This window comes from Anomaloglossus baeobatrachus (genome assembly GCF_048569485.1).
Source record: "Anomaloglossus baeobatrachus isolate aAnoBae1 chromosome 7 unlocalized genomic scaffold, aAnoBae1.hap1 SUPER_7_unloc_1, whole genome shotgun sequence".
Taxonomy (NCBI): domain Eukaryota; kingdom Metazoa; phylum Chordata; class Amphibia; order Anura; family Aromobatidae; genus Anomaloglossus; species Anomaloglossus baeobatrachus.
Genome location: NW_027441815.1, coordinates 212,188 through 284,276, shown reverse-complemented (window position 1 = coordinate 284,276; position 72,089 = coordinate 212,188). Strand labels below are relative to the sequence as shown.

General features: G+C 46.9%; 3 pseudogenes; 1 reads left to right on the top strand and 2 right to left on the bottom strand.

Annotated features, from left to right (window-relative positions):
- Nucleotides 1–18,024: 18,024 nt before the first annotated feature.
- LOC142259385 (U2 spliceosomal RNA) lies at nt 18,025–18,231 on the bottom strand (annotated as a pseudogene).
- A 13,400-nt stretch (nt 18,232–31,631) lies between these two features.
- Nucleotides 31,632–31,838, top strand: LOC142259379 (U2 spliceosomal RNA; annotated as a pseudogene).
- A 26,866-nt stretch (nt 31,839–58,704) lies between these two features.
- On the bottom strand, nt 58,705–58,910 carry LOC142259377 (U2 spliceosomal RNA; annotated as a pseudogene).
- Nucleotides 58,911–72,089: the final 13,179 nt, after the last annotated feature.

Genomic DNA, 72,089 nt, shown 5'->3' with positions numbered 1-72,089 from the left:
TAGCCACGTATAGGATGCCACTAGGTACACTGAGTGTTTGCTAGTATAATGGCTTACTTATAATTAGTTGGAGTGTGCAACGCAGGCAGATGCGCTCTGAAAATGTCTTGGCACTAGTGGGACTATAGCAAAGTCCAATAGCCACGTATAGGATGCCATTAGGTACACTGAGTGTTTGCTAGTATAATGGCTAAGTTAAAATTAGTTGGAGTGTGCAACGCAGGCAGATGCGCTCTGCAAATGTCTTGGCACTAGTGGGACTATAGCAAAGTCCAATAGCCACGTATAGGATGCCACTAGGTACACTGAGTGTTTGCTAGTATAATGGCTTACTTATAATTAGTTGGAGTGTGCAACGCAGGCAGATGCGCTCTGCAAATGTCTTGGCACTAGTGGGACTATAGCAAAGTCCAATAGCCACGTATAGGATGCCACTAGGTACACTGAGTGTTTGCTAGTATAATGGCTTACTTATAATTAGTTGGAGTGTGCAACGCAGGCAGATGCGCTCTGCAAATGTCTTGGCACTAGTGGGACTATAGCAAAGTCCAATAGCCACAGATAGGATGCCACTAGGTACACTGAGTGTTTGCTAGTATAATGGCTTACTTATAATTAGTTGGAGTGTGCAACGCAGGCAGATGCGCTCTGCAAATGTCTTGGCACTAGTGGGACTATAGCAAGGTCCAATAGCCACGTATAGGATGCCACTAGGTACACTGAGTGTTTGCTAGTATAATGGCTTACTTATAATTAGTTGGAGTGTGCAACGCAGGCAGATGCGCTCTGCAAATGTCTTGGCACTAGTGGGACTATAGCAAAGTCCAATAGCCACGTATAGGATGCCACTAGGTACACTGAGTGTTTGCTAGTATAATGGCTTACTTATAATTAGTTGGAGTGTGCAACGCAGGCAGATGCGCTCTGCAAATGTCTTGGCACTAGTGGGACTATAGCAAGGTCCAATAGCCACGTATAGGATGCCACTAGGTACACTGAGTGTTTGCTAGTATAATGGCTTACTTATAATTAGTTGGAGTGTGCAACGCAGGCAGATGCGCTCTGCAAATGTCTTGGCACTAGTGGGACTATAGCAAAGTCCAATAGCCACGTATAGGATGCCACTAGGTACACTGAGTGTTTGCTAGTATAATGGCTAAGTTAAAATTAGTTGGAGTGTGCAACGCAGGCAGATGCGCTCTGCAAATGTCTTGGCACTAGTGGGACTATAGCAAAGTCCAATAGCCACGTATAGGATGCCACTAGGTACACTGAGTGTTTGCTAGTAAAATTGCTTAGTTTAAAAAAGTTGGAGTGTGCAATGCAGGCAGACGTGCTCTGCAAATGTCTTTGCACTAGTGGGACTATAGCAAAGTCCAATAGCCACAGATAGGATGCCACTAGGTACACTGAGTTTTTGCTAGTATAATGGCTTACTTATAATTAGTTGGAGTGTGCAACGCAGGCAGATGCGCTCTGCAAATGTCTTGGCACTAGTGGGACTATAGCAAGGTCCAATAGCCACGTATAGGATGCCACTAGGTACACTGAGTGTTTGCTAGTATAATGGCTTACTTATAATTAGTTGGAGTGTGCAACGCAGGCAGATGCGCTCTGCAAATGTCTTGGCACTAGTGGGACTATAGCAAGGTCCAATAGCCACGTATAGGATGCCACTAGGTACACTGAGTGTTTGCTAGTATAATGGCTTACTTATAATTAGTTGGAGTGTGCAACGCAGGCAGATGCGCTCTGCAAATGTCTTGGCACTAGTGGGACTATAGCAAAGTCCAATAGCCACAGATAGGATGCCACTAGGTACACTGAGTGTTTGCTAGTATAATGGCTTACTTATAATTAGTTGGAGTGTGCAACGCAGGCAGATGCGCTCTGCAAATGTCTTGGCACTAGTGGGACTATAGCAAGGTCCAATAGCCACGTATAGGATGCCACTAGGTACACTGAGTGTTTGCTAGTATAATGGCTTACTTATAATTAGTTGGAGTGTGCAACGCAGGCAGATGCGCTCTGCAAATGTCTTGGCACTAGTGGGACTATAGCAAGGTCCAATAGCCACGTATAGGATGCCACTAGGTACACTGAGTGTTTGCTAGTATAATGGCTTACTTATAATTAGTTGGAGTGTGCAACGCAGGCAGATGCGCTCTGCAAATGTCTTGGCACTAGTGGGACTATAGCAAAGTCCAATAGCCACAGATAGGATGCCACTAGGTACACTGAGTGTTTGCTAGTATAATGGCTTACTTATAATTAGTTGGAGTGTGCAACGCAGGCAGATGCGCTCTGCAAATGTCTTGGCACTAGTGGGACTATAGCAAAGTCCAATAGCCACGTATAGGATGCCACTAGGTACACTGAGTGTTTGCTAGTAAAATTGCTTAGTTTAAAAAAGTTGGAGTGTGCAATGCAGGCAGACGTGCTCTGCAAATGTCTTTGCACTAGTGGGACTATAGCAAAGTCCAATAGCCACAGATAGGATGCCACTAGGTACACTGAGTGTTTGCTAGTATAATGGCTTACTTATAATTAGTTGGAGTGTGCAACGCAGGCAGATGCGCTCTGCAAATGTCTTGGCACTAGTGGGACTATAGCAAAGTCCAATAGCCACGTATAGGTTGCCACTAGGTACACTGAGTGTTTGCTAGTAAAATTGCTTAGTTTAAAAAAGTTGGAGTGTGCAATGCAGGCAGACGTGCTCTGCAAATGTCTTTGCACTAGTGGGACTATAGCAAAGTCCAATAGCCACAGATAGGATGCCACTAGGTACACTGAGTGTTTGCTAGTATAATGGCTTACTTATAATTAGTTGGAGTGTGCAACGCAGGCAGATGCGCTCTGCAAATGTCTTGGCACTAGTGGGACTATAGCAAAGTCCAATAGCCACGTATAGGATGCCACTAGGTACACTGAGTGTTTGCTAGTAAAATTGCTTAGTTTAAAAAAGTTGGAGTGTGCAATGCAGGCAGACGTGCTCTGCAAATGTCTTTGCACTAGTGGGACTATAGCAAAGTCCAATAGCCACAGATAGGATGCCACTAGGTACACTGAGTGTTTGCTAGTATAATGGCTTAGTTATAATGAGTTGGAGTGTGCAGAGGACAGGAGGGTACAGTGGCAGGATTGTGGTGCTCTGGGTAGAGGAATGGAAGCCTGCCTTTCTATTCCCTCCTAATGGTGAAATGCAGGGAGGAAATCCCTGACCTTGGCTACACAGATGCTGTTGCTGTTTGCAGGACCTGTCACCTATGGCTCTCTGACCCTGCCGGTTTGAGCCCTTAAAAGGACTGCTATAAAGTGCTCTCCCTATGCTGTCTAACGCTGTGTATGCAGCGCATACAGCTGTATCGGCTATAGGACTCAGGAGGACGGAGCTGCGACAGTGATGTCTGACACCAAAGACGCAGAAGGCAGATAATGGCGTCCGTGAAGAAAATGTCCGGTTTTATAATGCAGGAACATGTGACATGCAGATCCTATCACACATGCCGTTGCTTCTCTGGCTCAAAGTCAACTTAGCTGTGTGTGTGTCTGTGATTGGCTGACATGCTGGCCCGCCCCACAAGACGCGCGCACTTAGGGAAGGAAGACAAGAAAAAAAAAAAAAATGGCGATCGCCATTATAGAAACAGCAGTGATCTGAAGGCGCTGTTCACGCACACTATACACTGAAATGTGATAATAGTTTGATTCACAGAGTGACTTACACTATTACAGCAGAAACCAAGCTATGATTTAGCTGTTTTTTGGCTGCTAGAACCGTTCTCGAACGTTTCTAGAACTATCGAGCTATTGCAAAAAGCTCGAGTTCTAGTTCGATCTAGAACATGCCCCAAAATCACTCGAGCCTAGAACTGGAGAACCACGAACCACGAACCGCACTCAACTCTATCCAGGAGCTTTGGTTCCCTGAGTTTCCAATAGCAAATGTCTAGAAAAAACTCTGTCCATTGGCACAACTCAGCAAGAAAACGAGAAGACCGAGAAGATATATTTCATTTATCTTAATGCCACCTTATTAACAGCACTAAACCCTTCTATTATGTCCCTTAGCCTTTTGAGCTTATCCTCTGGTAAGCGGAAGACCATGCCTCTGGTATCGATCTCAGTGCCTAAAAACTGTATTATAGTAGCCAATCAGAATACAAAAGGATGCATAGGAAGCGTGACTTTATTTCAATATTTTAAAACAATCCAATAAAATGAAGAAAAGTCACTCATACAAGATCCACAGAAGTTGTATAATACATACATAAATCAAAACACTATAAGGCCTGTTTCACACGTCAGTGATTCTGGTACGTTTGTGCTTTTTTTTAAACATAACAGAATCACTGAGATACGCAGATCCATTATAATGAATGGGTCTGCTCACACATCAGTGATTTTTCACTGCACGTGTCTCCGTGCGGCGTACCCGCGTGTCCGTGATTGCTGCACGGAGACATGTCCATTTTTTTCTGGCATCACTGATAGGATGTCCATAAGGTGGCAGCAGAGCATAACAGAAAAAGGTGCCTATTGTGCACTGAAAAGACCCAATGTGATGCACCAGACATATAGAGCCCTAATGGATTCACAAATATAAGATATATCATGAATGACTACTGCATAATGAACGCTAGCATGAAAAAAGAAAGGAATCCATAAAAATAAATAATAAATGGTGCACATATGTTAGAGCCCCACCGAAGGACAAAAAAAGTCTGATGGAAATAGAGAGCATATAGGAACAATAAGAATGTGCAACAGAGAGGAAGGTGAGAATGCAGGATCAATCACTGCCTGTCAGATATTAATAATCAGGGAAATAACTCTGGAGCAGACGCACAAATTAGGGTCTTACCTGGTAAGGTAACAAATAATTAATAGTAGTTGCACTCACCTATTAAGGTTGTGCCAGTCACAACCCCTAAATGCACGTTACAAATGGCGACAGCCGCAGCCCCTAGTAGAAGAGCAATAACGTATAGGAGGAAAATCGGGTGCGTGCCGCGCTGTCACCAAAGGAAACTGATGTTAATTATTTCATCTCTTTATTCTTTTTTCCGGTCAATGTGTTTCAGAGATCACTGTCTCCTTCATCAGGGCAAAAAAAGAACAGTATGCAATCAAAGGAGGAAGAACCTCTATATATACACATATGGAGCTACGTCAGAGGACTGACTGCTGTATTTCAAATACTGCCGGGATGGTCAACTGTTACAATACCGGCCATAAAAGTTCTCAAGTGATATATTGAGAAACATTTATAAAATCACTGGGGTATAGTGTTTCAAATTTCATCAGCTTTTTGAGACAAAAATCAGAAAAAGAAGAAGAAGAAGGACAAAATGAAAAAAAGAAAAAAAAGAAGAAAAAAAAACCAAAAAGGGAGCATTGAGCTCCAGACCCTGTATTGAGTCTTAGAAGTGTAGTGACAAGTGCATCTGTCCACAACCCTGTAAGGGTGAACGGGATGACGGACAAGAAAAATTATGTTCGTGGCAAAAAATGGTGGTGTTGCTATATAAAATTGCATTAAGAATAAAGAAAGGAAAAATTTCTTTATAAAAGTAGTGAAGAAAAAAGTGGAAAAAAGGGGAGTGTAAGCCATTTTACTAATAAATAGTGATGAGCGAGCATGCTTGTTACTACTCGGTACTCGCATGAGTATCACTGTACTCGGTCTACTCGACGGGGACCGAGTAATCTCGCGATACTCGTGCTGTACTCGTGGTCTTCATCCCTGCATGTTGGCGCTCTTTTGAGAGCCAGCCCTCATGCAGGGATTGGCTGGCAGACCACTGCAATGCCACAGCCCTGTTAGTTGTGGAATTGCAGTGATTGGCCGGCCTGCACAGCGTGACCGAGCCTTTATACCGGCGGGCGCGCTGTGCTCTGCTCACAGCTATCCAGACAGTCAGTGCAGGGAGAGGGTCGCTGCTTCAGGGAAAGGTTTGCGGCCCTTTATAGCTATTTCCGTAGCAGGGCTGCAAACAGTGTGACCAAAAGTCCTTCTCAGGACTATTCTAGTTGTATACAGGCAGGCAGGGTATAGCCAGGTCGGAGTACAGTAGCAGAGTCCTTCTCAGGACTATTGTTGCTGTATACAGGCAGGGTATAGCCAGGTTGGAATACAGGCTAGTGACCAAAAGAGTCCTTGTCAGGACTATTGTAGCAGTATACAGGCAGGCAGGCAGGCAGGCAGGCAGGGTATATAGCCATTCCTAGTGGTGACCGTATACCAGCCTTCATCATATCTGGGGCTGGTGTACACAGTCTAAAACAGTCCTGATAGTGTCAGACTTCTCAGCAATTGTCGCTCCTAAAACCTGTTAGGTTCTTAGTGCGTCCGTGCTTGCATTTAAAAACCGCACGTGTGTGCCTGTCAGTGGCAGCGTACAGGTGCACAATTTGCACAAACTTTGATATAACGCCCAAGTCTAGTGAATACACGTCAGCACAGCATTGCAAAATGCGCAAGGGCGTTGGCAAGGAACAAGGAAGTGGACGTGATGGTGGTGCAGGCAGAGGCCGAGGTCGTGGGCAAGCTCTAATTTTGCCACAACAAAGGGCCACATCTAGTCGCTCGCACGTCCTGTCCCAAATTCTTGGGGACCGCAGCAGTACACCGCTCTTGAACCAAGACCAGTGTCAACAGGTTGTTAGTTGGATAGCGGATAATGCTTCCAGTCAGATTGGCACCACCACAAACACTCTGTCTTCCACACGGTCAAGTGTCAGTAGCCGTGATACTGCACCGCACATTTCAGAACCTGATCCTCCTTCCTACCACAAGGCTGAGTACACGTCCTCGGACATTAATGATCCCACACTTGGACACTCGGAAGAGCTGTTCACGTTTCCATTCGCACATTCTGGCCTCTCGCCAGCTCATGTTGAAGTGGGTCATGAGGAGATCGTATGTACAGATGGCCAAATATTTGAGCAGCCACGTTCTCACGAAGTTGGCAACGTGTCTCAACAAGGGGTGGACGATGATGAGACACAATTGTCAGGAAGTCAGGAGGAGGAGCAGGGTGCGGAAGAGGAAGACGACGTGGTGGATGATCCAGTAACTGACCCAACCTGGCAGGAGGATATGCAGAGCGAGGACAGCAGTGCACAGGGGGAGGGAGGCGTAGCATCCCAACAGGCAGTAAGAAGCAGGGTGGTGGCTCCAGGCAGAAGTCAGGCAACCGTTCCCCGGAACAACAACACGACACAAGGTGCCTGTACAAATGTTAGGTCTTCCCGAGTCTGGCAGTTTTTTAAGTTGGATCCAGATGATTCTAAAAAGGCCATTTGCAACACCTGCCGTGCCAGCATCAGCAGGGGTACCAAAACTAGCAGCCTGACCACCACCAGCATGATCAGGCACATGTCAGCCAAGCACCCGACTTTGTGGGAAGTACAACAGAGTCGAGGAGCAGTGCTTGCTAATGTCACTGCTACGTCTTCGCTGGTTGTGCATGCGAGCCAATCCCCTGTCCATGCTGCCTGCGAACAAGCCTCCTCCGGTCCTGCACCTGCAGTTGCCTACTCAGAAATAACACCATCATCAAGCACGTCCTTGTCCCAGCGCAGCGTTCAGTTATCCATTCAGCAAACCTTTGAACGCAGGCGCAAATACACTGCCAACACCCCACATGCCACAGTTCTAAATGCTAACATTTCGCGACTGCTTGCGCTGGAAATGTTGCCTTTTAGGCTGGTGGAGACAGAAGCATTCCGCGACCTGATGGCGGCAGCTGTCCCACGTTACTCGGTCCCCAGCCGCCACTATTTCTCCCGGTGTGCCGTCCCCGCGTTGCATAACCACGTGTCACAAAACATCACACGTGCCCTGAACAACGCTGTTTCACCCAAAGTCCACCTAACCACAGACACGTGGACAAGTGCTTGTGGGCAAGGCCGCTACATCTCGTTGACGGCACACTGGGTTAATATTGTGGAAGCTGGGACCCAGTCTGAGCGAGGGACGGAACACGTCCTTCCCACACCAAGGTTTGCAGGCCCTACCTCAGTCAGTGTTTCACCCACACTCTACAGCTCCGGAATGTCATGCTCTTCAGCCTCCTCCTCCTCCTGCGCATCCTCATCCACTGTACCCTCCACACCAGTCCCAAGCTGGAAGCACTGCAGCACTGCCTCGGCGAAGCGGCAACAGGCTGTGCTGAAGCTAATCTGCATAGGTGACAAACCCCACAATGCAGAAGAGCTGTGGACAGCTCTGAAACAGCAGGCAGATCACTGGCTCACACCTCTGAACCTAAAGCCAGGAAAGGTCGTGTGTGACAATGGCCGGAACCTGGTGGCGGCTTTGAGGCGAGGCCAGCTGACACATGTTCCATGCGTGGCCCATGTGCTCAACCTCGTGGTTCAGCGGTTTCTAAAGTCATACCCAGAGCTGTCTGATCTGCTGGTAAAAGTTCGCCGCCTGTCTGCACATTTTCGAAAGTCACCTACTGCTTCAGCCGGCCTTGCCGGCTTTCAGCGCAGTTTGCATCTTCCGGCTCACAGACTGGTGTGTGATGTCCCCACGCGTTGGAATTCAACTCTGCACATGTTGGTCAGGATATGTGAGCAGAAGAGGGCAGTTGTTGAGTACCAGCATCACCTAAGCCGTCGGGAAATGGGTCAAACTCCACACATAACACCTGAGGAGTGGAGATGGATGTCCGACCTATGTACCATCCTCCAAAACTTTGAGGACTCCACCAAGATGGTGAGTGGTGATGACGCCATTATTAGTGTCACCATACCGCTACTCTGCCTTCTAAAACGGTCTCTGCTCAAAACCAAACATGATGCATTGCAGGCGGAGCGCGATGAGTTGCAGCAAGAAACAGTAGTGGGTGTGGGTGATAACACACAGCCCAGCCTCGTCTCATCACAACGTGCAGTGGAGGACTATGACGAGGAGGAGGATGAAGACATGGAGCAAATCTCCGGCCAAATTGAGGATATGACATGCACACCAGTCATATCCTCGGTTCAGCGTGGCTGGCCAGAGGACAGGGTAGATGAGGAGGAGGAGGAGGAGGAGGAGGACAGCATGTTCAGTCAACGTGTTGGTCAGGCTACTGAAGTCCTGGCTGTTAAGAGTCTGGCGCACATGGCTGACTTTATGGTAAGCTGCCTGTCTCGTGACCCTCGCGTTAAGAACATCTTGGCCGACAATCATTACTGGTTGGTAACACTGTTAGACCCACGCTACAAGGAGAACTTTATGTCTCTTATTCCCGAGGCGGAGAGGTCAACCAAAATGCAGCAGTTCCGGAAGGCCATAGTCACGGAAGTAGGCAAAGCATTCCCCTCACAAAACGCTAGCGGCATAGGTCAGGAATCAGTGGACAACCAAGGCGTACAGCCGAGAGAGGCACAAGTCCAATCCGCCAGAGGTAGGGGAACAGTCTTTAAGATGTGGGACAGTTTTCTCAGCCCCTCACGTACCACAGCCCCTGAGGTGCGGGGTAGTGCCACAAGAAATCCTAAGTTTGCCCAGATGCTCAAGGAGTACCTTGCAGATCGAACAACTGTACTCCGACATTCCTCTGTGCCTTACAATTATTGGGTATCCAAGGTGGACACGTGGCATGAATTGGCTCTCTACGCCTTGGAAGTCCTGGCCTGCCCTGCCGCTAGCGTTTTGTCAGAGCGTGTTTTTAGTGCCGCAGGTGGAATCATTACAGATAAACGCACCCGCCTGTCAACTGAAAATGCTGACAGGCTGACTCTGATCAAGATGAACAAGGGTTGGATTGGGCCAGACTTCACCACACCACCAGCAAATGAGAGCGGAATTTAAAGTTTGTAACGGGAATTTGCCATGTACCTCCAGTCACCCATGGGTACACACTTCTGGACTTTGGATAATCGCTGGACTGCTCCTCCTTCTCCTCATGCGCCACCATGATGACCGTTACAAGAGTTAGGCCTTTGTTTCAGGTATACCCCCAGTGGTAAATTTTTTCGCCCATTCTTTGCAGAATGGACATTACAACGACAGGAGACCCGCTCCTTTGCAATGGGAACAATGTTTTGAGGCCCTCATGCACGTCTCTATGCAGGGACAACGTGGAGCCTCCCAATTTTTGGCTGCCCTGCCAAAGGGCTATACTGTAATACACCCACTTCCTGACAATGGACACTTAATGTTTTGAGGCCCTCATGCACGTCTCTATCCAGGGACAACGTGGAGCCTCCCAATTTTTGGCTGCCCTGCCAAAGGGCTATACTATAATACACCCACTTCCTGACAATGGACACTTAATGTTTTGAGGCCCTCATGCACGTCTCTATCCAGGGACAACGTGGAGCCTCCCAATTTTTGGCTGCCCTGCCAAAGGGCTATACTACAAAAGACCCACTTCCTGACAATGGACACTTAATGTTTTGAGGCCCTCATGCACGTCTCTATCCAGGGACAACGTGGAGCCTCCCAATTTTTGGCTGCCCTGCCTAAGGGCTATACTATAATACACCCACTTCCTGACAATGGACACTTAATGTTTTGAGGCCCTCATGCACGTCTCTATCCAGGGACAACGTGGAGCCTCCCAATTTTTGGCTGCCCTGCCAAAGGGCTATACTATAATACACCCACTTCCTGACAATGGACACTTAATGTTTTGAGGCCCTCATGCACGTCTCTATCCAGGGACAACGTGGAGCCTCCCAATTTTTGGCTGCCCTGCCAAAGGGCTATACTACAAAAGACCCACTTCCTTCCAATGGGCACTTCAGGTTTACAGGCCCTCATGCACGTCTCTATCCAGGGACAACGTGGAGCCTCCCAATTTTTGGCTGCCCTGCCTAAGGGCTATACTATAATACACCCACTTCCTGACAATGGACACTTAATGTTTTGAGGCCCTCATGCATGTCTCTATCCAGGGACAACGTGGAGCCTCCCAATTTTTGGCTGCCCTGCCAAAGGGCTATACTACAAAAGACCCACTTCCTTCCAATGGGCACTTCAGGTTTACAGGCCCTCATGCACGTCTCTATCCAGGGACAACGTGGAGCCTCCCAATTTTTGGCTGCCCTGCCAAAGGGCTATACTACAAAAGACCCACTTCCTTCCAATGGGCACTTCAGGTTTACAGGCCCTCATGCACGTCTCTATCCAGGGACAACGTGGAGCCTCCCAATTTTTGGCTGCCCTGCCTAAGGGCTATACTATAATACACCCACTTCCTGACACTGGACACTTAATGTTTTGAGGCCCTCATGCACGTCTCTATCCAGGGACAACGTGGAGCCTCCCAATTTTTGGCTGCCCTGCCTAAGGGCTATACTACAATAGACCCACTTCCTTATAATGGGCACTTCAGGTTTACAGGCCATCATGCACGTCTGTATGCAGGGGCATTGGTGAACCTCACAATTTTGGACTGCCCTGGCAAAGGAAAATACTACAAAGACTCAGTTCCTCAAAATGGGCACATTAGACTCAGAGGCCTTTATGTACGTCTCTTCTCAGGGACATCGGAGTGCCACACAATGTTTTACGTAAAATCTTTCATGTATTGATCTCAAAAAGTAACATACATTAGCTCTATCTCACTATTGGGTATGTGCCCTTAACATTTCCGCTATGAAAAATCATTTTGGTGTCATTTTGGAAGGTTTTCTGGTGAGTCCGTAAAAATGGCGTAAAACGCGGACAAAATTATTCACAGCTGTGACTTTTGAGTGATAAATGCTTCAAGGGGTCTTCCCCATGCTGTTGCCATGTCATTTGAGCACTCTTCGGAGACTTTTGTGCCATTTTTAGGGTTTCTACATGCTGCCGGTGGTCATTTCACAAAAATACTCGGGTCTCCCATAGGATAACATTGGGCTCGGTGCTCGGGCCGAGTACACGAGTATCTTGGGAGGCTCGGCCCGAGCTTCGAGCACCCGAGCTTTTTAGTACTCGCTCATCACTACTAATAAACCTAAAAAATAAAAATAAATTGAATAAAAATCATGAATGTTGTGTTATAACAGGAAATTCGGTGTAAGAATGAATATCCGGGATGAGAGTTCAGCGAATGAGTTATAGAAATTGTTACAAAAAGGAGTGTGTACGGTTTATGCGTAAATTTTCAGAATGCGTACATGAAAATTATATGTATGTGAGAATGTCCCCCATGCTTTGTAAAAAGTTATTTATGAAAATGTAAATAAAATATATAAAAATGCCTAATTATTTATAATTTATGAGAAAGATATATATGTATGGAAGAATGTTATAAGGTGTCCAAGAACCATAAAGAAAAAGGGTGCATATATAATGTTAGAGGTCTAGAGTTCCACCAGGCTATATCACCCCTAAAGAAATAGAAAGAAGACCTTACTACCTGTGTACCCCAAAAAAAGCTATATTTCGTAGCCAGGATTATGGTGGAGATATGCACAAATGAAATAAGAATATAAAGTAATACAATAAGATTATAAAACCAATATGTGTGCATTCATGCACCACCCGGTACGCTACCCTTGCCAAATTGCTCACTCTAGATCCCCACACGATCCATGAAGCCGTTCCCCCGGTCACACCGCCTGCTGCCGGTTCCCACTCATCCCTGGGGGAGTTAGGCGAGTGGTATCGAGAGCTACATGTCGGCACTGATGATACCCCCATACACCACAAGGAAGGGGTATACCAGGTGGTACAGGAGTATGAGCGGGTTTTTAGCAAGCACCCTCTAGATTTTGGGCAGATTAAAGGGGTTCAACACCACATCCCTACCGGTACACACTCCCCTATTAAAGAGAGATACAGGCCTATTCCCCCTGCGCACTACCAATGCGCCAAAGACATGTTGAGGAACATGAAGGAGGCAGGGGTTATTAGGGACAGCTGTAGTCCCTGGGCCGCTCCGTTGGTGCTGGTTAAGAAGAAGGATGGCACCATGCGGATGTGTGTGGATTACCGGAAGATTAACCAGATAACGCATAAGGATGCTTACCCTCTGCCCCGCATCAAAGAGTCCCTGGCCTCGCTGAGAACCGCTAACTACTTCTCCACCCTTGACCTCACCAGCGGGTACTGGCAGGTGGCCGTGGCACCGGAAGACCGAGAGAAGACTGCCTATGGGACCGTTTTGCTGTACTTGGATGATGTGATTGTGTACTCACAGACGTATGAAGCCCACCTGGAGCACCTAGCCGAGGTGTTCGCGTCCCTTGCCAAGTATGGGATGAAGCTGAAGCCCTCAAAGTGTCATCTGCTGAAACCCAGAGTGCAGTACCTAGGACATGTGGTTGGTGCGGAAGGTGTCGCCCCCAACCCCGAGAAGATCACCGCCATCCAAGACTGGCCGAGACCGACCACAGTGAGGGAAGTGAGGCAGTTTCTGGGCCTGGTGGGATATTACCGTCGCTTCATTAAGGGGTACACAAAGATGGCTGCCCCCATGCAAGACCTCCTCGTAGGACAGACCAAGGGTGGTAGATCCCTAGTAGCCCCATTGGTGTGGGAAGAAAAGCATGAGGAATCCTTCCGCCAGCTGAGAACAGCCCTGACCGGAGAGGAAATCCTAGCGTACCCTGACTACAGCCGCCCATTCATCCTCTACACCGACGCCAGCAATGTGGGCTTGGGGGCTGTTCTATCCCAGGTCCAAGACAGAAGGGAAAAGGTAATAGCTTATGCTAGCCGAAAACTCCGACCGACTGAGAGGAACCCTGAGAACTACATCTCCTTCAAGCTTGAGCTCTTGGCACTGGTGTGGGCTATCACCGAGCGGTTCCGCCATTACCTGGCAGCAGCCAAGTTCACCGCGTACACAGACAATAACCTGCTGACCCATCTAGATACGGCCAAGCTGGGCGCGTTGGAGCAGCGGTGGGTGACCAGGTTAGCCAACTACGATTTCACCATCAAGTACCGGGCCGGCCGTACCAACGTCAATGCCAATGCACTCTCCCGAATGCCCCACCTGTCGGAAGAGGGTCCAGAGGATGATGACCTCGAAGAGATCGAGTTGCCTGCATTTCACCGGCCATTCACTGAGAAGGTGCACGTCTACCAACAACGGGTGAACCTGGATCCGCTGCCCCGACAGGACTGGCAGGAAGCTCAGGACCAGGCACCTGCTGTCCGCCTGGTCAAGACTCTAGTGGAACAGGGTTCTGCTGGGATAGACCCTGCTGCCCCTGCCGAAGCCCAATGTCTGTGGCAAGAATGGACCCGGCTATACCTACACCAGGGGAAGTTGTATCGCGAGCTGATTAATCCAAAGACTCACGAGAAGATCCGCCAGCTGGTGATTCCCCAGGCTAACGTGCCCACCGTCCTGCAAGCATACCATGATGGTGCAGTGCACTTCGGGTGGAAGAAGCTAGAGATGTTGTTAAGAGAGCGGTTCTATTGGAGTGGAATGCGGGAATCTGTGGAGGCCTGGTGCCGAGAATGTGGCCCTTGCGCATTGAGAAGGAAGGACGAGGCCAGCCAGAAGGCACCCCTACACCCGATCATTACACACCAACCGCTGGAGCTGGTTGCCCTTGACCATGTAAAGCTCACCCCCAGCCGAAGTGGGTACACCTACGCTCTGACCATCGTAGACCACTACTCGAGGTTCCTGGTGGTTGTCCCAGTTAAGGACTTAACTGGCCGCACCGCTGCTAAGGCTTTCCAGGCTTATTTCTGTTGACCGCATTGGTACCCGGAGAGGGTGCTTACCGACCAGGGTCCGGCCTTTGAAGCAGAGGTATTCCAGGAATTCTGCCAGTTGTACGGCTGCAAGAAAATCCGGACCACGCCTTACCACGCCCAAACCAATGGCATTTGTGAAAAGATGAACCACTTGGTCCTGGGCCTCCTCAAGACGTTACCACTGGAAGAGCGGAACCTGTGGCTGGAGAAGCTACCTGACCTGGTCGATATGTACAACAACATCCCTTCCAGCTCTACGAAATGCACTCCAGCATACCTGATGAGAGCTCGTCCCGGCCGGCTACCAGTGGATCTGGAAATGGGCTTGGAAGCTTCAGAAGCACTCCTGTCGACAGCTGAATGGGACACTCGGCGGAGGACACAGTACCGACAGGTCCAGGAGTATGTTGAAAAGAACTTGTGCCGGAGTCGGGGACAACAGGAGCAGTGCTTCAACAAGAAGGCGCCTGCCGGTTCCTTCCAACCTGGGGATGTAGTGCTGAAGCGGAAAAGAAGGGCCCACAAGCTGGATGATCAATGGGAAAAAACCCCGTATGTAGTCCAGCCCACAGGATGGGAGAATGAGAAGGCCTACCAGATCAGCCGTGACCAGGGGGGGACTTTGGCCACGGTTTCCCGAGACCACCTGAAGAAGTGCCCACCAGCATTGAGAGTAGCGGATGAGGCTCCAGTTCCCAGTCCAGTGGAGAAGGAAAAAGAGGTAATCCACACCATGATGGGTGATTTTCCAGCAGACTCGCCTACACAGAACGGTGCGGTGATCCTTCCAGTGATACTGTTCCCACAACCCGTGGATGAAGAAATGATGGAAACGGTTAACCGCAAGCCAGTGCCCAGGGATGTACCTGTACCCAGCTCCCCTACGCCTCCGCCTGCCCCACATGATAGCAGGGAGGAGGAACTGACTGTTCCCTCTGCCCCACTGCCTGTCACCACTGACACCGGACCCCGAAGGTCCACTCGCCCCAACCTAGGTAGACCCCCACTTAGGTACAGGGAAACTACTCTTTAAAAGGGGGGGGGCTTTATGTGTTGAGTGTACCAGTTTGAAAGTTTTAAATGATAAGTAAAGATGATCAACCAAAGAAGTTTACCTGATTGAACCGTGATTAAACCGGCCGTTGCCGGCAACTGTTGTCCCCGTAGGGACTGTGCAACCATTGCGTAAGGAACTGCTTACGGACAAGCCCGAGAACTTGCAGGGCAACCACAAACTTAGTGCAATGTAAATAAAAATGTTTGTTGGCTTGACACCGTTACCGCCTCCGGAGAGGCTGATTTGGGAGGATGGGCCTGGAGGAAAGGGATGGCCTAGGCCCGCCACTACCGTAACCGGTGGCGATCCTCCGGGGGTTCAGGGGTCCCCTTGGACGTGGGCCCCCTGAAAGAGACAGAACCCGCTCGGGCAACTTGGTGCTGGACTGGGGTCAAGGGGTGCTGCCCGCTTCTTAGGGGCAGCATCAGGGCCAGGTTGTTTGGGTGGGAGAAGAGCGGAAGCTGTACCGTTGTAAAATGTTTATGATGCTTTTACATGTTTTACCGTTTTATTCTTTTTCAGTTGTGAAAATAAAACCGGTGATGGACGGGCAGCCCGCGGACGGTCTGCATTTGACTATAGGGGAATGTGGCGCCCTGGACAAGCCAGGTCGTCACAGGTACTACACCAACACACTCTACACTCCGGCTAGGCACACCGAAGCTAAACACAAATCCTAGTTGCCTTCCTCCAGGGGCTGATGTCCACACCAGGGGGTGGGCCAGGCGGTTGATCCCACCCACCGAGGAGTTCACAGTCCTGGAGGCGGGAAAAGGAGTCAGATTAGAGATCAGTTTTGGAGTTAGAGAAGTGAAGAGGAGAGGAGACTGACCGTGTCCGGGTGTGTGGCCCGGGCACTCAGCAAGGTTGGCAGACGGTGGTGACCTTCTGCAGGAGAGGCTGATTGGAGTGAACCGTACGGACCGGGGATGGGCGGTGGCCCGCCGGTACCAGATCGGGGAGTGAAGAGAAGCCAGCACCATCCGGCAGGGCCTACGGACCCCGACCAGGCTAGGAGTCGCCGTAAAACCGGTCAAATCCGTTAGCGACAGGAACCTCCAGGGTTTCCCAGCAGTCAAGACCCGATTGAAGGCAACAGCTCACACCGTAGAGGGAAGCACAGTCACCGCCAAGGCTACAGTTCCCAGGGCCAGAGCCTGCGGGCAAAAGGGGCTCCCTCAGCATCCATCCAAGCTGGGGAGCGGGTTACCGGTGGGAAGCCCGCTAGATTTTGGGGGAATAAAAGGGGTCCACCACCACATCCCCACAGGTGCACACCCACCCATCAAAGAGAGCTATAAGCCAATACCACCTTCACATTGCCAGTGTACCAAGGACATGTTGAGCAACATGAAGGCGGCTGGGGTTATCCGTGACAGTTGTAGCCTTTGGGCAGCTCTGTTGATCCTGTTAAAAAAGAAGGACGGCACCACTCCCCGTATTGAGGAATCGCTAGCTGCATTGAGAACTGCAAATTATTTTTCTACCCTTGATCTCACTAGTCACTATTGGCAAGTGTCCGTTGCTGAGGCAGACCGGGAGAAGACCGCCTTCGCCACCCCTATGGGTCTCTGCGAGTTCAAAAGCATGCCCTTCGAGCTGTGCAATGCGCCAGGAACCTTCCAGAGGCTGATGGAATGCTGCTTGGGACAAGATTTTAGGGTGTATAAAAAGGGAGATTAGATCCCGTGATCCCAACGTATTGTTACACCTCTATAAATCACTTGTAAGGCTACATCTGGAATATGGGAACCAGTTTTGGGCTCCACATTTTAAAAAGGACATTCAGAAGTTAGAGTCAGTTCAAAGGTGGGCAACTAGACTACTACAAGGAATGGAAGGCCTCCCATATGATGACAAGTTGAAAAAGTTATTAAGTGATTATTGGCTGCAATGGGGCTTTCTGGCTGGTGCCAGCCTCTCTTCTTAGCACACAGGAACCACAATCCCTACACCATGCTTCAATGGATTCTCTCATCCCAGCCCAGTAAAACTACATATTTTACACAGTCATAAGCAGCCAAAAGGGATCTATTCTATTCAATTGCAAATGATCTAGATAAGACTGAGAATAAGATACTGCACGGGACATAGCAGAGTTGGTCAAGTTGAGTGGAGATGAGTTTGCTATTTGGCACAGCTTTTTGCATCAATAAAGCAAGTAAAAGGTGTGAAAGATAAAAAAAAGGGTGAAAGTGTGAAAAGTGAATTGGCCAAATTGAGGTGCATATAAAGTTTTTGCTTTCTTTCAATTCACTAATGGGGCTCATTTGAATCAGGTGAATTGAGTTCTGCTTTTGGAAACTGGGTTAAGAAGGGGTGCACCGGTCCTGGAGGTACTGCAATACCAGGTCAATGCGTGGAGTGGACAGAGCAAGATTTTTTCCATCTCCTTGTTCTAAAAATCCATTTAATATATGGTCCCCAGAGAGGGGACGTATCAGATATTAAACTGATAAGAACAGATTTAATTTTTTTTTTTTTCTGTTTATCAGTAGGACTTCAAAATAACAAAGGTGATCGCCTCCCGTTGCCTGGGAACCGTCCAGGCACAAGAGGGCTATGTGTCACCAGAAGGCGCACACACTTCCTCAAGGCCGGCAGACGTGCAATCCCAGGCACCTTCCAGTACCGACCAAGGTAGCGTCCTCCGAAACTACACTTGATCTTAGCCAAAAGGCCGAGAAGCTATAACCCGAATTGGTTACGGCCTTGAGTGGCACCCTGGCCTATACCGGACACATCTTAGGGAGAGGGAGACAAACCCACGCCTACAGAAGACATTTTGTCACCCAAGCCAACCCTTGAAAAGGCTGTTTTGCAGAGCAAAAACAAGAAGAATGGTGCTTTTTGCAGCCGCCGCCCACTGCAATGAATCTGAATAACTCCTCCTTTTGGACACAAGCACCTCCCCTCCCCCTTGCAGTCTTTCCAATTCATGATACAAAAAGACGGACGGACAGGACAGGACAGGACAGGCTGCCTGACTTTCCGTCACTGCCACCCTTTGCCATCCTTGCCCGTAGAAAGCCCTTTCATCATCCCCAAACCCTAATCTTTTCCCTTCCCTTCCCAGATGCGTCTCACTCCCTTTCATTAGGAAGTGAGCGCAGCCTTTTCTCCGTTCTGCACATGCGCGACGTTAAACACAAATGCGCAGGCGTGCGTTCCATTACCCTCACTGCATTCCACTCCCATACAGGAAGTGGGCGCAGCTATTACTACGGTCGCACATAAAAGAACCCACGGCCACCACTGCACATAGCTGACTCCACCACAGGACACCCACTTCTACACCAACGCAGGTAAGACAGGATCGGCACCTCTATGCTCCCGTTACAATCAGGCTCAGTCACCATGTGATAACGCTCTCAACTCTTTAGTTGCAGGCTCCCCTTGCTTCACCTCCACTGGCTGTGCTGCCATTTCCTCTCCCACCTGGAAGGTATACTTTATTCCACTATTTTCCTGTTTCTCTCTTCCCCCTTTTCCCATAACCTACTTTTATCTGCATTTGTGGGGTATCTATATGCTATTTACATCATAGTTTTATTCATTAATATGGAAGGGAAGAGTGCCCATGAGAGTGTTGAACTGCGGAGAGCAAGAGATTAAGCTGCTCCGATTTGCCACCATTGATAAGCTGTTCTCAGTAGATACACATGCTATCCAAACAGCAGCATCCACCATTGCTTCAGCCCACCCATTCAGTGACAGCTCACCAAGTCAGCCAGAGGAGTGGTGTAAGGAATTACACGTAGGCACTGACTCCACACCTTCACATCACAAGAAGGGGGTCTACAGGCTAGTGCAAGAATACGAGCAAGTCTTCAGCAAACATCCGCTAGACTTTTGAAGAATAAAAGGGGTCAAACACTACATCCCCACAAGTGCACACCCACCCATCAAAGAGAGATATAAGCCAAAACTACCTGCACATTACCAGTGTACCAAGGACATGTTGAGCAACATGAAGGAGGCTGGGGTTATCCGTGACAGTTGTAGCCTCTGGGCAGCTCCGTTGGTCCTGTTAAAGAAGAAGGACAGCACCACTCCCCTGTATTGAGGAATAGCTAGCTGCATTGACAACTGCAAATTATTTTTCTACCCTTGATCTCACTAGTCGCTATTGGCAAGTGTCCGTTGCTGAGGCAGACCGGGAGAAGACCGCCTTTGCCACCCCGATGGGTCTCTGCGAGTTCAAAAGCATGCCCTTCGAGCTGTGCAATTTGCCAGGAACCTTCCAGAGGCTGATGGAATGCTGCTTGGGACACCGAAACTTTGAAACGGTACTGCTATACCTTTATGATGTTATTGTTTATTCTAAAGCAAACAAGATTTTAGGGTGTATAAAAAGGGAGATTAGATCCGGTGATCCCAACGTATTGTTACCCCTCTATAAATGACTTGTAAGGCCACATCTGGAATATGGGGTAAAGTCCTGAGCAGGTTGATAACCATTGGTTTGAGCATGGTAGGGTGTAGTGCGCATCTTCCTGCATCGGTAAAAGCTGCAGAAGTCCTTGAAGATTTCCGCTTCAAAGGCTGTGCCTTGATCTGTGAGGACTCTCTCTGAGTAGCCATGAGGTCTGCATAAGTGTGCTTGGAAGACCTTCGCTGCAGTATGGGCCATTAGATCTTTGACTTGTACCACAACCATAAATCTCGAGTAGTTGTCTACCATCGTAAGTGCATACGTGAGCTCGCCTCGATATTCTGCAACAAAACTCCCTTTTTCGATTTCAGTTTCAGCAAACACTCCTCTTCCTGTAGAAAATATTTATCATTACCTAAGACAGTCATTCTAATGCATGACAATATTAAGGCAATTTAGTTAAAACTTGTTTTAACTCACCTTTAAGGGGATTGATGTATTTCATGGTCAATCCAGGTTTGTCAGTGATGGCACTGACATAATGTATGGCGTCTTTTTCGGGCGTTATCCTTTGCCTTTTCATTGTGAAAATCCAGTTGCCTATATCAAAGCAAATTCTACTACTTGTAAAGTATGCAGAAAATGAAATGTAGAACATATAACATCAACTGCTTAGGAACGCATCATAGGTTAGTACTTAAAAGGATATTGTCATGTTCTAGTCATAATGCAAGCTGGACATTTTTCATGTTACCCTGTAATCGCCGGCCTGTTCTAATGCTCACAAGCCAAGATATAGGCTCAGCTGCTAAGGCTTCCCTCTGCCTTCTGAATGAAACTTGAATATGTCTGGGTCACTGTGTATATAGCAGGTGCTCAGAAAAAATAAGAGTCAATTCAATAGAAATAGCTCTGGCACACTATAGTGATCAATAACGTAAGAAAAGAACTCTTGGAATGCTGAAAATTCTTTATTTGTGCAAAAGGATAATTCATCCAACGTTTCGACCTTGTTTTTAGGTCTTTATCAAGGATAAAGTTATCTAAGATCATAAAGGGTTACAAAACCATATAAACACGTAATTAGTACATAGTACAACATAACAGTACAATATATTGCTACTTGAGAGTACAATGGGTCAAATGACCATGATGCACATACAAAAAATTTTTCCAAAGCCATAGTGAAAACATTTGTACTGAGGAAAGAAAATTTCCACATGACCTATCTGGAGAAACATTCTGGATCAAACAACCAAAAATAGTCAAGCAGGTAAATACACACCTATATGGATAACAGGATGATATGTGTTCAATTGTATAGCGTCATTGCCATTAAGGTACAAATGGAAAACTTGCAATCCTATATAGTGAAGGAAATGAACACATATCATATCAAAGAACACAGGAACATGGGTGTGAGAAAAACCTCAATGTTTATACTTTGTTCTTTATAATGGTGTGAACATGTATATGTCTCAGTACCTTATGCACTTGAGAATTCTAGTGAGTAGATCATGAAAGCCTATTTCAGAACTGGAATCGGTAAATAATTGTAGGTGGAATCTAAATGAAAAGATGGTACAAGTGTTATCATGACACGTGGGCTATAACACAATGGACCGTGTGACAAAGAAGAAAGGAGAGAAAGAAGAGGAAGAAAATGCAACTACCTGTAACATTACGTGATAGTCACTGGTAAGTATCACTTGACAATTCAAGTGAAAAAGGATTCCTTTATTAAAGGGTTCTCAGTCGCCTCAGGATCATGAAATACTAGGGTAAATGATATGAGAATGGGTAAGAAGCACCACTAAAGGAAATATGAGATGCAGGACATATATCTATAAACCCCTGAACTACATGATAGAAATAAAAAGAAGAAAAAAGAAAAAAAAGAAGAAAGAAGAAGAACACATAGAATGCGGAAAGAGAATGGGTACAACTACCTGAGTTACTGCAGGGAGGCCCCTGGTTGGTATTGTGAGGGTTAGTGGAATTCCTTCACTGAAGGGTTCTCAGTTGCCTCAGGTTCGTGAAAAATGCTATAGACAAATAATGCCCGGAGAAAAGGGGTTCATATACAGCGAATAATAGTAATACAAGGTACATGTGTCACATGTAATAGTATATATATATATATTGTACTAAGCTCTACACCAGAAATAGAAAGTAGTCCCTCTGCCTTCTGTCTAGGTGCCCTGAGTTATGTCCTGTAAACTGTCACAGGGACCCAGACACACATGTGTAGTAGGGGAATATCCCTGCTGAGATGCCAGTGCTAGAGCACTCGTTTGCTGTGGAGTTGAACGCTATGTGAGCAGTTCTTACCTTCAATGAGCAGAAGTCTCTTTTTTCAGATTTCAATATCTCTGTGGGTATCTGGCAGAAATATGGAATACTCTTTACTGCTAAGACCCTGTACACCACTCCCACTAAAGGGGGCTTTACACGCTGCAACATCGCTAATGCGGAGTCGTTGGGGTCACGGAATTTGTGACGCACATCCGGCCGCATTAGCGATGTTGCTGCGTGTGACACCGATGAGCGATTTTGCATCGCTGCAAAAACGTGCAAAATCGCTCATCGGTGACATGGGTCTCCATTCTCGATTATCGTTACTGCAGCAGTAACGATGTAGTTCGTCGCTCCTGCGGCAGCACACATCGCTCCGTGTGACACCGCAGAAACGAGGAACCTCTCCTTACCTGCCTCCCAGCCGCTATGAGGAAGGAAGGAGGTGGGCGGGATGTTCCGGCCACTCATCTCCGCCCCTCCGCTGCTATTGGGCGGTTGCTCAGTGACGTCGCTGTGACGCCGCACGGACCGCCCCCTTAGAAAGGAGGCGGTTCGCCGGTCACAGCGACGTCGCCGGGCAGGTAAGTATGTGTGACGGGTCTGGTCGGTGTTGTGCAGCATGGGCAGCTATTTGCCCGTGTCGCGCAACAGATGGGGGCGGGTATCCACACTAGCGATATCGGGACCGATATCGCAGTGTGTAAAGTAGCCTTTAATAAACTGTGTAAAGGATTTTAAGTAAAAATCCACAAAAAACCAGCGCTAGATGGGTTTTTATAATTTTATTAATAGACCACAAATAAAAAATTTTTTGCTATCCTTGTTTCAAGACAGAGTATTTGATAATATACAATACACTGATTATTACTAAAACCAAGGACCACATAAAACAAGGACCACATAAAATAAAAAATGAAAGTAATGAGAATAAAATTCTTTTGTATAACCAATTAACTTCGAGGTGATACAATATTCACATTGATTTAGTTTTACCAGTCTAATGTAATGCCCCGGCCGGTGGCATATATTTTGTTTGGTTAATAATTTAGACTTATACAATGAAAGATGTACTATACCACCCCTGGCTAACTTACAAGTTTTAAGTTGTACAATATAAGTTTGCGACGTTATATTCATATATAGGAAGGCAAACAATATTGGCAATTTAGTGGCACCCACCATACGTAATCTTACAGCACCTAATAAGGGAGGATTATTTGGCCTGAAAGGTTTTTTTCCATGCAAAAGCTGTATAGTATGTAAGAATACAAAAAATATTTCACGGAAATCCTTCTTACAGGGGCAGTCAGAAGTCATGATTAGAGAATTTATTACATGTCAATCAAAGGGAGTAGTATATTGCATTCAATGTCCCTGTCAGAAAAAATACATTGGGAGAACTATTAGACCCCTACGGAAAAGGGTGGGTGAGCACATTAGAAGTGTTAAAAATAAATGTACTAAGCACCCCCTATCCAGACATTATGTGTTAAAACATGGAGGGTCCTTTAAAGGATCCCAAGTATGGGGCGTACAAAAAATAACTAAGGATTGGAGAGGTGGCGATTTCATTAAAAAAATGTCACGAGCAGAAAGCCAATGGATTTTTGAATTGAACACCTTGAAACCATATGGACTCAATAATGATATAGAACTGTTTGCTTTTAATTAATTTATATTTTTATAGGTAGAGGAGTAATAGGTACTGATAATAATACGGAGAGAAGGAAAAAAAAAAAAAAAAAAAAAAAGCGATTGTCATGGAGATATATGTGTATATATGCATAATATATATTAAAATTGGTATCATATCATAGTATCATAGTATCATAGTTTTTAAGGTTGAAGGGAGACTCTAAGTCCATCTAGTTCAACCCGTAGCCTAACATGTTGATCCAGAGGAAGGCAAAAAAAACCCAATGTGGCAAACAAGTTCCAATGGGGAAAAATTTCCTTCCTGACTCCACATCCGGCAATCAGACTAGTTCCCTGGATCAATACCCTGTCATAAAATCTAATATACATAACTGGTAATATTAAATTTTTCAAGAAAGGCGTCCAGGCTCTGCTTAAATGTTAGTAGTGAATCACTCATTACAACATCATGCGGCAGAGAGTTCCATAGTCTCACTGCTCGTACAGTAAAGAATCCTCGTCTGTGATTATGATTAAACCTTCTTTCCTCAAGACGTAGCGGATGCCCCCGTGTTCCAGTCGCAGGCCTAGGTGTAAAAAGATCTTTGGAAAGGTCTCTGTATTGTCCCCTCATATATTTATACATTGTGATTAGATCCCCCCTAAGCCTTCGTTTTTCCAAACTAAATAACCCCAAGTTTAATAACCTGTCTTGGTATTGCAGCCCACCCATTCCTCTAATAATCTTGGTCGCTCTTCTCTGCACCCTCTCCAGTTCAGCTATATCCTTCTTATATATCGGTGACCAGAATTGTACACAGTATTCTAAGTGCGGTCGCACTAGTGACTTGTACAGAGGTAGAACTATATTTTTTTCATGAACACTTATACCTCTTTTAATACATCCCATTATTTTATTAGCCCTGGCAGCAGCTGCCTGACACTGTCCACTAAAGTGAAGTTTACCATCCACCCATACACCCAAGTCTTTTTCTGTGTCTGTTTTACCCAGTGCTCTACAATTAAGTACATAATTATAAATTTTATTTCCTCTACCCAAGTGCATGACCTTACATTTATCTACATTAAACTTCAATTGCCACTTCTCAGCCCAATCCTCCAATTTACATAAATCTCCCTGTAATATAAAATTATCCTCCTCTGTATTGATTACCCTGCAGAGTTTAGTATCATCTGCAAATATTGAAATTCTACTCCGCATGCCCCCAACAAGGTCATTTATAAATATGTTGAAAAGAAGCGGGCCCAATACTGGTGCTTCACTTGCCCAAGGTTGATGTAGATATAAGGGGCTTTTCATATTATAGCAAATTTATATTACACCTTTATGATGTCCTTTTGTTAAATTTATTGTTGAAAAAAAGCATATGCATATATACACATTGTCTTCCCAGTATATGATGATACAAGCAAGGCTATATATAGGTCTTTTTAGAAAAACCTTTAGAAAAACCTTTGCACATAATTATATTATATGGCTATTATGAACGGTCTTTCACAAATTGATATATGTAGTGGTCATTGAATGTTGGTTGAATTTAAACATTGTTTAATTTTATGCAAATTATAACCAATTAAATATATGCATAAATAGTGCTCTAGGCAACAGCTGAGTTATCCTTGAGGAAGGGGGCCGTTACACGCCCCCGAAACGCGTGTCGGATCAGGACTCTGTTTTTGCCTACCTCACCTGTGCGGTGATAACCTGCCAAGTAATCTCTCCCTCGTGTGGAATCAACCGGCTTCCACTGGACACGGTACGGATTGCCTGCTGGAGAGGTTGAGAGGTTACCGCTGACATTTCCTTTGTCTGCAACCAGGATACATTGGTACCTCCAGCGGTTCTACATTGCTCGTTTGGAAGCAGATCGGAGCCTTGTGTGGTGCTAACCTGCCAAGCAACTTCCTCCTGTGTGGAATCAGTCAGCTGACACTGGATACGGTCTGGACTGCCCGCTGGAGAGGCTGAGTAGTTACCGCTGATCTTATTGTTGTCCGCAGCCAACATCTTGGTGCTTTCAGTGGCTTCGTACTGCTTGATTTCGAAAGTACATTTGGGAGAATACGGGACCGGCTGGTTTGTGGCCTTGTGAAGTGTTATAAAGGCTCTGTAAAGAGGGATGTCGGTAACCATACATCTCCCCCAGAGCCAGCACTAGTCGCGGCCACTGGCCTCAAAACGTCCGCTCTGGAAGTCTAACAGGTCAATCCTGTACATAGCGGTTCCAGCCTAATCAACGGAGAAATCCGGGGTGTTTTTTGCGGTCAAGTTGTTGTGAGGTTTATTCCCCCAGGCCCTGGGGGCGAATATAACGTCGCAAACTTATATTGTACAACTTAAAACTTGTAAGTTAGCCAGGGGTGGTATAGTACATCTTTCATTGTATAAGTCTAAATTATTAACCAAACAAAATATATGCCACCGGCCGGGGCATTACATTAGACTGGTAAAACTAAATCAATGTGAATATTGTATCACCTCGAAGTTAATTGGTTATACAAAAGAATTTTATTCTCATTACTTTCATTTTTTATTTTATGTGGTCCTTGTTTTATGTGGTCCTTGGTTTTAGTAATAATCAGTGTATTGTATATTATCAAATACTCTGTCTTGAAACAAGGATAGCAAAAAATTTTTTATTTGTGGTCTATTAATAAAATTATAAAAACCCATCTAGCGCTGGTTTATTGTGGATTTTTACTTAAAATCCTTTACACAGTTTATTAAAGGCTACTTTACACACTGCGATATCGGTCCCGATATCGCTAGTGTGGATACCCGCCCCCATCTGTTGCGCGACACGGGCAAATCGCTGCCCATGCTGCACAACACCGACCAGACCCGTCACACATACTTACCTGCCCGGCGACGTCGCTGTGACCGGCGAACCGCCTCCTTTCTAAGGGGGCGGTCCGTGCGGCGTCACAGCGACGTCACTGAGCGACCGCCCAATAGCAGCGGAGGGGCGGAGATGAGTGGCCGGAACATCCCGCCCACCTCCTTCCTTCCTCATAGCGGCTGGGAGGCAGGTAAGGAGAGGTTCCTCGTTTCTGCGGTGTCACACGGAGCGATGTGTGCTGCCGCAGGAGCGACGAACTACATCATTACTGCTGCAGTAACGATAATCGAGAATGGAGACCCATGTCACCGATGAGCGATTTTGCACGTTTTTGCAGCGATGCAAAATCGCTCATCGGTGTCACACGCAGCAACATCGCTAATGCGGCCGGATGTGCGTCACAAATTCCGTGACCCCAACGACTCCGCATTAGCGATGTCGCAGCGTGTAAAGCCCCCTTTAGTGGGAGTGGTGTACAGGGTCCTAGCAGTAAAGAGTATTCCATATTTCTGCCAGATACCCACAGAGATATTGAAATCTGAAAAAAGAGACTTCTGCTCATTGAAGGTAAGAACTGCTCACATAGCGTTCAACTCCACAGCAAACGAGTGCTCTAGCACTGGCATCTCAGCAGGGATATTCCCCTACTACACATGTGTGTCTGGGTCCCTGTGACAGTTTACAGGACATAACTCAGGGCACCTAGACAGAAGGCAGAGGGACTACTTTCTATTTCTGGTGTAGAGCTTAGTACAATATATATATATATACTATTACATGTGACACATGTACCTTGTATTACCATTATTCGCTGTATATGAACCCCTTTTCTCCGGGCATTATTTGTCTATAGCATTTTTCACGAACCTGAGGCAACTGAGAACCCTTCAGTGAAGGAATTCCACTAACCCTCACAATACCAACCAGGGGCCTCCCTGCAGTAACTCAGGTAGTTGTACCCATTCTCTTTCCGCATTCTATGTGTTCTTCTTCTTTCTTCTTTTTTTTCTTTTTTCTTCTTTTTATTTCTATCATGTAGTTCAGGGGTTTATAGATATATGTCCTGCATCTCATATTTCCTTTAGTGGTGCTTCTTACCCATTCTCATATCATTTACCCTAGTATTTCATGATCCTGAGGCGACTGAGAACCCTTTAATAAAGGAATCCTTTTTCACTTGAATTGTCAAGTGATACTTACCAGTGACTATCACGTAATGTTACAGGTAGTTGCATTTTCTTCCTCTTCTTTCTCTCCTTTCTTCTTTGTCACACGGTCCATTGTGTTATAGCCCACGTGTCATGATAACACTTGTACCATCTTTTCATTTAGATTCCACCTACAATTATTTACCGATTCCAGTTCTGAAATAGGCTTTCATGATCTACTCACTAGAATTCTCAAGTGCATAAGGTACTGAGACATATACATGTTCACACCATTATAAAGAACAAAGTATAAACATTGAGGTTTTTCTCACACCCATGTTCCTGTGTTCTTTGATATGATATGTGTTCATTTCCTTCACTATATAGGATTGCAAGTTTTCCATTTGTACCTTAATGGCAATGACGCTATACAATTGAACACATATCATCCTGTTATCCATATAGGTGTGTATTTACCTGCTTGACTATTTTTGGTTGTTTGATCCAGAATGTTTCTCCAGATAGGTCATGTGGAAATTTTCTTTCCTCAGTACAAATGTTTTCACTATGGCTTTGGAAAAATTTTTTGTATGTGCATCATGGTCATTTGACCCATTGTACTCTCAAGTAGCAATATATTGTACTGTTATGTTGTACTATGTACTAATTACGTGTTTATATGGTTTTGTAACCCTTTATGATCTTAGATAACTTTATCCTTGATAAAGACCTAAAAACAAGGTCGAAACGTTGGATGAATTATCCTTTTGCACAAATAAAGAATTTTCAGCATTCCAAGAGTTCTTTTCTTACGTTATTGATCACTATAGTGTGCCAGAGCTATTTCTATTGAATTGACTTCTATTTTTTCTGAGCACCTGCTATATACACAGTGACCCAGACATATTCAAGTTTCATTCAGAAGGCAGAGGGAAGCCTTAGCAGCTGAGCCTATATCTTGGCTTGTGAGCATTAGAACAGGCCGGCGATTACAGGGTAACATGAAAAATGTCCAGCTTGCATTATGACTAGAACATGACAATATCCTTTTAAGTACTAACCTATGATGCGTTCCTAAGCAGTTGATGTTATATGTTCTACATTTCATTTTCTGCATACTTTACAAGTAGTAGAATTTGCTTTGATATAGGCAACTGGATTTTCACAATGAAAAGGCAAAGGATAACGCCCGAAAAAGACGCCATACATTATGTCAGTGCCATCACTGACAAACCTGGATTGACCATGAAATACATCAATCCCCTTAAAGGTGAGTTAAAACAAGTTTTAACTAAATTGCCTTAATATTGTCATGCATTAGAATGACTGTCTTAGGTAATGATAAATATTTTCTACAGGAAGAGGAGTGTTTGCTGAAACTGAAATCGAAAAAGGGAGTTTTGTTGCAGAATATCGAGGCGAGCTCACGTATGCACTTACGATGGTAGACAACTACTCGAGATTTATGGTTGTGGTACAAGTCAAAGATCTAATGGCCCATACTGCAGCGAAGGTCTTCCAAGCACACTTATGCAGACCTCATGGCTACTCAGAGAGAGTCCTCACAGATCAAGGCACAGCCTTTGAAGCGGAAATCTTCAAGGACTTCTGCAGCTTTTACCGATGCAGGAAGATGCGCACTACACCCTACCATGCTCAAACCAATGGTTATCAACCTGCTCAGGACTTTACCCCATATTCCAGATGTGGCCTTACAAGTGATTTATAGAGGGGTAACAATACGTTGGGATCACCGGATCTAATCTCCCTTTTTATACACCCTAAAATCTTGTTTGCTTTAGAATAAACAATAACATCATAAAGGTATAGCAGTACCGTTTCAAAGTTTCGGTGTCCCAAGCAGCATTCCATCAGCCTCTGGAAGGTTCCTGGCAAATTGCACAGCTCGAAGGGCATGCTTTTGAACTCGCAGAGACCCATCGGGGTGGCAAAGGCGGTCTTCTCCCGGTCTGCCTCAGCAACGGACACTTGCCAATAGCGACTAGTGAGATCAAGGGTAGAAAAATAATTTGCAGTTCTCAATGCAGCTAGCTATTCCTCAATACAGGGGAGTGGTGCTGTCCTTCTTCTTTAACAGGACCAACGGAGCTGCCCAGAGGCTACAACTGTCACGGATAACCCCAGCCTCCTTCATGTTGCTCAACATGTCCTTGGTACATTGGTAATGTGCAGGTAGTTTTGGCTTATATCTCTCTTTGATGGGTGGGTGTGCACTTGTGGGGATGTAGTGTTTGACCCCTTTTATTCTTCAAAAGTCTAGCGGATGTTTGCTGAAGACTTGCTCGTATTCTTGCACTAGCCTGTAGACCCCCTTCTTGTGATGTGAAGGTGTGGAGTCAGTGCCTACGTGTAATTCCTTACACCACTCCTCTGGCTGACTTGGTGAGCTGTCACTGAATGGGTGGGCTGAAGCAATGGTGGATGCTGCTGTTTGGATAGCATGTGTATCTACTGAGAACAGCTTATCAATGGTGGCAAATCGGAGCAGCTTAATCTCTTGCTCTCCGCAGTTCAACACTCTCATGGGCACTCTTCCCTTCCTTATTAATGAATAAAACTATGATGTAAATAGCATATAGATACCCCACAAATGCAGATAAAAGTAGGTTATGGGAAAAGGGGGAAGAGAGAAACAGGAAAATAGTGGAATAAAGTATACCTTCCAGGTGGGAGAGGAAATGGCAGCACAGCCAGTGGAGGTGATGCAAGGGGAGCCTGCAACTAAAGAGTTGAGAGCGTTATCACATGGTGACTGAGCCTGATTGTAACGGGAGCATAGAGGTGCCGATCCTGTCTTACCTGCGTTGGTGTAGAAGTGGGTGTCCTGTGGTGGAGTCAGCTATGTGCAGTGGTGGCCGTGGGTTCTTTTATGTGCGACCGTAGTAATAGCTGCGCCCACTTCCTGTATGGGAGTGGAATGCAGTGAGGGTAATGGAACGCACGCCTGCGCATTTGTGTTTAACGTCGCGCATGTGCAGAACGGAGAAAAGGCTGCGCTCACTTCCTAATGAAAGGGAGTGAGACGCATCTGGGAAGGGAAGGGAAAAGATTAGGGTTTGGGGATGATGAAAGGGCTTTCTACGGGCAAGGATGGCAAAGGGTGGCAGTGACGGAAAGTCAGGCAGCCTGTCCTGTCCTGTCCTGTCCGTCCGTCTTTTTGTATCATGAATTGGAAAGACTGCAAGGGGGAGGGGAGGTGCTTGTGTCCAAAAGGAGGAGTTATTCAGATTCATTGCAGTGGGCGGCGGCTGCAAAAAGCACCATTCTTCTTGTTTTTGCTCTGCAAAACAGCCTTTTCAAGGGTTGGCTTGGGTGACAAAATGTCTTCTGTAGGCGTGGGTTTGTCTCCCTCTCCCTAAGATGTGTCCGGTATAGGCCAGGGTGCCACTCAAGGCCGTAACCAATTCGGGTTATAGCTTCTCGGCCTTTTGGCTAAGATCAAGTGTAGTTTCGGAGGACGCTACCTTGGTCGGTACTGGAAGGTGCCTGGGATTGCACGTCTGCCGGCCTTGAGGAAGTGTGTGCGCCTTCTGGTGACACATAGCCCTCTTGTGCCTGGACGGTTCCCAGGCAACGGGAGGCGATCACCTTTGTTATTTTGAAGTCCTACTGATAAACAGAAAAAAAAAAAAATTAAATCTGTTCTTATCAGTTTAATATCTGATACGTCCCCTCTCTGGGGACCATATATTAAATGGATTTTTAGAACAAGGAGATGGAAAAAATCTTGCTCTGTCCACTGCACGCATTGACCTGGTATTGCAGTACCTCCAGGACCGGTGCACCCCTTCTTAACCCAGTTTCCAAAAGCAGAACTCAATTCACCTGATTCAAATGAGCCCCATTAGTGAATTGAAAGAAAGCAAAAACTTTATATGCACCTCAATTTGGCCAATTCACTTTTCACACTTTCACCCTTTTTTTTATCTTTCACACCTTTTACTTGCTTTATTGATGCAAAAAGCTGTGCCAAATAGCAAACTCATCTCCACTCAACTTGACCAACTCTGCTATGTCCCGTGCAGTATCTTATTCTCAGTCTTATCTAGATCATTTGCAATTGAATAGAATAGATCCCTTTTAACTGCTTATGACTGTGTAAAATATGTAGTTTTACTGGGCTGGGATGAGAGAATCCATTGAAGCATGCTGTAGGGATTGTGGTTCCTGTGTGCTAAGAAGAGAGGCTGGCACCAGCCAGAAAGCCCCATTGCAGCCAATAATCACTTAATAACTTTTTCAACTTGTCATCATATGGGAGGCCTTCCATTCCTTGTAGTAGTCTAGTTGCCCACCTTTTAACTGACTCTAACTTCTGAATGTCCTTATTAAAATGTGGAGCCCAAAACTGGTTCCCATATTCCAGATGTAGCCTTACAAGTGATTTATAGAGGTGTAACAATACGTTGGGATCACGGGATCTAATCTCCCTTTTTATACACCCTAAAATCTTGTCCCAAGCAGCATTCCATCAGCCTCTGGAAGGTTCCTGGCGCATTGCACAGCTCGAAGGGCATGCTTTTGAACTCGCAGAGACCCATAGGGGTGGCGAAGGCGGTCTTCTCCCGGTCTGCCTCAGCAACGGACACTTGCCAATAGTGACTAGTGAGATCAAGGGTAGAAAAATAATTTGCAGTTCTCAATGCAGCTAGCGATTCCTCTATACGGGGAGTGGTGCCGTCCTTCTTTTTTAACAGGATCAACAGAGCTGCCCAAAGGCTACAACTGTCACGGATAACCCCAGCCGCCTTCATGTTGCTCAACATGTCCTTGGTACACTGGCAATGTGAAGGTGGTATTGGCTTATAGCTCTCTTTGATGGGTGGGTGTGCACCTGTGGGGATGTGGTGTTGGACCCCTTTTATTCCCCCAAAATCTAGCGGGCTTCCCACCGGTAACCCGCTCCCCAGCTTGGATGGATGCTGAGGGAGCCCCTTTTGCCCGCAGGCTCTGGCCCTGGGAACTGTAGCCTTGGCGGTGACTGTGCTTCCCTCTACGGTGTGAGCTGTTGCCTTCAATCGGGTCTTGACTGCTGGGAAACCCTGGAGGTTCCTGTCGCTAACGGATTTGACCGGTTTTACGGCGACTCCTAGCCTGGTCGGGGTCCGTAGGCCCTGCCGGATGGTGCTGGCTTCTCTTCACTCCCCGATCTGGTACCGGCGGGCCACCGCCCATCCCCGGTCCGTACGGTTCACTCCAATCAGCCTCTCCTGCAGAAGGTCACCACCATCTGCCAACCTTGCTGAGTGCCCGGGCCACACACCCGGACACGGTCAGTCTCCTTTCCTCTTCACTTCTCTAACTCCAAAACTGATCTCTAATCTGACTCCTTTTCCCGCCTCCAGGACTGTGAACTCCTCGGTGGGTGGGATCAACCGCCTGGCCCACCCCCTGGTGTGGACATCAGCCCCTGGAGGAAGGCAACTAGGATTTGTGTTTAGCTTCGGTGTGCCTAGCCGGAGTGTAGAGTGTGTTGGTGTAGTACCTGTGACGACCTGGCTTGTCCAGGGCGCCACATTCCCCTATAGTAAAATGCAGACCGTCCGCGGGCTGCCCGTCCATCAGCGGTTTTATTTTCACAACTGAAAAAGAATAAAACGGTAAAACATGTAAAAGCATCATAAACATTTTACAACGGTACAGCTTCCGCTCTTCTCCCACCCAAACAACCTGGCCCTGATGCTGCCCCTAAGAAGCGGGCAGCACCCCTTGACCACAGTCCAGCACCAAGTTGCCCGAGCGGGTTCTGTCTCTTTCAGGGGGCCCACGTCCAAGGGGACCCCTGAACCCCCGGAGGATCGCCACCGGTTACGGTAGTGGCGGGCCTAGGCCATCCCTTTCCTCCAGGCCCATCCTCCCAAATCAGCCTCTCCGGAGGCGGTAACGGTGTCAAGCCAACAAACATTTTTATTTACATTGCACTAAGTTTGTGGTTGCCCTGCAAGTTCTCGGGCTTGTCCGTAAGCAGTTCCTTACGCAATGGTTGCACAGTCCCTACGGGGACAACAGTTGCCGGCAACGGCCGGTTTAATCACGGTTCAATCAGGTAAACTTCTTTGGTTGATCATCTTTACTTATCATTTAAAACTTTCAAACTGGTACACTCAACACATAAAGCCCCCCCTTTTAAAGAGTAGTTTCCCTGTACCTAAGTGGGGGTCTACCTAGGTTGGGGCGAGTGGACCTTCGGGGTCCGGTGTCAGTGGTGACAGGCAGTGGGGCAGAGGGAACAGTCAGTTCCTCCTCCCTGCTATCATGTGGGGCAGGCGGAGGCGTAGGGGAGCTGGGTACAGGTACATCCCTGGGCACTGGCTCGCGGTTAACCGTTTCCATCATTTCTTCATCCACGGGTTGTGGGAACAGTATCACTGGAAGGATCACCGCACCGTTCTGTGTAGGCCAGTCTGCTGGAAAATCACCCATCATGGTGTGGATTACCTCTTTTTCCTTCTCCACTGGACTGGGAACTGGAGCCTCATCCGCTACTCTCAATGCTGGTGGGCACTTCTTCAGGTGGTCTCGGGAAACCGTGGCCAAAGTCCCCCCCTGGTCACGGCTGATCTGGTAGGCCTTCCCATTCTCCCATCCTGTGGGCTGGACTACATACGGGGTTTTTTCCCATTGATCATCCAGCTTGTGGGCCCTTCTTTTCCGCTTCAGCACTACATCCCCAGGTTGGAAGGAACCGGCAGGCGCCTTCTTGTTGAAGCACTGCTCCTGTTGTCCCCGACTCTGGCACAAGTTCTTTTCAACATACTCCTGGACCTGTCGGTACTGTGTCCTCCGCCGAGTGTCCCATTCAGCTGTCGACAGGAGTGCTTCTGAAGCTTCCAAGCCCATTTCCAGATCCACTGGTAGCCGGCCGGGACGAGCTCTCATCAGGTATGCTGGAGTGAATTTCGTAGAGCTGGAAGGGATGTTGTTGTACATATCGACCAGGTCAGGTAGCTTCTCCAGCCACAGGTTCCGCTCTTCCAGTGGTAACGTCTTGAGGAGGCCCAGGACCAAGTGGTTCATCTTTTCACAAATGCCATTGGTTTGGGCGTGGTAAGGCGTGGTCCGGATTTTCTTGCAGCCGTACAACTGGCAGAATTCCTGGAATACCTCTGCTTCAAAGGCCGGACCCTGGTCGGTAAGCACCCTCTCCGGGTACCAATGCGGTCAACAGAAATAAGCCTGGAAAGCCTTAGCAGCGGTGCGGCCGGTTAAGTCCTTAACTGGGACAACCACCAGGAACCTCGAGTAGTGGTCTACGATGGTCAGAGCGTAGGTGTACCCACTTCGGCTGGGGGTGAGCTTTACATGGTCAAGGGCAACCAGCTCCAGCGGTTGGTGTGTAATGATCGGGTGTAGGGGTGCCTTCTGGCTGGCCTCGTCCTTCCTTCTCAATGCGCAAGGGCCACATTCTCGGCACCAGGCCTCCACAGATTCCCGCATTCCACTCCAATAGAACCGCTCTCTTAACAACATCTCTAGCTTCTTCCACCCGAAGTGCACTGCACCATCATGGTATGCTTGCAGGACGGTGGGCACGTTAGCCTGGGGAATCACCAGCTGGCGGATCTTCTCGTGAGTCTTTGGATTAATCAGCTCGCGATACAACTTCCCCTGGTGTAGGTATAGCCGGGTCCGTTCTTGCCACAGACGTTGGGCTTCGGCAGGGGCAGCAGGGTCTATCCCAGCAGAACCCTGTTCCACTAGAGTCTTGACCAGGCGGACAGCAGGTGCCTGGTCCTGAGCTTCCTGCCAGTCCTGTCGGGGCAGCGGATCCAGGTTCACCCGTTGTTGGTAGACGTGCACCTTCTCAGTGAATGGCCGGTGAAATGCAGGCAACTCGATCTCTTCGAGGTCATCATCCTCTGGCCCCTCTTCCGACAGGTGGGGCATCCGGGAGAGTGCATTGGCATTGACGTTGGTACGGCCGGCCCGGTACTTGATGGTGAAATCGTAGTTGGCTAACCTGGTCACCCATCGCTGCTCCAACGCGCCCAGCTTGGCCGTATCTAGATGGGTCAGCAGGTTATTGTCTGTGTACGCGGTGAACTTGGCTGCTGCCAGGTAATGGCGGAACCGCTCGGTGATAGCCCACACCAGTGCCAAGAGCTCAAGCTTGAAGGAGATGTAGTTCTCAGGGTTCCTCTCAGTCGGTCGGAGTTTTCGGCTAGCATAAGCTATTACCTTTTCCCTTCTGTCTTGGACCTGGGATAGAACAGCCCCCAAGCCCACATTGCTGGCGTCGGTGTAGAGGATGAATGGGCGGCTGTAGTCAGGGTACGCTAGGATTTCCTCTCCGGTCAGGGCTGTTCTCAGCTGGCGGAAGGATTCCTCATGCTTTTCTTCCCACACCAATGGGGCTACTAGGGATCTACCACCCTTGGTCTGTCCTACGAGGAGGTCTTGCATGGGGACAGCCATCTTTGTGTACCCCTTAATGAAGCGACGGTAATATCCCACCAGGCCCAGAAACTGCCTCACTTCCCTCACTGTGGTCGGTCTCGGCCAGTCTTGGATGGCGGTGATCTTCTCGGGGTTGGGGGCGACACCTTCCGCACCAACCACATGTCCTAGGTACTGCACTCTGGGTTTCAGCAGATGACACTTTGAGGGCTTCAACTTCATCCCATACTTGGCAAGGGACGCGAACACCTCGGCTAGGTGCTCCAGGTGGGCTTCATACGTCTGTGAGTACACAATCACATCATCCAAGTACAGCAAAACGGTCCCATAGGCAGTCTTCTCTCGGTCTTCCGGTGCCACGGCCACCTGCCAGTACCCGCTGGTGAGGTCAAGGGTGGAGAAGTAGTTAGCGGTTCTCAGCGAGGCCAGGGACTCTTTGATGCGGGGCAGAGGGTAAGCATCCTTATGCGTTATCTGGTTAATCTTCCGGTAATCCACACACATCCGCATGGTGCCATCCTTCTTCTTAACCAGCACCAACGGAGCGGCCCAGGGACTACAGCTGTCCCTAATAACCACTGCCTCCTTCATGTTCCTCAACATGTCTTTGGCGCATTGGTAGTGCGCAGGGGGAATAGGCCTGTATCTCTCTTTAATAGGGGAGTGTGTACCGGTAGGGATGTGGTGTTGAACCCCTTTAATCTGCCCAAAATCTAGAGGGTGCTTGCTAAAAACCCGCTCATACTCCTGTACCACCCGGTATACCCCTTCCTTGTGGTGTATGGGGGTATCATCAGTGCCGACATGTAGCTCTCGATACCACTCGCCTAACTCCCCCAGGGATGAGTGGGAACCGGCAGCAGGCGGTGTGACCGGGGGAACGGCTTCATGGATCGTGTGGGGATCTAGAGTGAGCAATTTGGCAAGGGTAGCGTACCGGGTGGTGCATGAATGCACACATATTGGTTTTATAATCTTATTGTATTACTTTATATTCTTATTTCACTTGTGCATATCTCCACCATAATCCTGGCTAAGAAATATAGCTTTTTTTGGGGTACACAGGTAGTAAGGTCTTCTTTCTATTTCTTTAGGGGTGATATAGCCTGGTGGAACTCTAGACCTCTAACATTATATATGCACCCTTTTTCTTTATGGTTCTTGGACACCTTATAACATTCTTCCATACATATATATCTTTCTCATAAATTATAAATAATTAGGCATTTTTATATATTTTATTTACATTTTCATAAATAACTTTTTACAAAGCATGGGGGACATTCTCACATACATATAATTTTCATGTACGCATTCTGAAAATTTACGCATAAACCGTACACACTCCTTTTTGTAACAATTTCTATAACTCATTCGCTGAACTCTCATCCCGGATATTCATTCTTACACCGAATTTCCTGTTATAACACAACATTCATGATTTTTATTCAATTTATTTTTATTTTTTAAGTTTATTAGTAGTGATGAGCGAGTACTAAAAAGCTCGGGTGCTCGAAGCTCGGGCCGAGCCTCCCAAGATACTCGTGTACTCGGCCCGAGCACCGAGCCCAATGTTATCCTATGGGAGACCCGAGTATTTTTGTGAAATGACCACCGGCAGCATGTAGAAACCCTAAAAATGGCACAAAAGTCTCCGAAGAGTGCTCAAATGACATGGCGACAGCATGGGGAAGACCCCTTGAAGCATTTATCACTCAAAAGTCACAGCTGTGAATAATTTTGTCCGCGTTTTACGCCATTTTTACGGACTCACCAGAAAACCTTCCAAAATGACACCAAAATGATTTTTCATAGCGGAAATGTTAAGGGCACATACCCAATAGTGAGATAGAGCTAATGTATGTTACTTTTTGAGATCAATACATGAAAGATTTTACGTAAAACATTGTGTGGCACTCCGATGTCCCTGAGAAGAGACGTACATAAAGGCCTCTGAGTCTAATGTGCCCATTTTGAGGAACTGAGTCTTTGTAGTATTTTCCTTTGCCAGGGCAGTCCAAAATTGTGAGGTTCACCAATGCCCCTGCATACAGACGTGCATGATGGCCTGTAAACCTGAAGTGCCCATTGTAAGGAAGTGGGTCTATTGTAGTATAGCCCTTAGGCAGGGCAGCCAAAAATTGGGAGGCTCCACGTTGTCCCTGGATAGAGACGTGCATGAGGGCCTCAAAACATTAAGTGTCCAGTGTCAGGAAGTGGGTGTATTATAGTATAGCCCTTAGGCAGGGCAGCCAAAAATTGGGAGGCTCCACGTTGTCCCTGGATAGAGACGTGCATGAGGGCCTGTAAACCTGAAGTGCCCATTGGAAGGAAGTGGGTCTTTTGTAGTATAGCCCTTTGGCAGGGCAGCCAAAAATTGGGAGGCTCCACGTTGTCCCTGGATAGAGACGTGCATGAGGGCCTGTAAACCTGAAGTGCCCATTGGAAGGAAGTGGGTCTTTTGTAGTATAGCCCTTTGGCAGGGCAGCCAATAATTGGGAGGCTCCACGTTGTCCCTGGATAGAGACATGCATGAGGGCCTCAAAACATTAAGTGTCCATTGTCAGGAAGTGGGTGTATTATAGTATAGCCCTTAGGCAGGGCAGCCAAAAATTGGGAGGCTCCACGTTGTCCCTGGATAGAGACGTGCATGAGGGCCTGTAAACCTGAAGTGCCCATTGGAAGGAAGTGGGTCTTTTGTAGTATAGCCCTTTGGCAGGGCAGCCAAAAATTGGGAGGCTCCACGTTGTCCCTGGATAGAGACGTGCATGAGGGCCTCAAAACATTAAGTGTCCATTGTCAGGAAGTGGGTGTATTATAGTATAGCCCTTTGGCAGGGCAGCCAAAAATTGGGAGGCTCCACGTTGTCCCTGGATAGAGACGTGCATGAGGGCCTCAAAACATTAAGTGTCCATTGTCAGGAAGTGGGTGTATTATAGTATAGCCCTTAGGCAGGGCAGCCAAAAATTGGGAGGCTCCACGTTGTCCCTGGATAGAGACGTGCATGAGGGCCTCAAAACATTAAGTGTCCATTGTCAGGAAGTGGGTCTTTTGTAGTATAGCCCTTTGGCAGGGCAGCCAAAAATTGGGAGGCTCCACGTTGTCCCTGGATAGAGACGTGCATGAGGGCCTCAAAACATTAAGTGTCCATTGTCAGGAAGTGGGTGTATTATAGTATAGCCCTTAGGCAGGGCAGCCAAAAATTGGGAGGCTCCACGTTGTCCCTGGATAGAGACGTGCATGAGGGCCTCAAAACATTAAGTGTCCATTGTCAGGAAGTGGGTCTTTTGTAGTATAGCCCTTTGGCAGGGCAGCCAAAAATTGGGAGGCTCCACGTTGTCCCTGGATAGAGACGTGCATGAGGGCCTCAAAACATTAAGTGTCCATTGTCAGGAAGTGGGTGTATTATAGTATAGCCCTTTGGCAGGGCAGCCAAAAATTGGGAGGCTCCACGTTGTCCCTGCATAGAGACGTGCATGAGGGCCTCAAAACATTGTTCCCATTGCAAAGGAGCGGGTCTCCTGTCGTTGTAATGTCCATTCTGCAAAGAATGGGCGAAAAAATTTACCACTGGGGGTATACCTGAAACAAAGGCCTAACTCTTGTAACGGTCATCATGGTGGCGCATGAGGAGAAGGAGGAGCAGTCCAGCGATTATCCAAAGTCCAGAAGTGTGTACCCATGGGTGACTGGAGGTACATGGCAAATTCCCGTTAAAAACTTTAAATTCCGCTCTCATTTGCTGGTGGTGTGGTGAAGTCTGGCCCAATCCAACCCTTGTTCATCTTGATCAGAGTCAGCCTGTCAGCATTTTCAGTTGACAGGCGGGTGCGTTTATCTGTAATGATTCCACCTGCGGCACTAAAAACACGCTCTGACAAAACGCTAGCGGCAGGGCAGGCCAGGACTTCCAAGGCGTAGAGAGCCAATTCATGCCACGTGTCCACCTTGGATACCCAATAATTGTAAGGCACAGAGGAATGTCGGAGTACAGTTGTTCGATCTGCAAGGTACTCCTTGAGCATCTGGGCAAACTTAGGATTTCTTGTGGCACTACCCCGCACCTCAGGGGCTGTGGTACGTGAGGGGCTGAGAAAACTGTCCCACATCTTAAAGACTGTTCCCCTACCTCTGGCGGATTGGACTTGTGCCTCTCTCGGCTGTACGCCTTGGTTGTCCACTGATTCCTGACCTATGCCGCTAGCGTTTTGTGAGGGGAATGCTTTGCCTACTTCCGTGACTATGGCCTTCCGGAACTGCTGCATTTTGGTTGACCTCTCCGCCTCGGGAATAAGAGACATAAAGTTCTCCTTGTAGCGTGGGTCTAACAGTGTTACCAACCAGTAATGATTGTCGGCCAAGATGTTCTTAACGCGAGGGTCACGAGACAGGCAGCTTACCATAAAGTCAGCCATGTGCGCCAGACTCTTAACAGCCAGGACTTCAGTAGCCTGACCAACACGTTGACTGAACATGCTGTCCTCCTCCTCCTCCTCCTCCTCCTCCTCCTCATCTACCCTGTCCTCTGGCCAGCCACGCTGAACCGAGGATATGACTGGTGTGCATGTCATATCCTCAATTTGGCCGGAGATTTGCTCCATGTCTTCATCCTCCTCCTCGTCATAGTCCTCCACTGCACGTTGTGATGAGACGAGGCTGGGCTGTGTGTTATCACCCACACCCACTACTGTTTCTTGCTGCAACTCATCGCGCTCCGCCTGCAATGCATCATGTTTGGTTTTGAGCAGAGACCGTTTTAGAAGGCAGAGTAGCGGTATGGTGACGCTAATAATGGCGTCATCACCACTCACCATCTTGGTGGAGTCCTCAAAGTTTTGGAGGATGGTACATAGGTCGGACATCCATCTCCACTCCTCAGGTGTTATGTGTGGAGTTTGACCCATTTCCCGACGGCTTAGGTGATGCAGGTACTCAACAACTGCCCTCTTCTGCTCACATATCCTGACCAACATGTGCAGAGTTGAATTCCAACGCGTGGGGACATCACACACCAGTCTGTGAGCCGGAAGATGCAAACTGCGCTGAAAGCCGGCAAGGCCGGCTGAAGCAGTAGGTGACTTTCGAAAATGTGCAGACAGGCGGCGAACTTTTACCAGCAGATCAGACAGCTCTGGGTATGACTTTAGAAACCGCTGAACCACGAGGTTGAGCACATGGGCCACGCATGGAACATGTGTCAGCTGGCCTCGCCTCAAAGCCGCCACCAGGTTCCGGCCATTGTCACACACGACCTTTCCTGGCTTTAGGTTCAGAGGTGTGAGCCAGTGATCTGCCTGCTGTTTCAGAGCTGTCCACAGCTCTTCTGCATTGTGGGGTTTGTCACCTATGCAGATTAGCTTCAGCACAGCCTGTTGCCGCTTCGCCGAGGCAGTGCTGCAGTGCTTCCAGCTTGGGACTGGTGTGGAGGGTACAGTGGATGAGGATGCGCAGGAGGAGGAGGAGGCTGAAGAGCATGACATTCCGGAGCTGTAGAGTGTGGGTGAAACACTGACTGAGGTAGGGCCTGCAAACCTTGGTGTGGGAAGGACGTGTTCCGTCCCTCGCTCAGACTGGGTCCCAGCTTCCACAATATTAACCCAGTGTGCCGTCAACGAGATGTAGCGGCCTCGCCCACAAGCACTTGTCCACGTGTCTGTGGTTAGGTGGACTTTGGGTGAAACAGCGTTGTTCAGGGCACGTGTGATGTTTTGTGACACGTGGTTATGCAACGCGGGGACGGCACACCGGGAGAAATAGTGGCGGCTGGGGACCGAGTAACGTGGGACAGCTGCCGCCATCAGGTCGCGGAATGCTTCTGTCTCCACCAGCCTAAAAGGCAACATTTCCAGCGCAAGCAGTCGCGAAATGTTAGCATTTAGAACTGTGGCATGTGGGGTGTTGGCAGTGTATTTGCGCCTGCGTTCAAAGGTTTGCTGAATGGATAACTGAACGCTGCGCTGGGACAAGGACGTGCTTGATGATGGTGTTATTTCTGAGTAGGCAACTGCAGGTGCAGGACCGGAGGAGGCTTGTTCGCAGGCAGCATGGACAGGGGATTGGCTCGCATGCACAACCAGCGAAGACGTAGCAGTGACATTAGCAAGCACTGCTCCTCGACTCTGTTGTACTTCCCACAAAGTCGGGTGCTTGGCTGACATGTGCCTGATCATGCTGGTGGTGGTCAGGCTGCTAGTTTTGGTACCCCTGCTGATGCTGGCACGGCAGGTGTTGCAAATGGCCTTTTTAGAATCATCTGGATCCAACTTAAAAAACTGCCAGACTCGGGAAGACCTAACATTTGTACAGGCACCTTGTGTCGTGTTGTTGTTCCGGGGAACGGTTGCCTGACTTCTGCCTGGAGCCACCACCCTGCTTCTTACTGCCTGTTGGGATGCTACGCCTCCCTCCCCCTGTGCACTGCTGTCCTCGCTCTGCATATCCTCCTGCCAGGTTGGGTCAGTTACTGGATCATCCACCACGTCGTCTTCCTCTTCCGCACCCTGCTCCTCCTCCTGACTTCCTGACAATTGTGTCTCATCATCGTCCACCCCTTGTTGAGACACGTTGCCAACTTCGTGAGAACGTGGCTGCTCAAATATTTGGCCATCTGTACATACGATCTCCTCATGACCCACTTCAACATGAGCTGGCGAGAGGCCAGAATGTGCGAATGGAAACGTGAACAGCTCTTCCGAGTGTCCAAGTGTGGGATCATTAATGTCCGAGGACGTGTACTCAGCCTTGTGGTAGGAAGGAGGATCAGGTTCTGAAATGTGCGGTGCAGTATCACGGCTACTGACACTTGACCGTGTGGAAGACAGAGTGTTTGTGGTGGTGCCAATCTGACTGGAAGCATTATCCGCTATCCAACTAACAACCTGTTGACACTGGTCTTGGTTCAAGAGCGGTGTACTGCTGCGGTCCCTAAGAATTTGGGACAGGACGTGCGAGCGACTAGATGTGGCCCTTTGTTGTGGCAAAATTAGAGCTTGCCCACGACCTCGGCCTCTGCCTGCACCACCATCACGTCCTCTTCCTTGTTCCTTGCCAACGCCCTTGCGCATTTTGCAATGCTGTGCTGACGTGTATTCACTAGACTTGGGCGTTATATCAAAGTTTGTGCAAATTGTGCACCTGTACGCTGCCACCGACAGGCACACACGTGCGGTTTTTAAATGCAAGCACGGACACACTAAGAACCTAACAGGTTTTAGGAGCAAAAATTAATGATGAGAACTCTGACACTATCAGCCACTGCTGACTGACGTGTATTATACACTACACTTGTGCGTTATATAATAGTTTGGTAAAAACGCACACAAGTGCACCTGTACGCTGCCACCGACAGGCACACACGTGCGGTTTTTAAATGCAAGCACGGACGCAGTAAGAACCTAACAGGTTTTAGGAGCAAAAATTAATGACGAGAACTCTGACACTATCAGCCACTGCTGACTGACGTGTATTATACACTACACTTGTGCGTTATATAATAGTTTGGTAAAAACGCACACAAGTGCACCTGTACGCTGCCACCGACAGGCACACACGTGCGGTTTTTAAATGCAAGCACGGACGCACTAAGAACCTAACAGGTTTTAGGAGCAAAAATTAATGACGAGAACTCTGACACTATCAGCCACTGCTGACTGACGTGTATTATACACTACACTTGTGCGTTATATAATAGTTTGGTAAAAACGCACACAAGTGCACCTGTACGCTGCCACCGACAGGCACACACGTGCGGTTTTTAAATGCAAGCACGGACGCACTAAGAACCTAACACAGGTTTTAGGAGCAAAAATTAATGACGAGAACTCTGACACTATCAGCCACTGCTGACTGACGTGTATTATACACTACACTTGTGCGTTATATAATAGTTTGGTAAAAACGCACACAAGTGCACCTGTACGCTGCCACCGACAGGCACACACGTGCGGTTTTTAAATGCAAGCACGGACGCACTAAGAACCTAACAGGTTTTAGGAGCGACAATTGCTGAGAAGTCTGACACTATCAGGACTGTTTTAGACTGTGTACACCAGCCCCAGATATGATGAAGGCTGGTATACGGTCACCACTAGGAATGGCTATATACCCTGCCTGCCTGCCTGCCTGCCTGTATACTGCTACAATAGTCCTGACAAGGACTCTTTTGGTCACTAGCCTGTATTCCAACCTGGCTATACCCTGCCTGTATACAGCAACAATAGTCCTGAGAAGGACTCTGCTACTGTACTCCGACCTGGCTATACCCTGCCTGCCTGTATACAACTAGAATAGTCCTGAGAAGGACTTTTGGTCACACTGTTTGCAGCCCTGCTACGGAAATAGCTATAAAGGGCCGCAAACCTTTCCCTGAAGTAGCGACCCTCTCCCTGCACTGACTGTCTGGATAGCTGTGAGCAGAGCACAGCGCGCCCGCCGGTATAAAGGCTCGGTCACGCTGTGCAGGCCGGCCAATCACTGCAATTCCACAACTAACAGGGCTGTGGCATTGCAGTGGTCTGCCAGCCAATCCCTGCATGAGGGCTGGCTCTCAAAAGAGCGCCAACATGCAGGGATGAAGACCACGAGTACAGCACGAGTATCGCGAGATTACTCGGTCCCCGTCGAGTAGACCGAGTACAGTGATACTCGTGCGAGTACCGAGTAGTAACAAGCATGCTCGCTCATCACTATTTATTAGTAAAATGGCTTACACTCCCCTTTTTTCCACTTTTTTCGTCACTACTTTTATAAAGAAATTTTTCCTTTCTTTATTCTTAATGCAATTTTATATAGCAACACCACCATTTTTTGCCACGAACATAATTTTTCTTGTCCGTCATCCCGTTCACCCTTACAGGGTTGTGGACAGATGCACTTGTCACTACACTTCTAAGACTCAATACAGGGTCTGGAGCTCAATGCTCCCTTTTTGGTTTTTTTTTCTTCTTTTTTTTCTTTTTTTCATTTTGTCCTACTTCTTTTTCTGATTTTTGTCTCAAAAAGCTGATGAAATTTGAAACACTATACCCCAGTGATTTTATAAATGTTTCTCAATATATCACTTGAGAACTTTTATGGCCGGTATTGTAACAGTTGACCATCCCGGCAGTATTTGAAATACAGCAGTCAGTCCTCTGACGTAGCTCCATATGTGTATATATAGAGGTTCTTCCTCCTTTGATTGCATACTGTTCTTTTTTTGCCCTGATGAAGGAGACAGTGATCTCTGAAACACATTGACCGGAAAAAAGAATAAAGAGATGAAATAATTAACATCAGTTTCCTTTGGTGACAGCGCGGCACGCACCCGATTTTCCTCCTATACGTTATTGCTCTTCTACTAGGGGCTGCGGCTGTCGCCATTTGTAACGTGCATTTAGGGGTTGTGACTGGCACAACCTTAATAGGTGAGTGCAACTACTATTAATTATTTGTTACCTTACCAGGTAAGACCCTAATTTGTGCGTCTGCTCCAGAGTTATTTCCCTGATTATTAATATCTGACAGGCAGTGATTGATCCTGCATTCTCACCTTCCTCTCTGTTGCACATTCTTATTGTTCCTATATGCTCTCTATTTCCATCAGACTTTTTTTGTCCTTCGGTGGGGCTCTAACATATGTGCACCATTTATTATTTATTTTTATGGATTCCTTTCTTTTTTCATACTAGCGTTCATTATGCAGTAGTCATTCATGATATATCTTATATTTGTGAATCCATTAGGGCTCTATATGTCTGGTGCATCACATTGGGTCTTTTCAGTGCACAATAGGCACCTTTTTCTGTTATGCTCTGCTGCCACCTTATGGACATCCTATCAGTGATGCCAGAAAAAAATGGACATGTCTCCGTGCAGCAATCACGGACACGCGGGTACGCCGCACGGAGACACGTGCAGTGAAAAATCACTGATGTGTGAGCAGACCCATTCATTATAATGGATCTGCGTATCTCAGTGATTCTGTTATGTTTAAAAAAAAGCACAAACGTACCAGAATCACTGACGTGTGAAACAGGCCTTATAGTGTTTTGATTTATGTATGTATTATACAACTTCTGTGGATCTTGTATGAGTGACTTTTCTTCATTTTATTGGATTGTTTTAAAATATTGAAATAAAGTCACGCTTCCTATGCATCCTTTTGTATTCTGATTGGCTACTATAATACAGTTTTTAGGCACTGAGATCGATACCAGAGGCATGGTCTTCCGCTTACCAGAGGATAAGCTCAAAAGGCTAAGGGACATAATAGAAGGGTTTAGTGCTGTTAATAAGGTGGCATTAAGATAAATGAAATATATCTTCTCGGTCTTCTCGTTTTCTTGCTGAGTTGTGCCAATGGACAGAGTTTTTTCTAGACATTTGCTATTGGAAACTCAGGGAACCAAAGCTCCTGGATAGAGTTGAGCGCGGTTCGTGGTTCTCCAGTTCTAGGCTCGAGTGATTTTGGGGCATGTTCTAGATCGAACTAGAACTCGAGCTTTTTGCAAAAGCTCGATAGTTCTAGAAACGTTCGAGAACGGTTCTAGCAGCCAAAAAACAGCTAAATCATAGCTTGGTTTCTGCTGTAATAGTGTAAGTCACTCTGTGAATCAAACTATTATCACATTTCAGTGTATAGTGTGCGTGAACAGCGCCTTCAGATCACTGCTGTTTCTATAATGGCGATCGCCATTTTTTTTTTTTTTTCTTGTCTTCCTTCCCTAAGTGCGCGCGTCTTGTGGGGCGGGCCAGCATGTCAGCCAATCACAGACACACACACAGCTAAGTTGACTTTGAGCCAGAGAAGCAACGGCATGTGTGATAGGATCTGCATGTCACATGTCCCTGCATTATAAAACCGGACATTTTCTTCACGGACGCCATTATCTGCCTTCTGCGTCTTTGGTGTCAGACATCACTGTCGCAGCTCCGTCCTCCTGAGTCCTATAGCCGATACAGCTGTATGCGCTGCATACACAGCGTTAGACAGCATAGGGAGAGCACTTTATAGCAGTCCTTTTAAGGGCTCAAACCGGCAGGGTCAGAGAGCCATAGGTGACAGGTCCTGCAAACAGCAACAGCATCTGTGTAGCCAAGGTCAGGGATTTCCTCCCTGCATTTCACCATTAGGAGGGAATAGAAAGGCAGGCTTCCATTCCTCTACCCAGAGCACCACAATCCTGCCACTGTACCCTCCTGTCCTCTGCACACTCCAACTCATTATAACTAAGCCATTATACTAGCAAACACTCAGTGTACCTAGTGGCATCCTATCTGTGGCTATTGGACTTTGCTATAGTCCCACTAGTGCAAAGACATTTGCAGAGCACGTCTGCCTGCATTGCACACTCCAACTTTTTTAAACTAAGCAATTTTACTAGCAAACACTCAGTGTACCTAGTGGCATCCTATACGTGGCTATTGGACTTTGCTATAGTCCCACTAGTGCCAAGACATTTGCAGAGCGCATCTGCCTGCGTTGCACACTCCAACTAATTTTAACTTAGCCATTATACTAGCAAACACTCAGTGTACCTAGTGGCATCCTATACGTGGCTATTGGACTTTGCTATAGTCCCACTAGTGCCAAGACATTTGCAGAGCGCATCTGCCTGCGTTGCACACTCCAACTAATTATAAGTAAGCCATTATACTAGCAAACACTCAGTGTACCTAGTGGCATCCTATCTGTGGCTATTGGACTTTGCTATAGTCCCACTAGTGCCAAGACATTTGCAGAGCGCAGAGCGCATCTGCCTGCGTTGCACACTCCAACTAATTATAAGTAAGCGATTATACTAGCAAACACTCAGTGTACCTAGTGGCATCCTATACGTGGCTATTGGACCTTGCTATAGTCCCACTAGTGCCAAGACATTTGCAGAGCGCATCTGCCTGCGTTGCACACTCCAACTAATTATAAGTAAGCCATTATACTAGCAAACACTCAGTGTACCTAGTGGCATTCTATACGTGGCTATTGGACCTTGCTATAGTCCCACTAGTGCCAAGACATTTGCAGATACATCTGCCTGCGTTGCACACTCCGACTAATTATAAGTAAGCCATTATACTAGCAAACACTCAGTGTACCTAGTGGCATCCTATCTGTGGCTATTGGACTTTGCTATAGTCCCACTAGTGCCAAGACATTTGCAGAGCGCATCTGCCTGCGTTGCACACTCCAACTAATTATAAGTAAGCCATTATACTAGCAAACACTCAGTGTACCTAGTGGCATCCTATACGTGGCTATTGGACCTTGCTATAGTCCCACTAGTGCCAAGACATTTGCAGAGCGCATCTGCCTGCGTTGCACACTCCAACTAATTATAAGTAAGCCATTATACTAGCAAACACTCAGTGTACCTAGTGGCATCCTATACGTGGCTATTGGACCTTGCTATAGTCCCACTAGTGCCAAGACATTTGCAGAGCGCATCTGCCTGCGTTGCACACTCCAACTAATTATAAGTAAGCCATTATACTAGCAAAAACTCAGTGTACCTAGTGGCATCCTATCTGTGGCTATTGGACTTTGCTATAGTCCCACTAGTGCAAAGACATTTGCAGAGCACGTCTGCCTGCATTGCACACTCCAACTTTTTTAAACTAAGCAATTTTACTAGCAAACACTCAGTGTACCTAGTGGCATCCTATATGTGGCTATTGGACTTTGCTATAGTCCCACTAGTGCCAAGACATTTGCAGAGCGCATCTGCCTGCGTTGCACACTCCAACTAATTTTAACTTAGCCATTATACTAGCAAACACTCAGTGTACCTAGTGGCATCCTATACGTGGCTATTGGACTTTGCTATAGTCCCACTAGTGCCAAGACATTTGCAGAGCGCATCTGCCTGCGTTGCACACTCCAACTAATTATAAGTAAGCCATTATACTAGCAAACACTCAGTGTACCTAGTGGCATCCTATACGTGGCTATTGGACCTTGCTATAGTCCCACTAGTGCCAAGACATTTGCAGAGCGCATCTGCCTGCGTTGCACACTCCAACTAATTATAAGTAAGCCATTATACTAGCAAACACTCAGTGTACCTAGTGGCATCCTATACGTGGCTATTGGACTTTGCTATAGTCCCACTAGTGCCAAGACATTTGCAAAGCGCATCTGCCTGCGTTGCACACTCCAACTAATTATAAGTAAGCCATTATACTAGCAAACACTCAGTGTACCTAGTGGCATCCTATACGTGGCTATTGGACCTTGCTATAGTCCCACTAGTGCCAAGACATTTGCAGAGCGCATCTGCCTGCGTTGCACACTCCAACTAATTATAAGTAAACCATTATACTAGCAAACACTCAGTGTACCTAGTGGCATCCTATCTGTGGCTATTGGACTTTGCTATAGTCCCACTAGTGCCAAGACATTTGCAGAGCGCATCTGCCTGCGTTGCACACTCCAACTAATTATAAGTAAGCCATTATACTAGCAAACACTCAGTGTACCTAGTGGCATCCTATACGTGGCTATTGGACTTTGCTATAGTCCCACTAGTGCCAAGACATTTGCAGAGCGCATCTGCCTGCGTTGCACACTCCAACTAATTATAAGTAAGCCATTATACTAGCAAACACTCAGTGTACCTAGTGGCATCCTATACGTGGCTATTGGACTTTGCTATAGTCCCACTAGTGCCAAGACATTTGCAGAGCGCATCTGCCTGCGTTGCACACTCCAACTAATTTTAACTTAGCCATTATACTAGCAAACACTCAGTGTACCTAGTGGCATCCTATACGTGGCTATTGGACTTTGCTATAGTCCCACTAGTGCCAAGACATTTGCAGAGCGCATCTGCCTGCGTTGCACACTCCAACTCATTATAACTAAGTTGCATTGTCAGGGATATTTATTCTTTATTATTCTGCTGTTAATAAAGCTAGACCACCACTGCAATCTTCACCACCTCTCAATTTTTACTACCACATTTTCAGTCCACAATCTTGTCGCAATCAACATGAGTGGCAAAATGACAGATGCTGGTGGAAAGGGGAAGAGGCGTGGTGGAAAAGGCAAAAAAGGTTTTGTCTGTGGGGAAAGTGCAGCAGCACTGAATACACGTTCAGAGACAACGCTGGCAGCTGGACACGACAAAATCTCCAAGGCGTAACTGGAGAGCTCTGGCCATTTTTCTAGGTTTGAAGCCCAAAAGGAGCAAGGCTCCAGTTGCACAGTCATGGCATCGATGTTCATTTGGAGATACTCCTGTATCATCCTCTCCAGCCGTTGAGTATGTGTCAGACTTGTTGTCTCTGGTGGCCTTGCAAAAGAGGGTCTAAAAAAATTATGAAAAGATTCCATAAAATTGCTGTTACCGGCACCAGATACGGTCCTACTGGTACGGGTAGACTGTTGAAGATGACGAGACCGTCCCATGTTTGTCAAGTTACAACTGGGAGATTCCCTCCCTGCACCTGCACGGTTGTTTGGTGGAAAAGCCGAGCTAAGATCGAGTAACAGCTTCTGCTGATACTCCTGCATACGTGCGTCCCTTTCTATGGCTGGAATTATGTCACAAAATTTGGACTTGTACCGGGGATCTAATAGTGTGGCAATCCAGTAGTCATCATCACTTCTAATTTTGACAATACGACTGTCATGTTGGAGGTAGTGCAACAAAAAGGCACTCATGTGTCTTGCGCAGCCATGCGGACCAAGTCCACGCTGTGTTTGTGGCATAGAGGTGCTACCCGTTCTTTCTTCCTCTGACATCTCCCCCCAACCTCTTTCAACTGAAATTTGACCAAGGTCTCCCTCATCCGCTGAGTCTTCCATGTCCATGGACAGTTCGTCCTCCATTTCTTCATGTTCTCCTGCACCTTGCTCAACATTTCGCCTGCTACTATGCGCCCTTGTCGATCCCTGTTCCCCATGGTCCCATGCCTGCTGCGTTGGTGATGATGAACGTCTGGACCTTGGTGATGTTGTTGTCCCTTGCGCATATGAATCCTCCTGTAGTTCCTCCCCTTCATGTTGTCCCACCCCCTGACTCCGAATAGTGTTTAGCGTGTGCTCCAGCATGTAAATGACTGGAATCGTCATGCTGATAATGGCATTGTCAGAGCTAAACATATTCGTCGCCATGTCGAAACTGTGCAGAAGGGTGCATAGGTCCTTGATCTGAGACCACTCCATCAGGGTGATCTGCCCCACCTCTGCATCTCGTTGGCCCAGGCTATACGTCATGACGTATTGCACCAGGGCTCTGCGGTGCTGCCACAGTCGCTGTAACATGTGGAGAGTTGAATTCCAGCGTGTCGCCACATCGCATTTCAGGCGATGAACCGGCAGGCCGAAAGACTTCTGGAGCGATGCAAGTCGCTCTGCTGCGGCGCTTGAACGGCGGAAGTGAGCTGACAGTTTTCGTGCCCTGTTCAGAAGGCCATCTAGGCCGGGATAGTGTGTTAAAAATTGCTGGACGACAAGGTTCAACACGTGAGCCATACAAGGTACGTGTGTCACAATGCCCAGGCGAAGTGCCGCACCCAGGTTTGCAGCATTGTCGCACACGGCCTTACCAGGCTGCAGGTTGAGTGGAGACAACCATTTATTAAACTCGGACCGCAGAGCTGACCACAACTCCTCAGCTGTGTGACTCTTATTCCCAAGACATGTCAAGCTAAAGACCGCCTGATGCCGTTGCGCTCTGCTGCCAGCATAGTAATGAGGCGTGCGTGATTCCTTCTGCGCAGTGAGAACGCTGGTGGCCTGACCAGGCAGGCTTGGGGCGGAGGTGGAGGACCCAGATGAGGTGGAGGATGCAGAAGCTGTGGCGGAACTTGGACAGACAGAGGATTGACACACAAGTCGTGGGGACGGCAAGACTTGTGCAGCAGACCCTTCACCATCTATCACCATAGTTACCCAGTGCCCAGTCAGCGACATGTAACGTCCCTGTCCATGCTTACTGGTCCAAGTATCGGTGGTGAAATGCACCCGTTCACACACAGAGTTTCTCAAGGAAGCGGTGATGTTGTGTGCGACATGCTGGTGTAGCACGGGCACACCTTTCTTAGAGAAGTAGTGGCGACTAGGCATCTGGTACTGGGGCACAGCGACAGACATAAGGTCTCTAAAATCCTGTGTGTCCACTAGGCGGAAAGGCAGCATTTCGGTAGCCAACAGCTTACAGAGGGATAGAGTCAACCTCTTAGCTTTGTCATGGGTCGGAGGAAGTGGCCTTTTATTTGACCACATCTGATGGACAGAGATCTGGCTGCTGTGTGTAGACGGTGTTGAGTAGGGTGTCCCTGGAAAAATGCAGGTTTGTGAGGAAAGTGCAGGCGGAGACATGATGTTGCCTTCATCCAACGTTGGTGCTATCGATGTCTGAGAGAGCTGTACACACTCACTTGTTTCCCCTTCCAAACCAACTGACGACCTTACAAGCAAACTGCCTGTTGCGGTTACAGTGGTGGAAGTTTGGCGTGGAAAAACAGGTGTGACAGCTGTCCCCACAGTCCTAGAAGATGAAGAGCGCGCGGATGCACTGGAAGGGGCGGGCGGTGGATGGTTCGCTCTTGCAGCATTTCAGCACAGTGAGCTTCCCACCGGGACCTATGATATTTATTCATGTGACGATTCATGGAAGAAGTTGTCAAACTGCTGAGGTTTTGACCTCTACTAAAAGAATCATGACAAATTTTACATATCACATGATTTGGGCGATCTTTTTCTATGTCAAAAAAGGACCAGGCTAGGCAAGGCTTAGAGGCCATGCGACCTGTTGATCCACCCCGAATAATGCTCATAGGCAGAGTGGTGGCTGAGGATGCAGTTGTAGACGTGCTACCAGTGCTCCGACTCTGTCCAGGAAGGCGCAAGGTAACTTCGTCGTCGGTTGCATCCTCCTCCACCGCCTCTGTTGACCTCCTCGAGTGCCTGACTGGGGGTTGACAGTAGGTGGGATCTAGAACTTCATCATCAATTGTTGTGTTTGCACTCCCCTCCCCCTCAGACCGAGCCTCTTCTTGCCCTGACCGAATATTTAAGTTGTCATCCCAATCGGGTATCTGCGTCTCATCTTCATCAGTATGTTCCTCATTGTCTATAACCACAGGTGTTACAGTTTGTGACAAAGGGTCAACATTATGCTCAGAATCTTGGTCCTCACGGCCTGAATCAGAGTCACAAAGGTTCTGGGCATCACTGCAGACCATTTCCTGTTCTGTACTCACTGTAGCTTGGGAGCAGACCTCTGATTCCCAGGCTATAGTGTGACTGAACAGCTCTGCAGACTCAGCCATCTCAGTTCCACCATACTGTGCAGGGCTGATGGAGACTTCAGAGCTGGGAGAAATCAAGTGTGATTGGGATGACAACTCAGAGGACTGGTGTTTTTTGGATGCGGTACTTGAAGTGGCTGAGAGGGCACTTGTTGGACCACTTGAGATCCATTCAAGCATTTTCCTTTTTTGCCCATCATCTACCTTTCTTCCTGTTGTTCGTGTCCGTAAAAAAGGGAGCACATCGGATTGTCCACGGTAAGTAGTAGACATCTTACTTTTGCTGGTAGATGGTCTATCTTCAGCAGATGATAATGGAGCTTTGCCACTTTCCCCACAGACAAAACCTTTTTTGCCTTTTCCACCACGCCTCTTCCCCTTTCCACCAGCATCTGTCATTTTGCCACTCATGTTGATTGCGACAAGATTGTGGACTGAAAATGTGGTAGTAAAAATTGAGAGGTGGTGAAGATTGCAGTGGTGGTCTAGCTTTATTAACAGCAGAATAATAAAGAATAAATATCCCTCACAATGCAACTTAGTTATAATGAGTTGGAGTGTGCAACGCAGGCAGATGCGCTCTGCAAATGTCTTGGCACTAGTGGGACTATAGCAAAGTCCAATAGCCACGTATAGGATGCCACTAGGTACACTGAGTGTTTGCTAGTATAATGGCTAAGTTAAAATTAGTTGGAGTGTGCAACGCAGGCAGATGCGCTCTGCAAATGTCTTGGCACTAGTGGGACTATAGCAAAGTCCAATAGCCACGTATAGGATGCCACTAGGTACACTGAGTGTTTGCTAGTATAATGGCTTACTTATAATTAGTTGGAGTGTGCAACGCAGGCAGATGCGCTCTGCAAATGTCTTGGCACTAGTGGGACTATAGCAAAGTCCAATAGCCACGTATAGGATGCCACTAGGTACACTGAGTGTTTGCTAGTATAATGGCTAAGTTAAAATTAGTTGGAGTGTGCAACGCAGGCAGATGCGCTCTGCAAATGTCTTGGCACTAGTGGGACTATAGCAAAGTCCAATAGCCACGTATAGGATGCCACTAGGTACACTGAGTGTTTGCTAGTATAATGGCTTACTTATAATTAGTTGGAGTGTGCAACGCAGGCAGATGCGCTCTGCAAATGTCTTGGCACTAGTGGGACTATAGCAAAGTCCAATAGCCACGTATAGGATGCCACTAGGTACACTGAGTGTTTGCTAGTATAATGGCTTACTTATAATTAGTTGGAGTGTGCAACGCAGGCAGATGCGCTCTGCAAATGTCTTGGCACTAGTGGGACTATAGCAAAGTCCAATAGCCACAGATAGGATGCCACTAGGTACACTGAGTGTTTGCTAGTATAATGGCTTACTTATAATTAGTTGGAGTGTGCAACGCAGGCAGATGCGCTCTGCAAATGTCTTGGCACTAGTGGGACTATAGCAAGGTCCAATAGCCACGTATAGGATGCCACTAGGTACACTGAGTGTTTGCTAGTATAATGGCTTACTTATAATTAGTTGGAGTGTGCAACGCAGGCAGATGCGCTCTGCAAATGTCTTGGCACTAGTGGGACTATAGCAAAGTCCAATAGCCACGTATAGGATGACACTAGGTACACTGAGTGTTTGCTAGTATAATGGCTTACTTATAATTAGTTGGAGTGTGCAACGCAGGCAGATGCGCTCTGCAAATGTCTTGGCACTAGTGGGACTATAGCAAGGTCCAATAGCCACGTATAGGATGCCACTAGGTACACTGAGTGTTTGCTAGTATAATGGCTAAGTTAAAATTAGTTGGAGTGTGCAACGCAGGCAGATGCGCTCTGCAAATGTCTTGGCACTAGTGGGACTATAGCAAAGTCCAATAGCCACGTATAGGATGCCACTAGGTACACTGAGTGTTTGCTAGTAAAATTGCTTAGTTTAAAAAAGTTGGAGTGTGCAATGCAGGCAGACGTGCTCTGCAAATGTCTTTGCACTAGTGGGACTATAGCAAAGTCCAATAGCCACAGATAGGATGCCACTAGGTACACTGAGTTTTTGCTAGTATAATGGCTTACTTATAATTAGTTGGAGTGTGCAACGCAGGCAGATGCGCTCTGCAAATGTCTTGGCACTAGTGGGACTATAGCAAGGTCCAATAGCCACGTATAGGATGCCACTAGGTACACTGAGTGTTTGCTAGTATAATGGCTTACTTATAATTAGTTGGAGTGTGCAACGCAGGCAGATGCGCTCTGCAAATGTCTTGGCACTAGTGGGACTATAGCAAGGTCCAATAGCCACGTATAGGATGCCACTAGGTACACTGAGTGTTTGCTAGTATAATGGCTTACTTATAATTAGTTGGAGTGTGCAACGCAGGCAGATGCGCTCTGCAAATGTCTTGGCACTAGTGGGACTATAGCAAGGTCCAATAGCCACGTATAGGATGCCACTAGGTACACTGAGTGTTTGCTAGTATAATGGCTTACTTATAATTAGTTGGAGTGTGCAACGCAGGCAGATGCGCTCTGCAAATGTCTTGGCACTAGTGGGACTATAGCAAAGTCCAATAGCCACAGATAGGATGCCACTAGGTACACTGAGTGTTTGCTAGTATAATGGCTTACTTATAATTAGTTGGAGTGTGCAACGCAGGCAGATGCGCTCTGCAAATGTCTTGGCACTAGTGGGACTATAGCAAGGTCCAATAGCCACGTATAGGATGCCACTAGGTACACTGAGTGTTTTCTAGTATAATGGCTTACTTATAATTAGTTGGAGTGTGCAACGCAGGCAGATGCGCTCTGCAAATGTCTTGGCACTAGTGGGACTATAGCAAGGTCCAATAGCCACGTATAGGATGCCACTAGGTACACTGAGTGTTTGCTAGTATATATGGCAAAATTATAGATGGAAAGGGAGAAGGGGAGGGGGGGGAGAGAGGAGGCTGTAATTGACTACAAGGGTATGAGTTATGAGTGATCATAGGGATAGTGTTACATAAGTGGAAATACCTATGGAGGACCGGATGTGTAAGCGCATACCTTATACAAACCTATAGAGTGCTGATGGGTGAGAGTGTGATGTTAGATATAAGACATCCTATAGTGAATAGTGAGCCGTAATCAAGTGCAACAGGGATATTTCACGTGACTATGGGAACATGGAAGGTAAAGAAAGGGGAGAAAAAACTGTTAGACAAGGTAATCAGACATAATGTAACCAGTTGATTAGACATGACAAACATGACAAATAAAAAACAAGGAAGAATGGAACTCCATACATAGTGGAACCATATATAGTGTGAACACGAAAAAGAACCGGGCGTTAGAAAAAATGTGCACGGCCCAATGAATCAAGTCGGTTCTTCATATTCATGGTTTAAGCCCTTGGGTTCCAACGTGCCCAGAGTATATATCCAGAAAGATTCCCTTTCTTTGAGCTTCCTAATTCTATTGCCTCCTCTGCGTATGGCTGGGACATGTTCGATGACTTGGAATCTTAATTGGGCCACTGTGTGATTATGCGTCACAAAATGGTGTGGGACTGGTAATAGAATCTGCTTACAATGTATTGTTGACTTGTGCTTAGCACAAAAAAAGGGAATCTTTCTGGATATGTACTCTGGACACATTAAAACCCAAGGGCTTAAACCGTGAATATGAAGTACAGACTTGATTCATTGGGCCGTGCACCATGTCACCATGTGTGCAATTGCATTGTCCAATGGCTCACAATGGTTATGCGTTTTCATTGGATGGATAATCGAAGCCATGTTTTTTTCCTTTCTCTTGGGTTTGTTGTGTGAGTAGCCTATAGGATTAAGTTAGTTACCGCAGGCAGTGGATTTAGCTTCCTGTCTTTGGTCCAGTGGTAGATTGATTGTTTGGTCTATGAGCTGTTATGGGTTTTAATCCAGGTGAATGCCCATGGGCTGCCTATAACTGTGTGAAATATGTAGTTTTACTGGGCTGGGATGAGAGAATCCATCGAAGCATGGTGTAGGGATTGTGGTTCCTGTGTGCTAAGAAGAAAGGCTAGCACCAGCCAGAAAGCCCCATTACAGCCAATAATCAACCGCTAGCCGCTGGAACTCGTTGCTCTAGATCATGTCAAACTCTCACCAAGCAGGAATAGATACATTAGCCCACCATCCCACCCAAAGAGCAACTTCTGCTGCGCAGCTGGCTTTCTAGGCAGCAGCGCTATTGTGATGTCAGCGGGGGACATTGTGACAAGCCAGTGTTCCGTCACTTCATGTTGTGCACTGTTCAAACGGAAAATACATCAACAGGCAGACTACAGAAAAGCTTACTGACAAAGGATAGAGAGGGGCTTTCTCAGAGGGCTTTTTACAGTTTGTCTATTCCCAATTAGCCGTTTAAGTATGCTTAATGAAAGTACTAATTCTTTCATAGGCCGCCCATTCTTAGTATTTGACGTTCCTTATATTGCGGTATCAGGCTTCGCAGCAGGTTGCAAAACATTCATCACCCATGACTGTCCCCAATTGGGCTCAGAAGCTAAATGTCTATCATGACCTCTCTTTTTGAAAGTCCAAGAGCAAGCAAACTCTTCCTCCAGGAGAGGGAGCCAACAGATCACTAAAGACATCATCATTGCTCAAAGAAAACACCGAAAAACAATGGAAGCTTTAATTGGAGTGGAATCTGATAGACAGCACCTGATGCCAAGTCTGCATCTTCTAACACCTGCAGTCACTGCAGCAGCTGAATCCAATGTGTCCAAAAGGGATCTATTCTATTCAATTGCAAATGATCTAGATAAGACTGAGAATAAGATACTGCACGGGACATAGCAGAGTTGGTCAAGTTGAGTGGAGATGAGTTTGCTATTTGGCACAGCTTTTGCATCAATAAAGCAAGTAAAAGGTGTGAAAGATAAAAAAAAAGGGTGAAAGTGTGAAAAGTGAATTGGCCAAATTGAGGTGCATATAAAGTTTTTGCTTTCTTTCAATTCACTAATGGGGCTCATTTGAATCAGGTGAATTGAGTTCTGCTTTTGGAAACTCGGTTAAGAAGGGGTGCACCGGTCCTGGAGGTACTGCAATACCAGGTCAATGCGTGGAGTGGACAGAGCAAGATTTTTTCCATCTCCTTGTTCTAAAAATCCATTTAATATATGGTCCCTAGAGAGGGGACGTATCAGATATTAAACTGATAAGAACAGATTTAATTTTTTTTTTTTCTGTTTATCAGTAGGACTTCAAAATAACAAAGGTGATCGCCTCCCGTTGCCTGGGAACCGTCCAGGCACAAGAGGGCTATGTGTCACCAGAAGGCACACACACTCCCTCAAGGCCGGCAGACGTGCAATCCCAGGCACCTTCCAGTACCGACCAAGGTAGCGTCCTCCGAAACTACACTTGATCTTAGCCAAAAGGCCGAGAAGCTATAACCCGAATTGGTTACGGCCTTGAGTGGCACCCTGGCCTATACCGGACACATCTTAGGGAGAGGGAGACAAACCCACGCCTACAGAAGACATTTTGTGACCCAAGCCAAACCCTTGAAAAGGCTGTTTTGCAGAGCAAAAACAAGGAGAATGGTGCTTTTTGCAGCCGCCGCCCACTGCAATGAATCTGAATAACTCCTCCTTTTGGGCACAAGCACCTCCCCTCCCCCTTGCAGTCTTTCCAATTCATGATACAAAAAGACGGACGGACAGGACAGGACAGGACCATCTGCCTGACTTTCCGTCACTGCCACCCTTTGCCATCCTTGCCCGTAGAAAGCCCTTTCATCATCCCCAAACCCTAATCTTTTCCCTTCCCTTCCCAGCTGCGTCTCACTCCCTTTCATTAGGAAGTGAGCGCAGCCTTTTCTCCGTTCTGCACATGCGCGACGTTAAACACAAATGCGCAGGTGTGCGTTCCATTAGCCTCACTGCATTCCACTCCCATACAGGAAGTGGGCACAGCTATTACTACGGTCGCACATAAAAGAACCCACGGCCACCACTGCACATAGCTGACTCCACCACAGGACACCCACTTCTACACCAACGCAGGTAAGACAGGATCGGCACCTCTATGCTCCCGTTACAATCAGGCTCAGTCACCATGTGATAACGCTCTCAACTCTTTAGTTGCAGGCTCCCCTTGCTTCACCTCCACTGGCTGTGCTGCCATTTCCTCTCCCACCTGGAAGGTATACTTTATTCCACTATTTTCCTGTTTCTCTCTTCCCCCTTTTCCCATAACCTACTTTTATCTGCATTTATGGGGTATCTATATGCTATTTACATCATAGTTTTATTCATTAATATGGAAGGGAAGAGTGCCCATGAGAGTGTTGAACTGCGGAGAGCAAAAGATTAAGCTGCTCCGATTTGCCACCATTGATAAGCTGTTCTCAGTAGATACACATGCTATCCAAACAGCAGTATCCACCATTGCTTCAGCCCACCCATTCAGTGACAGCTCACCAAGTCAGCCAGAGGAGTGGTGTAAGGAATTACACGTAGGCACTGACTCCACACCTTCACATCACAAGAAGGGGGTCTACAGGCTAGTGCAAGAATACGAGCAAGTCTTCAGCAAACATCCGCTAGACTTTTGAAAAATAAAAGGGGTCAAACACTACATCCCCACAAGTGCACACCCACTTATCAAAGAGAGATATAAGCCAAATCTACCTGCACATTACCAGTGTACCAAGGACATGTTGAGCAACATGAAGGAGGCTGGGGTTATCCGTGACAGTTGTAGCCTCTGGGCAGCTCCGTTGGTCCTGTTAAAGAAGAAGGACAGCACCACTCCCCTGTATTGAGGAATAGCTAGCTGCATTGACAACTGCAAATTATTTTTCTACCCTTGATCTCACTAGTCACTATTGGCAAGTGTCCGTTGCTGAGGCAGACCGGGAGAAGACCGCCTTTGCCACCCCGATGGGTCTCTGCGAGTTCAAAAGCATGCCCTTCGAGCTGTGCAATTTGCCAGGAACCTTCCAGAGGCTGATGGAATGCTGCTTGGGACACCGAAACTTTGAAACGGTACTGCTATACCTTTATGATGTTATTGTTTATTCTAACGCAAACAAGATTTTAGGGTGTATAAAAAGGGAGATTAGATCCGATGATCCCAACGTATTGTTACCCCTCTATAAATCACTTGTAAGGCCACATCTGGAATATGGGGTAAAGTCCTGAGCAGGTTGATAACCATTGGTTTGAGCATGGTAGGGTGTAGTACGCATCTTCCTGCATCGGTAAAAGCTGCAGAAGTCCTTGAAGATTTCCGCTTCAAAGGCAGTGCCTTGATCTGTGAGGACTCTCTCTGAGTAGCCATGAGGTCTGCATAAGTGTGCTTGGAAGACCTTCGCTGCAGTATGGGCCATTAGATCTTTGACTTGTACCACAACCATAAATCTCGAGTAGTTGTCTACCATCGTAAGTGCATACGTGAGCTCACCTCGATATTCTGCAACAAAACTCCCTTTTTCGATTTCAGTTTCAGCAAACACTCCTCTTCCTGTAGAAAATATTTATCATTACCTAAGACAGTCATTCTAATGCATGACAATATTAAGGCAATTTAGTTAAAACTTGTTTTAACTCACCTTTAAGGGGATTGATGTATTTCATGGTCAATCCAGGTTTGTCAGTGATGGCACTGACATAATGTATGGCGTCTTTTTCGGGCGTTATCCTTTGCCTTTTCATTGTGAAAATCCAGTTGCCTATATCAAAGCAAATTCTACTACTTGTAAAGTATGCAGAAAATGAAATGTAGAACATATAACATCAACTGCTTAGGAACGCATCATAGGTTAGTACTTAAAAGGATATTGTCATGTTCTAGTCATAATGCAAGCTGGACATTTTTCATGTTACCCTGTAATCGCCGGCCTGTTCTAATGCTCACAAGCCAAGATATAGGCTCAGCTGCTAAGGCTTCCCTCTGCCTTCTGAATGAAAATTGAATATGTCTGGCTCACTGTGTATATAGCAGGTGCTCAGAAAAAATAAGAGTCAATTCAATAGAAATAGCTCTGGTACACTATAGTGATCAATAACGTAAGAAAAGAACTCTTAGAATGCTGAAAATTCTTTATTTGTGCAAAAGGATAATTCATCCAACGTTTCGAGCTTGTTTTTAGGTCTTTATCAAGGATAAAGTTATCTAAGATCATAAAGGGTTACAAAACCATATAAACACGTAATTAGTACATAGTACAACATAACAGTACAATATATTGCTACTTGAGAGTACAATGGGTCAAATGACCATGATGCACATACAAAAAAATTTTCCAAAGCCATAGTGAAAACATTTGTACTGAGGAAAGAAAATTTCCACATGACCTATCTGGAGAAACATTCTGGATCAAACAACCAAAAATAGTCAAGCAGGTAAATACACACCTATATGGATAACAGGATGATATGTGTTCAATTGTATAGCGTCATTGCCATTAAGGTACAAATGGAAAACTTGCAATCCTATATAGTGAAGGAAATGAACACATATCATATCAAAGAACACAGGAACATGGGTGTGAGAAAAACCTCAATGTTTATACTTTGTTCTTTATAATGGTGTGAACATGTATATGTCTCAGTACCTTATGAACTTGAGAATTCTAGTGAGTAGATGATGAAAGCCTATTCCAGAACTGGAATCGGTAAATAATTGTAGGTGGAATCTAAATGAAAAGATGGTACAAGTGTTATCATGACACTTGGGCTATAACACAATGGACCGTGTGACAAAGAAGAAAGGAGAGAAAGAAGAGGAAGAAAATGGAACTACCTGTAACATTACGTGATAGTCACTGGTAAGTATCACTTGACAATTCAGGTGAAAAAGGATTCCTTTATTAAAGGGTTCTCAGTCGCCTCAGGATCATGAAATACTAGGGTAAATGATATGAGAATGGGTAAGAAGCACCACTAAAGGAAATATGAGATGCAGGACATATATCTATAAACCCCTGAACTACATGATAGAAATAAAAAGAAGAAAAAAGAAAAAAAAGAAGAAAGAAGAAGAACACATAGAATGCGGAAAGAGAATGGGTACAACTACCTGAGTTACTGCAGGGAGGCCCCTGGTAGGTATTGTGAGGGTTAGTGGAATTCCTTCACTGAAGGGTTCTCAGTTGCCTCAGGTTCGTGAAAAATGCTATAGACAAATAATGCCCGGAGAAAAGGGGTTCATATACAGCGAATAATGGTATTACAATACAATGTAATAGTATAAATATATATATATTGTACTAAGCTCTACACCAGAAATAGAAAGTAGTCCCTCTGCCTTCTGTCTAGGTGCCCTGAGTTATGTCCTGTAAACTGTCACAGTGACCTAGACACACATGTGTAGTAGGGGAATATCCCTGCTGAGATGCCAGTGCTAGAGCACTCGTTTGCTGTGGAGTTGAACGCTATGTGAGCAGTTCTTACCTTCAATGAGCAGAAGTCTCTTTTTTCAGATTTCAATATCTCTGTGGGTATCTGGCAGAAATATGGAATACTCTTTACTGCTAAGACCCTGTACACCACTCCCACTAAAGGGGGCTTTACACGCTGCGACATCGCTAATGCGGAGTCGTTGGGGTCACGGAATTTGTGACGCACATCCGGCCGCATTAGCGATGTTGCTGCGTGTGATACCGATGAGCGATTTTGCATCGTTGCAAAAACGTGCAAAATCGCTCATCGGTGACATGGGTCTCCATTCTCGATTATCGTTACTGCAGCAGTAACGATGTAGTTCGTCGCTCCTGCGGTAGCACACATCGCTCCGTGTGACACCGCAGAAACGAGGAACCTCTCCTTACCTGCCTCCCAGCCGCTATGAGGAAGGAAGGAGGTGGGCGGGATGTTCCGGCCACTCATCTCCGCCCCTCCGCTGCTATTGGGCGGTCGCTCAGTGACGTCGCTGTGACGCCGCACAGACCGCCCCCTTAGAAAGGAGGCGGTTCGCCGGACACAGCGACGTCGCCGGGCAGGTAAGTATGTGTGACGGGTCTGGTCGGTGTTGTGCGGCATGGGCAGCGATTTGCCCGTGTCGCGCAACAGATGGGGGCGGGTACCCACACTAGCGATATCGGGACCGATATCGCAGTGTGTAAAGTAGCCTTTAGTCACATGACCAAGACTGTATCTGTGTCCCTACAACACACTTGAGACAAATGTGTGTGTGAGCCTGCATTGTGGGGTATATATAATATATTATAGAGCTGGGAAGGATCATTCTAAGCAGTGAGCTGTTCCAGTATTTGTAGGAAAATACCCAGTAGAAGCATCAAACACAGCACCAATACCTCCCATCAGTATTCCACCACAGTGCCATGTAACCCATGCCCTACACTCCCATCTACACCAATACTATACAGGCACAAACTAGTATATCTGACTAAAAGCCCCCAAAATATGAAGAACGGCCTATAGTTGAGTGTGGATATAAAATCTATGTGAGCAGAGCTAGAATAGAAATCACTGATCGCATTGAAGTCATTCTGACCATAAATCACCATGATATCAAGGTGAGGAGTTGTGTGTTACTGCTGGGAGGAAAGGGTTAACAGTGGAATATTAAGGTGCATTTCTGTGTGCAGTGTTACTAGTCAATGTAACAATTCAGTATGAGCTGCTCTTGGTGCCGGGGGAGGGAGATGCTCTCCTGAGCAAGATAGATGGGGAATGAACATGATATCTATATAGTGTAAGGCAGGGGGTCTCAAACCAGGTGATCATGTCTGATCAACTGGTTACATTATGTCTGATTACCTTGTCTAACAGTTTTTTCTCCCCTTTCTTTACCTTCCAGGTTCCCATAGTCACGTGAAATATCCCTGTTGCACTTGATTACGGCTCACTATTCACTATAGGATGTCTTATATCTAACATCACACTCTCACCCATCAGCACTCTATAGGTTTGTATAAGGTATGCGCTTACACATCCGGTCCTCCATAGGTATTTCCACTTATGTAACACTATCCCTATGATCACTCATAACTCATACCCTTGTAGTCAATTACAGCCTCCTCTCTCCCCCCTCCCCTTCTCCCTTTCCATCTATAATTTTGCCAGTACAATATTAGTTTACATTAGGCACACACTCACATATTCCTTTCCTTAGTGATTTATTGTAATTCACATTCACATACAATTCTCTATGCCTGCCCCATTACTACATTCATACCTACTTGACCCTATCCTGATACCCCTTGTCTCACCTTGTTGGTCCCTACACCTGTTATCATGTCCTTTCCTGTGTCTGTCTTGTCACACAACACATTTTAGCATATAACTTGTGCTCCTTATTACCTGTCCTGCCTATTAGAATTATGTCCATTATGTCCATGCATGGCCCAATGAATCAAGTCTGTACTTCATATTCATGGTTTAAGCCTTTGGGTTCCAATGTGCCCAGAGTATATATCCAGAAAGATTCCCTTTCTTTGAGCTTCCTAATTCTATTGCCTCCTCTGCGTATGGCTTGGACATGTTCGATGACTTGGAATCTTAATTGGATCACTGTGTGATTATGCGTCACAAAATGGTGTGGGACTGGTAATAGAATCTGCTTACAATGTATTGTTGACTTGTGTTTAGCTCAAAGAAAGAGAATCTTTCTGGATATGTACTCTGGGCACATTAGAACCCAAGGGCTTAAACCGTGAATATGAAGTAAAGACTTGATTCATTGGGCCGTGCACCATGTCACCAAGTGTCCAATTGCATTGTCCAATGGCTCACAATGGTTATGCGTTTTCATTGGATGGATAATCGAAGCCATGTTTTTTTCCTTTCTGTTGGGTTTGTTGTGTGAGTAGCCTATAGGATTAAGTTGGTTACCGCAGGCAGTGGATTTAACTTCCTGTCTTTGGTCCAGTGGTAGATGGATTGTCTGGTCTATGAGCTGTTATTGGTTTGAATGCAGGTGAATGCCCATGGGCTGCTTATGACTGTGTAAAATAGTATTGATTCATGATGGATTTCAGACTACATGTAGATATCTTCAGTCTTTCTATCCACATCATTTAAATGAACATTATCCATGCAGCTTGAAATTCATCCAATAAGAGAAGCAACCTTGTACAACCAATCTGATAAGGGCACAGTATATCCTAAGGGAAGGTTATGGCTATAAAAGGGGACTTCTTGGAGTCACCAGGTTGTTGATGGATGTTGCATGATCTAGTCTAAGCTCTTAGGAGCTGGCTAGGGGATCAGAACCAGGATGCCTTGTGGACTCGGTCTAGGGACTTTGGCTTCAACTAGAGGATCACTTGGCTACATGGCTTCAATCTAGGGGCTCCAATTCCGATTGGAGATCATAACCGCAATCTAGGGATTTCGACTCCGGCTGCCAGGATTATACCATATCATCATACCAGAGACTACTTAAGGAAGAAACCCAGGTTGGACAATTTTGTCACCTGGCTACAGACTTTGCAGACCTCAGCCAGCTTCCTAAATCTGGCGCTATTCTATTGTCGGTGGGTGCCCGACAAATTACACAGCTATGTAAAATTTTGGTTTATGAAACTTCAAATCCAGTGACTGATTATTATGTTTTCTAATGTCCTGATTTAAAAAAAAAAAAAATATTTTTTTTTAACCATCAAATATTGATTTTGTACAATCCATGTGTGAAGTTACATACAAGTGACATGAACAAGAAAAATACTTATTGTAACCAAAAATATTCACAATTTTATATATAAAATACATTTATTTATTGTACAGTCATTCTGCAACTTTATTAGAAATTTATTCTTGCACTTTTTCCTTTTCTCTAGATCCCCCTTTTCTCTTATAGAAGGCCTGTGGATCTTCTCTGTGAAGCATCCGGCAATCATGTTCACGTTTCATTTACTTTGGTATCGTCGTTCCATCTCCTTGATATTCCGATGAAAACCTTCTTGTTCTTCCCACCAGCACCAAGGTTTTCAGACAAGTAGTCCAAATAGGAATGTAAAAAATGTAACTTCAAATTCATTAGACAACCCACTGAAACGTTTCAGCATGTTCTCCACGATGGACTTAAATTTTGATTCTTTGTTGTTACCTAGAAACGTATTTATTGCTTCTTTCAAAGAGTCCCAAGCCCTTTTTTCAACAGTTTTCATTATTGTTTAAAACACGTCATCCTTCATTCATGGGTTTCTGAATATCCGAACCCACAAAAATGCTTTTGTGCTGCCCCTGTGCCAGCAGCCGCCGTTGGTCGGATCCAGACCTTCTAAGAGAGTGGCTCGACCCGGGGGTCTCGCGGACATGTCGAATAAAAGGAGGAATGTAGATGTATGGGCTAGGCCGTATTAAGTTTGTGACGCCACCAACGGTGTGTGGTGAGGTGGGACACCACCGCTGCCGTTATGGGATACCCGGGAGAGATGTAGTGGCAGCTGGATGTTAACCCCTCCGTGTGTAGGGATGATTGCCCCGTGGCCCAGTGTCTTTGTGCAGGGTATGGTGATGGCAAGGGCCGGCGCGCCTGAGCAAGCAGGGGGATGTTTGGTTACTCACAGTAAATGAATCACACGAGTCTTTCGGTAAACCAAAGGTGCTGGTGGCCTGCCGCCCCGGCCGGTTGCATTCAGGTCCCCCACCCAGGCTGGTGGTCGCTGTCCTTTACTCTGCACTTGTTTTTGTGTATGGTGGACTGCCTGGTCTGGAACTCAGGAGTCCGCTCCCGGCTGGATATGGCCGAAGGAGCCGTGCCCGCAGGCGCTGGCCCGTGGGATCTAAGGACCCTGGCGGTGGCCTTATCCCTATCAGTGGGCTGTTGTCTTCTTTGAGGGACTTTAGGTGGGATAGGACCTATAATCCTGCCCTCAATCATTTAATTAGCTAGGCCGCTGGTTTCGGTCCTGGCTTCAGGGTCCTAGGTGACTAGGGTTTCAGGTCGGCTGTGTGTTTCCTAAGTGAGGAAAGGTGTTGTGCGGGGGCCTATCTGTAACTACCTGGTTTTGCCAGGGCATCACACCTTCCTTCAGACTTGATTCTGACAGTCCCTGAAACTTGGTACACAGGTACTTAAACATCTCTCCTTCTTTCAGTAGCGCTTTCACAAACAGCTTCATCAGTCCAAGCTTACAGTGGAGTGGTGGCAAGAGAACTTTAGGTGGGATCAACTAAGCTTTATGCAACAATGTTCTTGAGTCCCGGTTACAAAGATGTTCTTGTTGGCCAATTTTTTTTGCTCCAGTGAAGAGTCCTAACCTGGCTTTCCAATTCACACAAAAAGCATGTGTTCTGCCTTCTTTTACGTAATGCTGTGAATCTCTAGCATACAGCTAAACCCTAGTTCACATTTCAAATAAACAGACTGTGGAGTTCAATAGCCTTGATTTATTAGCTGGTAACGTGAACTTGATTGCAGTATACATGGAATATACAGTGAATATAGGAATATCCAAGATGCAGTTGAAGACAGAATACGGTATATCCAAGATACTGTTTTATACGGGTAAAAACTATAACAAGAAAATGATTACAGTCAGTACAGTGTTAATACAGAGTTAACATAGCATAACAGTACATGAGATGCAGTTCTTACGAGAATGTAGGTGAAAGGTCACTGCATCTGCAATGCATAGAAATCTTATCTAGACAAACAAGACAGGGATGACACTAAAGGTGTAGAAGTACAATGTACAATGCATTTACTACACTCTTCCATCTAGGATTCTATCACTAACACATGTAATTTGCTTTGCTCACCGGATTACACTAGGCAGGGGTGAATGTACAGAGAGGTAAGTCGGCATGTCCTTTCCTGACAAATCCAAAGAGAAAATGGCTGCAGGCTTCTTCTCAGCTCAGGGAGGCATTCCTTACCCAGAATACATTTAGCTTAAAGGGAAACTCAGCAATTCAAAAGAATAACAATGACCTCTAGGGGTTGTAACAGAAATTTCAATGAATGACTATTAGCAGGCTGCCATGAGGCAGAACAGCATGGGTATTTAATATATCCTCCTTGCTGCCCAAGAAGCAATGAGAACATTTTTAGACCACCACATATTGACCACCCATGCTCCTTGTAGTTAAGTTTCTTGAGAATAAAGTCTAAATTCTCACAGCTTTCTTCCAAGTGCATAGCATGTGTGACGCCCTGGACTAGCCAGGCAGTCACAAACACAAAATCACACACACCCCCTCCCCTGGATAGTCTACATCAGTCACACAAAATCCTTGTTGCCTCCTCCAGGGTCTGATGTCCACACCAGGTGGGGCGGAGCCAGGCGGTTGGCCCCACCCACCGAGGAGTTCACAGGCCTGGAGGCGGGAAAAAGCAGTTAGTTTAGTTTTGTAGTGGAAAGTGAGAGGACAGAAACTGTTAGTGTCTGGGTAGGAGCCCAGGCACTGTCAGCAAGGTCGGCAGACGGTGGTGGCCGTCTGCAGGAGGTGGTACAAGTCAGCTGAACCGTAGGACCGGGGACGGGCGGTGACCCGAGGGGAACTGAACCGGTGAGCGGATCTGTACCAAGCACAAAGGCAGGGCCATTGGACCCTGACCAGGCTAGGAGCCGCCGACAATGGTCAAATCCGAGAGTGACCGGAATCCCAGGGGTTCCCTAACACCCAAGACCCGACAGAAGGCAACCGTCCACACCGTGAGGATAAAAAGCCACCGCCATAGGCTAGAGATCCAAGGGCCAGCGCCTGCGGGCAAACGGGCTCCCTCGGTACGTACACCCCAGCCACCCAGCCTCCCCGTACCGCCACCGGGCCCCGGGATCACCAACCCCTACCCACGGAGGGGGAACCAACATCCTAGCTGCTCCCTGCCATCGCTCCCGGGATCCCCGTCACCAGCAGTGGTGGTGCCCATTATCACCACGACCTGTGGGTGACGTCACTAACTATCTCCCCAAACAAACCACCCCCTTTTCACTCGTGGGCGAGGAGCGCTGCTCGAGTCCCCGGATCTGGCCCTCCGCTCGAGCCACCGAGCAGCAGCAGCAGCAGAAGTCCCCGAACCCGAGCGTAGCGTGCGTGGCCCCTCTGCCCGCGACACATGCCCTACACACACTGAAGAATACTTACTGCCATTGAGCAGTAGCACAGCTTTCAGACTTTTTGGATGAAACAATGACGTGTCTCCACTCGCTCACATTGTACTTAATGTTACATTTTCCATCAGCACAGGAACATCGCTTAAATACACTAGAGCACCATCTTCAGAAAAGTATGGAGGGAATCTTTTCAGAATTCTAACCTTTTGGAAACCTATTGTCACGCTCTCCGGGTCCCCTGCTCTGCCCCCCGACTCACCTGCCACGCTCCCCGGCTTCCCTGCTTCGCTCCCCGGCTCCTCTGGCAGACATCCCCCGCTCCACGGTCTCCAGCCTCCACCACCTGCGGTCCCCAGGCGGCCCGGTCCCCGCTCCCGGCGCCCGTCGGCAGCCCTGCTCCAGGCCGGCTCCCCTGCTTCCTATACACCGCTCCCTGCCCTGGCTTCTGGCACCCGGGCCTCGCGCATGCGCATTAGGGCGCGCGCGCGGTCATTGACCCTCTCTTAAAGGGCCAGCGTCCACTGACAGGAAATTGAACACACAGGTACAGGGTATAAAGGGGTTTAATGTCCAAGTGGGCGGGGCCTGTTCTTCGTGTTTCCTAAGCTAGGAGTCAGGTCTCCTTGTGTCTCTGTGATATACTTACCTATCTCTCTTCTAGAGCCGCTCCTGCCTCGCCATCCGGTCCTGCCGATTCCCGAACCCCGAACGCTGACTATCTGCCATCCCGTCAGTCCGTACCATCTCTGATCCCTGTGGTGACCCGTCCTCTCGCTCCATCGGTTCCGGACTCTGCCTGACATCTCGGCCTCCGAACCTGAGCTCCGTCACCCGGACTACCATCAGTGACTCCGTGGTCCCAGGGACTTCTCCATTCCACTCTTTTGCACGGACTGTCCTGCTACCCGTAGTGCTCCGGCTACCGGACCCCTTGCCTTCATTAAGGTGTTCGGCCCAGTGGATCCACCTCCTGGGTCTGCCCGTCCACCTGGCCCTAACACCTATAGAATCAGTGTTTGTGAAAAAACTGTACGTGATGATATTTTTTCAATATTTTTACTGAGTCCAATGATCGAAAGTATGAAAAAAATCACATCTTTCAAAAATTTTTACCCTTGGAAACCTGTGTTATTATTACTATGCACGAGCCCTAAATTGTCTGAAAAACAACAAATATGCTGGTTGGATAGACCTTGACCCCACAATTCAACGGCCACAATTAAGGAGAAAAGTGCTAAGAGAGTTAAATTTGCCCCTGAAATAACCCATGATACGGGCCAAGGAGGGACACACCATTTTGATCCGAAAATAGCCCAACACCATGAGAGACGGGCAAATCCGTGAAAAGACAAAGTTCCAAGCTACAACTGACGCAGGATCTACAGCACATACGCCCATTGTAATTGTTCATGATTTCCGGCCACTACGCATTTCAGCCTTCAGGGACCTGGTAATTCGAATGCTATGTCCAGGAGTAGAGATGAGCGAACCGGTCCCGGTTCGGCTCGAGGTCGGTTCGCCGAACGGAGCTCCCGTTCGAGTTCGGCTCGTCGAACGTTCGACGAACCGAACTCGAGGCAATAGGAAACAATGGCAGGCAATCACAAACACAGTAAAACACCTAGAAAACACCCTCAAAGGTGTCCAAAAGGTGACAAACAACTCACAACACAACACAAACACATGGGAAAGTGACAAGGACATATACTCATGCGAAAACAAAACAGCTGGACAAGGAAAAAGAGGAGGACACACAGATATAGGCATGGCACGCCATTCTAAAATCATGTAAAACACCGCAAGGTGACTCCAAGCGGAGTCTCCCTTTTTTCCAAAAATTGGGCCCCACACACACCCACCCCTTCAGTGGCAGCAGTTGTGCCCCAGTTGTACACTTCACAGCTACATTTGCATCAAGCACATTCAAAAATACGCTATTCTTAACCGTCCCCAGGATGACACCGGGGTAGGTAGCAAAGTCTTTCCTGATCCCAGCTCTGTTCATCTTGGCTTCTTTTAAAAACACAGCAAGCAAGGGTTACTCCAAGCGGAGTCTCCCTTTTTTCCAAAAATTGGGCCACACAGACACCCACCCCATCAGTGGCAGCACTTGGGCCCTAGTTGCAAACAGGATGTTTTGATTTGCATCAAGCATTTTCAAAAATACGCCATAATTAACCGTCCCCAGGATGACACCGGGGTAGGTAGCAAAGTCTTTCCTGATCCCAGCTCTGTTCATCTTGGCTTCTTTTAAAAACACAGCAAGCAAGGGTTACTCCAAGCGGAGTCTCCCTTTTTTCCAAAAATTGGGCCAAACAGACACCCACCCCATCAGTGGCAGGACTTGGGCCCTAGTTGCAAACAGGATGTTTTGATTTGCATCAAGCACATTCAAAAATACGCCATTCTTATCCGTCCCCAGGATG